The following is a 72,089-nucleotide window of genomic DNA, read 5'->3' as shown; positions in this document are numbered from 1 at the left end:
GAAGGGTTGAGTAAAACATTTCACACTTTTCAAGACTTTGGCTTGAGCTGTGGTTCTCCAATTGGGACATTATTGATGTCAAAGAGGACATTATGTCGTCGTTGTGGTCGTGCGTTACTGGTTGAAGGGAGTGGAAATGTTGTTGTATTTTATCATATCTATTTCGGTAGCTACCTTGGCACACAAATAAAAAAGTCATGCTGCAAATGCAAAATATATGAACACTACGGTAGTTGGACTGAAGGGGGAAAACACCATTTTGAAAAGAATTGCTTGGAGAGTTTTTATTGACATCAGAGGACACAGCGTTCCACGTGCCATTGCTGAAAGAGTGTGCCAGTTTACTGATAGTTGGTGCCTTGCCGTTTGTGCCATGAATTTTGGCACAAACATTATTTCCTCTATTTTGACCATGCATGAAAGCACAAATTATGACAGATACAATATCAGACAGTTCTCTGTCTTTTGTCAGTTAACACTATGAACTGTGAAGTTTCATGGATTAGTAGTTCCCTACAATTTTGTAAATAGTAAAGTGAGGTAATTTTATTTTGATTAATATAAGTGCTTTGCCCATCAGTCCATCACAATATCAACAAGTAGTGATTGTTGTAAGGACCTTGAGGTAGAGTAATGTATTGGTTATGTATATTTAACTAACACATTTTTAAAATATTTCCTTTTGTTAGGAGTTCTGTGCTAGAGCAAAAGCAACTTTTGGAAGTGCAACAATATATGGATGAGACAACTAGAGGAGGGATTTATCTTGTTTGCAGCTCTACAGGTGATTGACGAATACTCTTTGTCATTGGAGGGCATACCTTACAGCAAGACTGATTTGGCAAGGATTGTTGAGCAGTATGAAGGAGTGTTCTATGATAAGTGGACAGGTATTAAAGACTAAATTTAGATTGTTTCTTGTACTGAACATACTGTGTTTAAAATTGTTATTATTATTTATTTTTACCATATGGTCTGATCAACACAAGAGCAATTAAGCATTTGAAATTTTTAATACAAGAGCAATTAAGCACAAAGATTTAATAGCAAACATGTTTCGACCATTATAAATTATTTTTGTTTTTTATTTCTTTATTTTTAATGTATGCGATACAGGACCCATATGTTACTATGTCTACTGTCAGGGTTGACTAAGGCTGTCTTACCTCTGCCGGATAGAGGGATATTGCTCAATGAATTAACCAACTCAATGTTTTTGTCTGGCCAGATTAAAACACTATGGGAGAAGTTTAACTTCCTACTTTGTAAATAAAAAGTAGTCACAAGCTTCTTAAACATTTTGGTATTATATGTGTAGGATGTTTTTTTAGTTGTTAATGGTACTATGTATGTTAAATTCATGTAGTGTTAAATTCAGTGCCCTGGTTGCAAAACTGTTCTTGTAGTTGATGGAAACATGAAAAATGCAAGACAAGTTTGTTCGTGTTTGGATATCGGAGAGCTTCATTTTGATGGAATGTCAGGAAGCATTGTTTTTGGTAGGTAGGATAAAGCCATGGCCTATGGTTTGCAATATTTTAATTTACTACTTTTAAGGGCAGAATATTATACTGTATTTGACTGGGTGTTGGTGTGAGTGTCAATTAATCATTAATGTGATTTGTACAGAAATGTTCACACAGATCCTAAAGTTTGCAGGAATTTAATGTATTTACTAATTAACCTGTGTATATCATTAAAACTTTTTTCCTTTACATCATTTCTGTTTTGATAGGTTGTCAAAATACTCCTGGGAAAATGAGTCGTTTCTGCGATGAGCATAAAGACTCTGCTTGCGCACTAATAGATGACTCAATGTGCATGACAAAGATAATTGGGGAAGAACCTGATGAACAACCCTCTAGTGTTGTGGAGCATGAGCACAATGTGCTGCCTATCAAAATTTTAAGTCTACGAGAGACACATAGAGAAAAGTTTTATGAGGTAGTACACTAACTGTATCTTTATATCACCTGACATAGTGTGACTCCTGTTAAGTGATGGATAACTGAGCTAAAGTGAAAGGCTGAGTTAAGGGGTATCTCAAACAAAACTACTCTGGAAGAAAATTTTGTTGTTGGAGTAATTGATCCTCTCAGATGAGTCACAAGAGAAATGTTGCTTGTTTCATTGACAATCATGCTTCCAAGGTATAGTGCATGATAAATACTATCTATTTCATATAGGTACTGTGGTCAAACTCATTGAAAACTTGGGTAAAGAGTGAAAATTTACCTAAGAAAGTGCAAGATATTTTAAACAATGTAGGGGAGTATACTCATGTCGTTAAGGAGAAAAAGAAGTTAGGGCAAAAGTTGAGTGTGCTAGAAGAGAGTTTGGATCGTGGTGGCAATGCTAGCTCACATCTGATGAGAAGGTGACTATATAATGTACTATGGTCGGGGGATGTTATAGTTTTGGTCATTGATACATGAAAGATAGAATGTTTAAAAAGTATAGTGTAATTCATATTAGAAGTGTAGTTCTTTCATTTATTACATATGTGGTGAGGTATAAGGACTTAGGTTAGCTATAAGGACTGAGGCCATTTTGTAGGTTAACATGAGAAATTGAAGGTATACCAGCTTGCACAGCGAGCATTAGTGTTAAAGCTTTCCTTATTACATTGTCGTTTTTACTAAAAGTGTTTATTTCAAGCTCAGGGTTTGCCATAACTGACCCTGCTGATGATCATGTGATTGACGGAGGTGTTAGGGCCTTGAGTTGTGGAACAGAAAAAGGAAAGCATAAATGCAAGAATAGGAGAACTGCATGTTTTTTTTCAATTTATAATAATTGATATAATTGAAGTGTGTGAGGTGCACATACACATTTAACAATTCCTTAATAGTTTCTGTGTTTGGATGGCCTGACCCAAACACACGGAAATGTTGTGAGAGAAAGAAAATCGCGCGAAACACGAGCCGAACTTTTCCTAACTGGAGCAACATTCCCAAGTGTTTGGATCAGATAACGAACAATAATAAATTTGTTTTTAAATTCCTGCAAAATTTCTGTATTTGGATGGGCTGATCAATCACAACACGCGTTGTATACATGTTATTTTATAAATTGAGTTATTAAGTGTAAGGTCTCTCTAATGTATAGGGTTTGGAGTAAATTAGATTAATTTGTTTGATATTTGAGTTACTGGGACTTTAACAGTAGTGATTAATTTTATAACTGATTTTATGTGCACATCTCTTTAAAGGAATTTTAGTTTTTGAGAAGCCATGTGGCATTGTAATTGGTGTGCATGAACTGTTTGGGTCAGAGAGTAAAAGTCAAATGTATGGTAACTTGCATAGTCTTTTTGCTAGTGGAAAAATTTCAAAAGCTTTATTCAAGTACAAATGTTTCGCTGGAAGAAAGCTTAACCTTTCCGTCTGCCAAATGTACATGTGTGCTCTGTTCCTCACAAATTATAACGTACATGAAATGATTCAAAATTTATGTGGCCTCCTGCCAAAATTGCATGTTCTTTTACAGTGTTTTTTAGTTTGTAAAACTCTTGGTTTCTTCCTCGTTGAGTGAAGGTGGGGTCAACGATTTGTTACTCCTGGGCGTTACTCCTGTGCATTCCAAAAAGAAGTGCAAACAACTGGAATCGTGCCCCTATTTCCATCACGCCTTGCTCCATTCCGAGCCACCTCCCATCACTATGGTAAATAATCCAGCGACCCCCACTACAGCCCAGTCTGGACAAGTCAAGTGTGATGCTTGTAGTAAGAGCCTTGATTAAGAGCACTGAATGGGAGAATCTGTGAGAGAATAGTTCTCATTGCCAGCGAGGCAGGAATGAGAGAAATTCGCAAAGGATGTTGGTCTACAAGGGAGGAGAGAGTGTATAGACTTAGCAGTAGTCAGAGGTGAGAGAGTACAACAACCCCACAGTAGAAGAGTGACCTTTTGGATTTCTGCAGTCAGAGGTGGAGAAGAATTTAAAATCGAGGCTCATGAGAACAACAGAACACTCCTTAGTGTCCCAGAATTCAACTGGATGCAACTCAATTTGTTTCTGTACCTTCAACATATTCTGTTTGATCATGTGACAGGGTGTAGATCTCATCCTTGGTGTCCATTTCACTCATCTTCATACAGAGGGAGAAACCCAAGTTTGGGTGGTAAGAACAAAAGGTGGAGAACATCCATTAAGTTTATTCCATCACAATTTTTTCCAAAAGATCGATATGGAGAAATTCTACGATTTTGAAACTCTTGGAGTGCGAGCATCTAATTGTTCATGTCCAAAATCGTTCTGTTCTCCAGATCGAAAGTATGCGATGGAGTTAATAGAGAAGTCTTGTAAACAAGATAATGGCCAATACGTCATTGGTCTTCCTTGGAAAAAGGATAAGGCTTCATCATTGAACAATGTCTGTTGGCAGAGAGTCCACTCCGCTTGTTAGAGAAGAACTTGAGTAAGAATGAACAGAAGGCAAAGATGTATAACAATGAGATCATGCAGTACGTGGAAAACAAGTGGGCAATCTCACTGAGAAGGGAAGACTTAGATACTGTAACTAAACCAGCCAACTATTTGCCCTACCACAGCGTGTATTGACCAGACAAAAAAATTACACCACTACGAGTCATCTTCAATACTGCAAGTCCATTCCAAGGTGTCTCACTGAATCCCCTTCTGCACGAAGGTCCAGGACTCATAGGCAATCTGCTGGGGGTATTGTTACGTTCCCAAGAAGAACAAGTATTCATGAGAGATATCTCTAAAATGATCTTGCAGATCCTCCTTTCCAAAGAGTTGTGCCAGGTGCCTAGAGGCAGGCCAGGGCCCAGAAAAGAATTTGTTTTTGATTCTAATGAAAGGCCATTTTGTATGATAAACAAAGTCAATGTGAAATAAAATTAAGCAAATTATAAACAATCTATTTTAGAATTTCAGGCATTCTTTGATTCTTAAATTCAGGAACAAACATAGCCTTACCACTTGTTCCCAATCAAGAGAATCGATAATCTTGCAGAGATGAGCCTTAAGACGGTTGAAGAAAATCTGCCACGCAACTTATTCTCAGGGATTTGTGGTGTTGCAGTGGACAGTCGCTATCAGGCTGCTAATTTCTGAGAAGAACTTTTGGAAATGTTAGATATTGAAGAAGATGATACCCATCTCACACTATCTGTTACATGGGATGCTGTGCATACTTTACAGACTCAAATGTTAAAGACTCAGAAGGATCAAGTGGAATTTACTTCCAAAGATTTGTTAAAGGTTGTAATATTTTTAACAGCCTACTTGCAATCGGAAAGGGGTTTGTGTTCTTGCAAAATGCTCTATCAGTCTGCCATCCAACCAGTGTCCTATGCAGCACAACGGTTCGCCAGCTCTTTGTATGAACAGTGGACCAATATAGAGAAAGGTTAAAAATAATTTTGGCAAGCATTTGAACTTTTGCACCCTAATCAGTTAGCTTTCCTGGATGTTATAAAGCCAAGTCCCTCAACGCTCCTCTGTGGAAATTGAAGGTTTGGTGGCCTAAGGTTAGGAATAAGCTATCAAAAGCTGCAAGTGGAGATCTAAACGCATTTCCTTGTTTGCAGAAGGTGGTGGGAGATCTAAACCCTGGTGAAGAGTTTAATGGCATTAAACTCCTGCCAGGCTGGCTAATTATGCATGAGTGGTGAAGCGGGAGAAAATCAATACAATTTATATGTATGGTCCCTTCTATCATGCCACCAGTTTATCCATGACTTAAGGTTGGGTTTTCCACTTCATCAATAAATTCCAAAAGTTCAATAAAATTTTTGTCTTTTTCTTCTTGTGTTGATAGTACTTGTCTGTGTCAGTCTCTGCAATCTTTAAAATTAAAATTGCACGATTTACATTTACACAATGCTTCTATACAAAAATTATCCTTTTCTTTGGCCTTTTCCTGTACAGTACCGCTCGCGAGTAAGGGTACATCCACTCGCGAGTATCAAGTACTCGCGAGTACTCGAACGAGTCAAACGAGTACTCGATAGCACTCGTTACTCGCGAGTATGCATATCAAATCACCACTCGAATTGACTCATTACTCGAAACTTCAAGTGGAATCGAGTATGAATATTTAAGTATCAAGTGTCGCAACAGAATTTCAACACACCGTAATGAAATATTGATAATATACTATATTTGTAATACACTATTTGTATACAAATGCCACAACAACTTTTTTCTATAAACACAAAAGGAACGCTTATGAATACAGCAGCATCCAAATGAGGCGAAAAAATATCCACTAATCTCAGCACACAATAAATGTGTCAAAAGCTCCAAGTGAAGACACCATTTGTATTAAAGCATCTAAAGTGATTCCAAACATTTCACAGCCGATAAAAAGATTCAAAAGCGGCTAGTTGTGTTCAATTTTCATAACACGTGTGTTGGCACAAGCGAAGCCGACCCTGATGAATATATTCTCTATTTGCAATTTGCATTTTTATTTGCATGTGAATGTTTTAAGTGAACCACTGTTGCTATGTGGCATGTCAGTTTGTGCCGTTCACTGCTATAGTTGAAAAGCAAAGCTTCTATTTTTAAAGTATAGGTGTTCTTTAGCAGCAAGATAATTTATCTAAAGCTTTCTTGAATGTGCCCGTGTTAATATTATCAATAACCCTGTATGAGTAAGCATGCGTTAATAACTGTATCATGACTTTGAGAAGGGCGGGCGCTAAGGGAAACCCAGCCTAACAAACAGCTTCAGGATTATTTTTGAGTTAGGATATACGTGAAAGTTCTTCTTTTTTCAACTACAACAAAGGCTGAGAAGAATTAAGGAGTTCTACGGCAATGAGCTATTTAAAAAAGGTACAAGGTTCGAAACGCATTCGGAACCAAAACTGAACGCGAGTCGCTCTTGGCTAAGTATTTTGCGAGTAATAAATGCTGTATCAGGAGCACGATCACGAGTTTACCGATTTCTAAAAACGCGATTCAGTCTACTTACTTCTCGCTTCTTTTTCGGATTCTTTTTTTGTTGTAATGGAGGGTTGGATCTCTATCTTTCTTGCCTTTTTGGCCTTTGGGGTACTATCGGGCTCAGGTATTTTATCGTCACCGCCACTTGTAAACTCCTTATCTGTTGCTACACCATCGCTTAATTTGTCTACGCTTGCCAATTGTTCTTCCAGCACGCTCCGATCGTTGCTCTGACCCATGATTTCTGTGTTAAAAATATTATTGCCACTCTTTGCTGTCATCTTCGATCCTAGAATTTTATCAGCTCCAGGATTCTTGGCTACTAACTTTCGTGTCTCAATTATAGAGAAGGTTTTATCAACCTCAAAGAACACTAACAAGAATTTGGCTTCTTGAGATTTTGTAAGCGTACCTTAAGTCATGTTTCGACTGACTATAAACAAATTCACAAGCTTAATCACAAGCTTAAGGACTACAGATTGAAACAGAATGATTTTGTTTGTGCTGTCATCTATACTATTCATGCCACTTCAAATTAGCATCATAACGGTTAATGACCTTGTTAATGACATACTTCTAATCTTCTGTAAAAAACACAGTGCATGTGAAACAAATTTATCACCTAAGGCTCTGCCATACATATTTACAATATTGTCAACAATAATGTTTCAAATTGTAAAACATTGCCACTCCCGCTTCTAAAATATCAACCTCGCAATGAACACAGAAGAAGACCCTGGGAACGAGGTTGCTAAAATATGTGAGTCTAAATGGATATGCCTGTTTGAAAATGGTATCGCTAAGGCTAAGATAGGGTCTCAAAGGAACAAGCTACAAGCCTTTGTGGCTTTTAAAACTTACTAAGCGTACAGCCCTAAAGTAAAAAACAAATTCCGAATAAACAAGACATCTTAAGAGTCAAAATATGAATCAAGCATGCAAGACAGCGGTTAAACTGTAAATTTTCGATTTTACTGTATTTCAAAGTCATCTTCAGACAGAATGACAACACAGGGAGGGCGCACGTGTCAATCTGGGCATGTGGGCGGTGATCCAAGCAAGGCGAAACTTGATTATGTTGCGAATAAAACTTATAACTACACTTGCGCTGCCTGACTCAGAACTTGCTTAAATTACCTTTCACTAAGCAACTTTATTTATCATTTTTTTGAACTTTATTCAGTTAACAATCTATACTGGCAAAATGATAATTTTTTTATAATATATGGTTTATTTTATGTGAGTATATTTTCATTGTAAGAACATCTATTGAAATCTATTTCGGCACAAAAATACCACAACAAAACATTTGTATCAATAAAAGGATAATTTGAATTTGAATGCATGCATGAAACATATCTTGTTTTTTTCTCGAATGATCTAACACATGAATACTATATACATATCTAACACATTAATACTATATACATATCTAACATATGAATACTATGATCTATATACATACATGGTTATTTTATTTAGTTAGTAACCAGATGCCCGGCCGTTTCTCTCGATCACTTTTGGTATAACTTTCTTTAAGTGATCAATGTAGCAATTGCATTTGGGTTTTGACATTCGGCTTGCCCAAAACTCTTTGATACCATCAACAAGTTCTTCCTTGTTTGCAGGCTTACCATGTTTTTCGCAAATAATGTTTAAGCTCATGCCACACAAGTTCGATTGGATTTAAATCAGGGCTCTCGGGCGGAGTTGGCCACCAATTTATCCCTGCCTCTCGGATCGTTATCCTGAACAAATCTATGTCCTTCAGGAAAAACATTCGCGATGAAAGGTAGCAGATTAGGTCTTAGAACACCTTCAACAAAAAATGGAGTGTTCATGATTCCTGAGAATATAGCAACTTTACTAACACCACATCGCAAAATTGCAGCCGAGAAGACATGAACTTTCACCGGGTGTTTTGGTTTGCCTTTTAGACGAGGTGGCCCCCACCAGCAGTGAAACGAAATCTTTAAATGAATGCCTCTCCAGCGCAATACTGCTTTCATCTGTAAAAATTACGTTGTCAAAATTTTTCATTCGTCGCTTCTAAACTTTGGCAGAACTCGAAACGCTTAGCTCGATTTACTTCTCTGACCAACTGGCAATATTTTGTTCCAGTTGACAACCATCCAAGTTTACGACGAACACGACGCACTGTTTGCTATGATATTTTGATGCCATACTGTTCCAAAGTCTTTTTCGACACTTCAGGCGAAGTGATTTCGTCGTTACTCTCCATTGCTCTGTCAATGCAGTCTAAAATTTCGTCAGATACTTTTGTTGATCGGCTTTGTGGCTGTGTATTCACGACATCGCCCATTGCTTTGTGTCTCCAAATAAACGCAGCAAGATGACGTCTCCCAATCGAAAAATTGTCTTGTTCTTTTAACAAGGTTAAAATATCACATAAGCGAAGTCCCTCTCTGTGCAACCGTATTACTTTGAGCTTCAACTCCACAGTTATTCGAGGCATAATTGAACTGGTAAACGTTTGTAGCTTGCATTTTGTGATTTTACACCTTATAGTTGCGACTTTGCGATATATACATGAAATTGAAATTCTTTTGAATCTTTTTATCGGCTGTGAAACGTTTGGAATCACTTTAGATGCTTTAATACAAATGGCGTTTTCACTTGGAGCTTTTGACACATTTATTGTGTGCGTGTGAGATTAGTGGATATTTTTTCGCCTAATTTAGATGCTGCTGTATTCATAAGCATAACTATTTCAAAGTTGTTCCTTTTGTGTTTAAGAAAGTTGTTGTGGCATTTGTATACAAATATTGTATTACAAATAGAGTATATTATCAATATTTCATTACGGTGTGTTGAAATTCTGTTGCGACACTTGATACTTAAATATTCATACTCGATTCCACTCGAAGTTTCGAGTAACGAGTCAATTCGAGTGGTGATTTGATACGCGTACTCGCAAGTAACGAGTGCCATCGAGTACTTGATACTCGCGAGTGGATGTACCCTTACTCGTGAGCGGTACTGTAGTTTTGTCAAAGCGTCAAAACTATGTCCATAAGGATTCACTTGTTTTTCCATAGCACTTTTCAACTTTGACAACACTTCTACATCTGTAAATATGCATGCTTTATTTGTAATTTCATTCCAGTGACATCCGTCGTCTATGGTTTGGAACCTGGACAGGTTTCATGTGTTTGTTTTCTTTAAGTACAGCAATTAGATGTTTGTTTATCTGCTGAGTGTTTTGGTCTAACTGCTGTGCAACAGTGTATTCCCTCATGATAAACAGTAACAGTAGTTGCAGAATCACCAATTCTCAAACTCCCAAATTTTTCTAGCTTTGCAAGAAGTACGATCAGCAGGCTAACCGCAACACAAACACAACTGACTCAAATTGACTGTGTTAAAGGCTTTAAATTGTTGCATATAAGGACACTGTATATTGTTGCACACATGAGAGCCTATGCATATACAGCTAGTCTTCTAATTCGTTGAAAGCCTTACGACCTGATGAAATACAAGCTTGCCACAGCTGTCCATCTTTAGAAGATTGCATTAGTTGGATTGCATGGAAGAGAATGCCAACAATGTCCATCAACATCATAAGGGAAAACTTTAACATGTTGCAAAAGCGCTTGATCCTGATGAATGGATGGAGATAACCTTTTCGAACTTCCTTTATCTCAGCAGTTTCTGGCCTAAATAAAAAAATAAGATGCATGGTTTTACACAATTTTAAGTAACAAATACTGTAGTTCAGCAATAGGAGCTCAAAATGCTTCTAATATGAAGGTTAATGTAACTTAACCAGCAAACAGTGCTTATAAATGATGGTGTACAGGGTATTAGCTGCAATAACTACAACACATTCAAGTAACTAGTTACAGATACTTGAAAAAAGTATGCTTGACATTTGTCTGCACAAGCAGATACATGTAACTGATAGCATGCCATATACAAATCCTGACATTTTGTGTATACTTGTGTGGTTACCCCCTTGTAACTAACAATTATTCTTGACTAATAACAGTACCTAATACAGTAATGTGTAAAACAGACTTGCATACTTACGGTTGTAATTTACTTTAATTGACTTGTACCTTTCGTTGTCAGAGAAGTCCTTGCCCAACAAGTTTCCTGGGGTGTAATAGACAATATGGGGAGAGGGGGTAGTGGCTCGTATGCAGCAAGTCTGCAAGCAGTTGGTATCATGCTAAAGCTTGATGTTGAAAGGCAACTGCAAATTGTAGTCCAGTCATCCTTTCTCAAAAACAGCAAGGCTTCATTGCACTGCTTGTGAAATGTTTAAAATTGCACTTATTTGTCTTAAGCACCTAGATGTCTATAAAATTAGGTCTTGTTGGTGGGTGTGGAGGAGGTGCCACTTTGTGACACCAAGAATTTAAACAAAACAAACAATTAACATGTATGCATTTTAAGACACTTGCCCATACAGGCTGGAGTAATGAGGTAGAATATTCAAAGTAAATTAGACTGATGGTTATACCTTGAAGACCTTGGTATTTCAGCTTTTTCAGGTGTGTTTTCAATACTATTATCACTCACCAAAAAACATAATGAATCCTGAAGCAGACTAACATGTAACTCAATTTTTACCTGGCATCACACATACAAACACACACTATTACACCTCTCTAAGGATTAAGCTCTTGTCAGAAACTGTCAACAGTCAAGCGAAATTTCTAGGTCGACGATTGCCTCAAGTCATCTGAGAATGAGCAAGCAGTAATTACCACAGCAGAGCAGTTACACCTCCTCTCTAAAGGTAGATTCCGTTTGACAAGTAGCTGTTGAATTTCAAAAGAGTTATAGAGTCAATTCCAAAATCCGAAAGATACAAATTGGTAAAGGAAATTCGTTTTGGAGAGTTGCTTACAGAACGCGCCCTCGGAGTGTTATGGAATGTACAATCAGAAACGATCAAAAACAAAATCACCATCAAAAACAAAATGTTTACCAAACAAGGAATCTTATCTGTCATATATGTGGATGATCCCCTCGGGTTTGCTTCGCCATTTAGTTTACTGGTGAAAGAAATTCTCCAAGATTTGTGTAGAATCAACAAAGGATGGGACAATCCAATTCTGGAGGAGTACACAAAGGCTTGGGTTTGTTGGTTCAAATGAGCCAGTAAAGTTGGAGAGCCTAAAGTTTCATCCTTGTTTCAAACCGCCAGATTTGGACGGACAGCATGTGCGTACTGAACTACATCGCTAGTCAAGACAAGAGATTTCACACCTTTTTCGCAATTCATGTGTCTTCCCCCTTACAATGGAAATACATGGACACCAAATCGAACCCAGTGGATGATGCATCAAGGAGCCGAAGAGTTGTTGAAAAATGAGCATTGGTTGTGAGTTCCAGAGTTCTTGTTGAAGCTGAGAGAAAACTGGCCAGAACAGCCAAGCGTCAGAGTGCAAGTCATCAAGGAAAACGACCCTGAAGTGAAGAAAGTTAAAGCGTTCATTGTGAATGCAACCGTAATCGGAGAATTCGATCAGATCTTTGCACGGTTCTCTTCTTGGCACCGATTAAAAAGATTTGTTGTTTGGAGACTTCCTTACAGACGCAGGAACGTGGGCTGAAGCAAGAGCCTATCAAGCAGTGAACGGTTGAAGAGTTGCAAGAAGCAGAGCTAGAAGTCGTGAAAATCATGCAAGAACAAAGCTTTGCTGAAGAGATCATGGTGATATGGCAGAATTCAAAGTCGAGTGGCAACATGAATGTTGTTCTAAAACCAATCAAGCGTTTTAGCCAACTCTACGGGGCAGATCCAGTGTATGACAAGCGTGTCCTCTTTGTCTGGGGCTGATTAAGAAATTCCTCTGTTCCGCAGGAGGGTGGGCTGAAGCAAGCGCCTATCAAGTAGTTTACAGTTGAAGAGTTGCACAAAGCGGAGCTAGAAATTGTGAAAATCATGCAAGAACGAAGCTTTGCGGAAGAGATCATGGCGATATGGCAGAATTTAAAGTCGAACGGCAACATAAACGTTGTTCTAAAACCAATCAAGGTTTCTAGCCAACTCTACACGGTAGATCCAGTGTATGACAAACTTGCCCTCAGTGTCGGGGGCTGATTAAGAAATTCCTCTGTTCTGCAGGAGCGTGGGCTGAAGCAAGCGTCTCTCAAGCAGTTAACGGTTGAAGAGTTGCACGAAGCAGAGCTAGAAATCGTGAAAATCATGCAAAAATGAAGCTTTGTTGAAGAGATCACAGCGATATGGCAGAATTTGAAGTCAAGCGGCAACATGAATGTTGTTCTACAACCAATCAAGCGTTCTAGCCAACTCTACGGGGTAGATCCAGTGTATGACAAGTGCATCCTCTGTGTCGGGAACGATTAAGAAATTCCTCTGTTCCTGTGAAGGATCCATTTATATTGCCTGGAAATCATCACATTGTGATCATTCAGTTCTATCATGATCTCTCAGGTCATTGTGGTTTGGAGCACGTCCTGTCGATACGAAGAGAAATTCTGGATAATCAGGACATGTGTCCTCATTAAAAGCGTACTGAATCGGTGCTGAAGCGGGCAAGCAGTGAGTAGGAGTTGATTGCCTTGGTCCTTTCATGGTCAAATTGGGTAGAAGCCTCGCAAAGAGATATGGCGTTCTGTTTAGGTGCCTTGCTATACGAGCAGTGCATATCGAAGTGGCAAATAGTCTGGACACAAATTCGTTTCTGAACGTGTTACGAAGGTTCATAGTAGGGAGGCAAGGTCTACCCGAAGAGAGATCAGGTCTGACAACGGAACCAACTTTGTCATATTTGCAACCATTACAACCTACAAATGAATATTATTTACATAAATATTATTGAACGCAGGATCATTAGCATATAAATTTTTGCACAATGCAAAACGTGGCATAATATAAAAGAAAACGTCTTGCGCACATACCTGTTCTTAAGACTGAGATATGTTCATCTCAACAAAGCGTAAATACGAAAAAAAATCCTCGAATATTGAAATGAGAACCCAGCACCTAATATAATGACGTACTTTGGTAATCGCGCCCTATTCGCTGCTGGATAAAATGATTAGCGAGCCTTTCTGACGATCCAATCAGCTCCCTGACACAGCCCCTTTAAGGGTTAGAGACTGATGTGAGTTTTTTGTTCACAAATAAATGCACGCGCTTGACCATACATTGAATGAGAAATTTCGAGTTCATTTGCATGCTCAGCAAGTATACAATCTGAGTTAATATACAATCTGAGTTCATTGATTACTGCATTGAAGATCCAAGTTTCGCTGCAGGCTGTCATTTTTTAATAAATTACGGTTTTTATGGTTATTGTGAGTAAACTAAGAAACCACATGATTGATTTTGACCAATCGCATGCGTAGATTTAGGCCAATGCATGAAGATTGCATATTAAATAGGATTATTAGTCCTGATTTCATTAATAATGGTTGATTTTGAATTTTTGCCAAGTTAATCAAGGACCAGCATTTTTGTACATTTTTACGCTAAAGACACTCAGAAGTTTTGCAAAAGCTAGCTTTGTTTTTTAATTTCAATTCCAGGGGATCCTAGACAAATTGTGCAGAGTTAGCCTTTAATTAAAATTTCGACTTCGCTACATGCTCATAATTTAGATCTCCCAAAACAATATCTCGTATACAACATGACAACCCCCCCCCTTATTTCAATTACAATCATTCCAGAACAAACCATATCCTGGTATTTTGATCTCAAATCAGATAAAGCGGATCCTTTTGCGCTCAGATGTAATCTACTATTATTAAATCCAGATTCATCTATGATCAAATTCTCAATAAAAGAAAAGCCTAATTCATTACATAAACATTTAGATCTTCAAATTAACTTGATGCAATTTACTCAATACCTCAATATTGTTCCTTAAAATTATACTTGAAACACCTAATTTAGCATTATGAAACTTTTCTTTAATACTAGTTCTAGTATACACATGTTCTCTATACACTGTTCACCTGTATCGGTTGGTAGATAATTCGCCCCGGCATGAGTTGGATGTGACTGAACATTTATATTCTTAACTTCAGATGCAATTTTCCCTCCGCTCTTTCTGTACTTCTGGTGCAAGAAAAGGACACATGACCTTGTGATGATCAGAATTAAAAGTTAGAGAGCTGTACTTCTGTTAGAGTGCTTGAAACCATTAAAATATCTTGAAATACTACATTTGGGGTCTAGATTAAATGGCAACACATGGGAAACTTGAAAAATACAACTTACAAGAGGAATGGAGTCAGTATATTGAGCAGTTGGAATATTAGCATCAAATGTGGTTTAACAACTGCCTAAATTAGACAAAACACTTCTCAACGTTTTGACCTGAGCGCCTTCGTCAGGAGAGTTAGTATGAAAATAAATAGGGGAGAATACATGTTTTGTATGGGGGCAAAACACATGATGAATTTCGGATTATCTCTCTGACACTAAGCTGATGCGGTTTTTCTGTTTACCGAAAAAGTTCGGGTTTTTTTTTTGAAACTGGTTTTTCGATTTTGCCAAAATCAAAAAACCGGAAAACCGAAAAACCGGAAAAATACGGAAATCGGGTGACGCAACAAAATTAAGGGAATTCTAAAAATAGCTCATGACTCATCATAGACGCTATCATAGCAACGCCAGCCAATCAAATGTGTCATTACGGTGTCCGCCTGCGCATTATTCAAATTCGGGAAATATTTTTGTGTTCCATGTGTTGTGTCACCGATATCACAAACCAAACTGTTTCTTCAACCCTGTGTCTGTGAAAGTTTTTCATTTGACGTTGAAATGCCTGAATCAAGCATTTGGAAATTCTTTAAAAAGGTGGATGATAACAGTGCAATCTGCCAAAGCTGCCTGCGGTAAGTAAAAAACAAAGGTGGCAATACATCTAATTTGGCAAATCATATGCGAAGAAACCATGCCATGCTGTATGCGACCATGAATCCGCAAAAGCGTAAGCTGGATCATGAGGAACAGTGTGTTGAGAAAGTTGATGTGACCCCGGAGTGTTCTTTGTCACAACCAACAATCAAAAGTGCGTTCTATAAAGCGTCACCTTTAGAACCGAGCAGTCAACGATATCAAGCAATCACCGATGCCATAACACAATACATGTGCAAGGACAACGTTCCATTCAACGCTGTCAGCAGATCTGGGTTTCAGCACCTAATGAATATTCTAGAGCCAAGATACAAGGTCCCTAGTAAAACCACATTTTCAAAGAATAAAGTTGTGAAACTTTACGACATCACCTGAGAATCAGTTACGAAACAGCTAAGCGGCACAGAACACTTTTCCCCGACTGCGGACATGTGGTCATCCCACAGCTTAACTCCATATCTTGGTAACACGATTCATTGGATAGACAGCGACTGGAACTTGAAAACGATTCATCTTGGAACAAGACACGTGCCAGAGGACCATACTGCAAATAATCTTGCCGAAAGTATGCACGATGTCCTTTCTTATTGGAAATTAGACAAAGACAAGTTGCGATAACAACAGACAATGGGGCGAACTTAAAAAAGGCCTGCAAGGACAGCAAATGGACTAATGTACCATGTTTCGGGCACAACCTTCATTTAGCTGTTACAAATACTCTAGCTAATGAGACAAGAACCACTCGTGCATTGAAAGTTTGCAAGAAAGTCGTGGCTGCTTTTGGCACCAGCTAGAAAAAACGAAGGGACTTAGCTGCAGCTCAGCTTCAAGAAGAACCTGGACAAAAAGTGAGGAAACTGGCTTCTGTAAGGACTGTATTACGTACATTTCATAGCTAAGAGCTTAAGTGGTAAAATTGTCTTTAGTCAACTAATAAATAACACTTGTTTTCTGTTTTTACAGGAATGTCCTACACGTTGGGGATCAATGCAGCATATGATTAGTCGCGTTCTTAGAAATAACCAAGCAATAAGAAGAGTTCTTGGGAATGACAAGAACACGGTTCACCTGGCACCCAGCTGGCAAGATATTGAAGTTTTAGAGTGCATCAATGCCGCCCTGTCTCCTCTAAAAGATTTTACTGATGTACTATCTGCCAGTAAATATGTCATGATAAGCGTTGTGAAACCAATTTTGCATCGACTAACTACGGTTGAACTTGGGTGTGAAGAAGGCGAGCTTCCTTTAACATGTGATCTTAAAAATGAAATCCTACAACGTTTGAAGACAAGATATGAAGCAAACGATCTGTCCAATATGTTAGATGTAGCGACCTTCCTCGACGCGAGATATAAAGCTAATTTCATCACCACCGAAGTGACCGAACCCACAACGCGGACCGACATGACAGACGAAGCCGAGGACGCCATGCAAGTGAACCAGTCACGACTGGATGTTGTCAAGGAGGAACTTCTCAAACAAGCGGTGTTTCTCTCGGTCGATCCAGAATCTACAGTCTCTGAATCACTCTCAACTGAACCACCAAAGAAGAAGTCAAAACCTAACCTTGGAGCATTGACAAGCCTCATTAAGAGGAAGAAATCAAAGCAACCATCACCAGGCTTATCCTCTTCGCCCCGTGATCGTTTGTCCAAAGAGATCAAAACGTATCTGATGTATCCTGTGATCAACGGCGACGAAGATCCGTTGAAGTGGTGGCAAAGAAACGCATCTAATTTTCCGCTTTTGTCTAAACTTGCCCGAAAATACTTATGTATTCAGGCTAGTAGCTCTCCATCTGAACGACTTTTCAGCAAGGCCGGATTGATCAGCGTTCCATCACGAGCACTATTGAAACCAGGAAAGGTTGATATGCTCACTTTTCTCGCAGAAAATTTGTAAATAAAACGTTGTAAATATCTATTAGTCTACGAAATCTTTATACCAGTGAATGAATTATAAATTTTGATCTTGCAACCTATCTGTGTTATAGTTATACGACGTTCTAAATTCGTCAAAATTAAAATCGTCTCAATTCTGATAAAAAAACCGGTTTTCTGGTTTTTTCTTAACGGTTTTTGGTTTTGGTTTTTTCCGAGAACCGCCCCAGCCTATCTGACACTTTAATTGATTGTCTTGCTGAGTTTATTTGTTGTTGCAGGAGATTGTCGCGTCGCAGTGTGAGGTGTACAACGACACTTCAGAAGGATGCAATACCTGGCTGCAATTTCACTATCACTGAACATTTTCTTAAATAATGTATTCATGCCAACATTGGAAGCTGCTGAAAAATGAGAGCTGACACAATTCAAAGACCAAAGCAGCTCTGCATCAGTAACTTTCTTTGACAAAGTAGAAAGGTGGTGCAAGTCTACACATGGTCCTTTTTCAGCAGTGGTGAAAAGAACTTTGATAAATAAAGATAACTTGCCATTTGCGCTTAGTATTTTAATATTTTAAGCCTGAATTTTAAATGCAATCAGCAATGCAACAGAACTAGACAACCAAATGAAATAACCAATTGTAATTAATCAATATACAAACTTTTTTGTATTTTTTAAAAATATAAAGATGAAACTAACCTTTATGTCTTGAGTAAAACCATTGAAATCATGATAATGAAAGTACAGCCATTTACATAATTGTGGGAATGTAGAACCCAAATAATTCATGTTACTAAAGTATAGTGGATCCATTAAACAAGATGGGCGGATCTTGGTTCATACTTCGTATCAAAATACACAAGGCTTGTAAACAAACCTGGATAGAATCCAGTTCCTTGCAATCTTTTTTAGAATTGACCACTACAAAATAAGTTCTTATTAATGTTCTGAGTGAATTTAAGCACTTTTCAAGTAATTTCTTCGATTTTGTCTATTTTAAGAACTTTTCAAGTGCCCTTGACATTGATTTTGCAATTTGCTTGGAATCAAAGGACAATCCCTTCTTGCACAGTAGCACAGGTTGGTGTGAGTTTGAGAACAGCCCACCCAACACCCGTCGGGGTGGTACTCGCACTTTCTATCCCGCCCATCACCTGTCGGGGTCGTACTCGCACTTCCTAAGCCAAACTGTTCCAGTCTGGCTTGGAAGATGCTGACCAACCTTTTTCCCATAACCGAATTTGACTGAGCATGAATGGAGTGTTGTGAAATAGTATACTAATTATAGTTCAGAACAGTATTTCCACTTTCGGTCCCAGACTCCAGTGCCTCCACTCTGAAATCCTGTTTTATCCATATATCATAATGAAAATTTCCATACTGTATTTTGTGTGGAATTTGTCTCCAAAATTTCCATAGATTTTCCAACGAATATTTTAGTCATTTAACATAGCAATAGCGCTTAGTTCAAGCTTTCACTGGTTTAGAAAATTGGGATAGGGTTAGGGGGTTAGGGTAACATTGTGTCTGAATACCACCTTGAAAACACCAGAGTGGATATAACAAACCAAAGAACTTACTGGGACACACTGGGTTATAAGTGAGAACATGCAAGTACCAACACATGACAAGCAAACCCTGTGGCACTCTCCTGTGAAAACTACATGACCTTAACCAGTCACATCAAATCTGGCATCCTGGGCATCCTGCTGACATAAGTATAAAAAAAAAAAAATTTTTTTAAAATACTTGTCCTTAGCAGAATTAAGCCATAAATGTGAGCAGATGCCCAAACAGAACCTAAATGTTCAACCACACGGATTAAATACACTTCAAATCATACCACATGAACATGGTCACGGAAAACATGGTCACGTCCAACAATCCTTATGTAATATAATGTACAGTTCATATGTTGTATATATACAGTAACCATTGATATCTATATACCTACAACCTTACACTCACAATTATATGCACGGTTTACAAACTGATTATAAAACTTCTAAATACATACGAACCTTTATAATTAAAAACCTTGACTAGCTTAAATTGATCACCCTAGTCACGACCGAAACCCCCACGGTCGACACATCGTCGAACATCGACCCACGTAAGTTTTTAGGACCCGGGATATTTTACTACCCACAGATGACAATATTGCATTGTAATTCCTCACCAAAGTCCAAAACAACTCGACCATACTTGTATTAACTCATGACTACGGTGATATAATAAAATGTAACTTGAACAATAATAACGAACCCTACTACATGAAGTACACCATACGAACAAAACACAATTAAACCTCGATGTCCACACACAACCATAATTGACACGTAAACCCCACTATCTCCCACCCAGACTTTGACACCTGACCCCAGTGACGTAACATACTAACGCATTTTATGCACACACATGTAATCCCTGACCCCTTTTCGATCAAGCTTCTTGAACGGATACAAGCTCTGCTGTCAAGCAATTTCTTACACGAATTTTGATAAAATTCCACACGGTCTCACAACTTTAATCATTAAGATGGCTCATCGCGTTGGTCTATCGAAGTACAACAACAACTTTGGTAAGACACACAGTTTAAATTTTCTATTTTACCCCTTACGAATACACTTTCACGCAGTCTTGATCCTTTATGATTCTCCTATAAACACACACCACTTTTACTCACTTCTTATTTTCATGGTTCTTCTACACAAAGCCAACCCTGCTCCCCGCTGACGAGTCCGCAAAAGGATGAAACGCCGCGTACGGGGATACTGATTCGCACGCTTGCCTTTCTTGTCTTCTGTTTTACTTTTCTACCTACCTCCTTACATTACCTTGACTTAACACCACCAATAACGCTACACAACCTATTACTACAAACGCAACTACATAGTTTCTTGAAGAACTCCATCATACACAAACAAAACCCTTTTTAAAAATTTTATTTCAGACACACCACATGGTTGGCAGTTGTCCAACAAATTCCAAACTACCCTGGTTATTTTTATTTTTTTCTATGCCCCTCAATTCGCAATTAACTATTCAACAAATTACTCATTATGTTCCCCTTTAGCCCACATACACATAACGTTCTTTTTTTTATCTAGTTTGTTTAATTCAGACAATTGTTACAAATTAACTTATAACTATATAAGAACTACAATATGGTTCCAATTACCTATGTCAAATTATAAAATAAAAAACTGCATCTGTCAACGAATTATCACAATGGGTGGATATTATTAAGGGGATTTATTATTACTTTTGAATCGAGACAGCTTGGCCTTGATGTTGGGTATTCATAGCTTACTTGTTTTGTAAGTTGTTCACACAAATTGAATTTGCAAATTTCAAATCGATGTTTGGAAATTTGTTTTGAACTTCCCAACGTAATTGGCAATTTCCCCGCCCAGAGTGTGTAAAGTTTGCTGAAACCGACTGTAAGGGCTGATTTCCCACTAGGCTGAATTTTGAGCAGAATTTTTCATTGTCTGTGTGCTTCCATGCAGCACTGTGAGAAAAAAAAAGAAAAATGCTGTTCCACAGGCAAAATTCCGCCAAGAGGAAATCAGCCTTAAGAGAGAGACATCGGCGGGAAAGACGAAAACACAGAATATCCTAACCCTGGAGATGTGGTTAATCGGCAGCGAAGAAAAGAATAGGAATTCATGGAAATTAGGTAGTAAAAGAGGAATACAGGAAGGGAACGGCCCCCACCTTCAACCCTACGTATACAACAAGAGGCTAAAGAAGATTGGTGACATTTATTATTAACTAACATTTTAGATATTCTTATGAAGTAGACTGTGTATTCAAATAGCCATAGACTTGTTTGGATATGAATTTTTGGACAAAAGTCATGCAGAGGCTAGTGAAGTTATGTGCCCTCATTATCACATTATCACTGAAATCAAGCTGAGACATTAAACTTTCAATGCCCCTAAGGCCAAATAACAATACTGGATTTTATCAATTCTACACACAGCAGGAGTGTACTATAAAATACTCTAACTCAGTCATTTTAACGGACTGTAAAATACTCTACTCAGTCATTTTAACAACTACATTAGAAATAACATTTACAAAGCGCTATAATATATACTAAAAAATCAGTAGTAAAAACCAGAGCTGTTATGGAGTTTGCAATCTAACTTGCAATTAGAGTCTAGCTTGCAATCATTGTGCAGTATTTTGGTCACATGTATACATCTGTAATTCTCCATAAAGGGGTTCATGAATTATTAATTAATACATAAACTTTGATACAACCAATCTTAATTAGTATTCATAACTTTGTTACCCACATGCCCTTATATGTATTATTCATAACTTCGTTAAGTCCTGCACTAATATACAGTACCTGCTGTCACGTTTATCTGAAATATTAAATCCTTCCTCTTCTCTTACATCGGCTAAATAACAATTTAAGCCGCACATATAATCAAGTACAGACTTTTACCAGGGTAACGTTCACTATTCACTTTTGCTGCTTCGCATGAAAACTTGCAGAGCCAATGAGCCGTTGCTCATTGTAATTCTAAGCACCGGCATTTCTGCTGCTAGAGGCACTGTTAAATCTTCAATCTGTTCCCGATCATGTTGACCAGATACTATCTTTACACACACTGTTTTGCCACTCTTCGAATACTCGTTTTTGTGTTATATCGCGTGTTTTTGGACACTGATTCTTTGACAAACAAACATTCCTCATCAAACGTTTTCCCTTCACAAAAACGACAAGACATACTTCGAAAAATCACGTTGCTGCAAAACTTCTAATCACAATACTCTATACGGATATATACTATCGCTATATGCAGTACTCGTAAACGCTTTCAGTGAACGCCTATAAACATCTAATTAATGCATTTTCCACCTTGTAATGTATGCTATCTGCCCCTTGATACTTAACGATTGAATAGTAAGCACACAATTGCCAAAACGAACAAAGCAAATCCTCATTATAAAGCCTAATTTATTCATTTCACAAGCACGTCAAAATACTTGCGGCCAATCTGTATGGGATTTGCTATACAGATCGGCCGCGAGTATTTTAAGATGGCTCCCTACAGTTCTATGTATCGCGGTAATTTTGTCGCGCGCGAAGTAGTACACACAACACACGTGGCTGATGTTGCACACAGGGCGGGTTTTTTAAAATTTGTCATTGTGAACTTTTGATAAACACGCACGGCCTTTGCGGGATGTCAACTGATTGTGGCCTGTGACGTCATAAACATGAAAATAAATGTATTTTTCTTGTTTTTCCTTCGGTAAATTCTTTTCAAACTTTACACAGTTTTCTGTAATCTTGAAATGCGTAAAATGTGCAAGTTTTAAGAAAATCGTATGAGCCGAATTTTTTTTAATGAAAAAACAGGATTTTTTGAGGATTTAAAAAAAGTGCTTGTACGATTTTTTTAAATGCTAACATTAGAACGAATTATGGATAAGATTACTGTGTGGAAATAATTAAAAAGTTTTATCCGAAAAAAATTTCAAAAAATTATCTCAGAATCTGCAAATTGGCGCTTTTTAAAATCGTTATGTTACCATGGCAACGAGGATATTTTACAAAATTTTATGTACTTCATAATTTGCGATATCATAGCAGTTATGTGGCCAAGTTTTGTGATCATACTTTGTAAGATAATAAAATAATGGTCTTTCAAACACAATTGCGCATTACACAATCAAAACTGTAGGGAGCCACCTTAACTAGTACTTAAAATCGTTAATATGTTCCTCCTTCACACAAAATGGTGTTCTTGGACTTTCCGTACATAAATGCACAGACAAAATTTCAAAGCACAATTGAGTTCTAATCCACCTAATAGTGAACATAAGGCGTTAAACGAACGCGTTAAACGAACGTAAATTCAGTTATGTAAATTTCTAATTTCGAAGTTGAATTCTGATTGCCAGCATTTTTAATATATGTATATGTTCATACTGTAGAATGTGCAAATTCTGAAGAATTTACTGCGTTTCAATTCGCTAATATCAATTTTGGATTGAACATAGCTATACACCGGTACCTGTCCATTCCTAATCTATAGATCATTAGATTTCCTAACTTAAATGCCGTACATGTCAAGTTGTTCATAATTGTGCAGAGTTTAAAAATATGAAGCGTTTCTAGGCAAAGCCACAAGAGTCACAAGGGAATAACATTAGTTATTTGCGCAGCCCCTACAACGTAATAAAGAGCAATAAAACTTCCTAGCGATCCCTTTCTATCGAGTTGTATAAAACTCGTTTTATACCTTAACTCCTGTGAAATATTGATTTGTTATCGCTACATGTACAGTGTAGTAATATCATTTGATTCACAATCAGATTTAAGAATTCCAAAATATTAAGTACTTTTGGGAATAGAAACATTTTCGTAATATATTCAAGCAAGTACCATGATTTAAAACATTTGCACAACAATCTTAGAAAATTAACGAGTAAGCTATATATTGTTTTCCCGAGTGTGAAATATAAAATTTGTGACATGCCACAGGTCCAGAGTTGTAACATCTCCTGCAAGCAAATTTGCGTTCTGTGCGTAAGCAAGCAAGCGTTCAGTTCTCCATGCAAGCTGGCAACTTTCATGTGAATAAATTAAGCTGAAGTTAAAATTAAACGTTTATCCAATAAGAGCTTCCTATTCTAGGGATTCAGCACCTTTAGCCAATAGGAAACTGTATTTTAATGATTATTTCGTTCAGTAATGAGACTTTGTCTTCGTTTAACACCTTCGGTGAATGTTAACTAATCACAGTTGAGCAATCTTCTCCATTTTCCTCGACAATTTAGCTGCTGGATTCTTCAAGAATTTTTCACATTCAACTCCCACTCCTCATTCGTTCCGAAAACTAGAGGGTGTAAAGGTACCCATTTATACGTCTAAGATTTTTCGTTGATACTGTCTCTTCTTCCTGTGTTCTTGTTCCCTAAAGATATCACATGTGGCTTTGTTTTGATGACATTGGGAGTTTACATGTGGTACACAGACATCACAGAATTATGTGACTCTTCTTAACTCATAGTGTATCCCTAGTGTAAAAGCTATGTGCCTCTTGGCCAAGAGCAGGGGTGTTCAAACCCAAACCTGCCTCTCAATGTCTATTTATGAGGTGGGCTCTGGATGTTCATTTAAATAACAAAATACAAATTAAAATTAATCGTTTTTTAATAAGTTTCCAATGAAGAACTTAAAGGAAGGCAAGCTAGCATTAAAAATAAGAATACATTTTTTTTTGTCAACCCAAGCATCTTGTAACCGGCTTTGACAAGCGCAAAGGAACTTATCAACGGCAGTGGCTTCTTTAGTGGAGATATCCCAATCAATCTCATGTGCTAACCAGTAGTCTGCGACATGTTGGGTAACTGGAGATAGGATTGAAGCTTCCCACCCCGACCCAGAAGCATCCGTCACAAGAGAAACCCGGTGGCTATTTTGCCATAGAAGGGGCTCATCCTATGTCTCCAGGAAGAGCCAATGCAAGATCTCTTCTTTAAGTGCACCCCTTACCGGGATCAACCGGGCAGTACGTTGCCCCCATGAAATACTAGAATTCATTTCCCTCGTGAATAATTGGGCAGCAGGGACCGCCAAGGAAAGAGAAACACACTTGCTAACCAGACGTTGAAGATCTCTAACGGTGACTGTCGATTTCCCCAAGATATCCGGGATAAGCTGCACAAACTTACGTTTCTTTTCTGTAGGTACATGAAACACTTTGTAGGGGGAATCCGCAAGAAAACCCAGGAATGGAACTATTAATTGTGGAATTAGGATAGACTTTTCAAAACCCAAAAAGTAGCTCAACCTCACCAAGGTATAAGCGACTATAAATATAGCCAATTGTGCAGCCGCAAATCTGCGATGGTCATCATTAGCAAACAAGTCGTACGGTCCCTTACCTTATGTACCTAGAGCTGACCATTGTGGCGATCATCGATGTACAAGAGGCATGGAGCTCCAATTAATCTGAAATAATTGGTAGCCAACAACCCAATGGTATGGTAGACATAGGGCGAGCACTTCCACCCAAAAGGTAAAGTGTTATACGTTAGATACCATCCTCCCCACTGTATACCAAAAAAGGCACGGCTTTCGACAGTGAGAAAAACATAGTCATACCCTGATTTTATCATCCAACACAGCCTGATAGGAGTTCAACCACCCCCACCTTCCCATACAGAGACACTGCACCAGTTGGCAACCGTGCCAGCAAAGTCTTTTGGACGAAGTGTATGAAAGGGTGACAGGACAGATTATTTTCAAAACCCTTGGGGGAGGTAAATCAGAGTCATAGTCCTGACCTTATTCCTTAGCCATTGATGCACCTCCGTTTTTTCATGGAAACTATTGTCTTTAGCTAGCCTTTCCCAGTAAGCAACATGGTTATGCAACTTGCCGGCCCGAAAATCTGTAGGATCTCTAAAGGCAACTTTTGAAATATCTCCAATAGTTGCACCTGATCAAAAAATTTTTCAAGCCGAATGTTCCCTGCTGTTGCTCCAACGGCCTCGATGGGGTCTCCAACAGAATTCACCCATTGTAATGGGGTGTCATTTAACATGAATTGTTGCACAGCCAAATCAAACCCTTCATCGTATTCCCAGAGCCAAAACGCATGCTACAAAGAACATGAATACGCCAATAGATATGTGTTTATAACAACCAATAAGCCCCATCAAGTCGGCAGAGACTACAGCTTTGACACAGTTGACTGGGAGGGTTGATTCAGGTACCCCGCTTCCAAAGACTGCTATTTTCATTGACCTGATCTATCCAATGGATACAAGAGAAACAAAACAAAAATTGGATCTTTTTTTTTATTATTGTTCACCTTCATTCTATGCATTTATTGGGATTACCGATAGTACTTTAACACCCTGAAATGCTATCAATTATTTCCTAGATACTCATTAACTATACTGCTCAAGCCTATATGTAGCCCCTACGGACTATTAAACTCAGTTGTCAGTCACATATAATCACTTGTCATGACTTTTATCTCCTGGCTTTGGTTTCGCAGCATATCACGCTGCTGTTTGTAACACTGGGTCTGAAAATGCCCGACTTGTTTACAATAGAAACAATTATTCTGTTTGCGGGGTTATTCCGTTTGCGGGGCCAGCGGACGGGTAACCTCTAGTCACACGGGAGGGCACTGATGGCGGTGACCGAGGAGGCTTACACAACTTCCGGTAACTTTTCTCAAGACGGTTAACAATTTCGAATACCTTCTTGTGATCTTTATCGCCAATCAAAGGAAGAACGAGGATTTTAAAAGCGGCTGTGATGCATAATCAAAGAATCTCTTTAAAAGATTCTCCACAGAGGAATTCATCAAGGCCTCCATGCTGTTTTGCAGCCATGTCAACTGTTCTTTCAGCCTCTAACATAAATCAAACAAATAAATCACCTTAGAGTCAATCTCCCGAACTGCCACAGGAATACCCCACATATAAGTATAGCACAGTGAAAGAAATCCCGCAACCTTACGGAAGGAGACGCGGATCACCGACAACTACGGCCTAGCAACAATAAACAAATTTTTGGGTTTCATGTGCCTTCATATATTTGAGTGGGGGTCAACCCTAAATCAAGAGACAGTCATTGGAGTGGGTTAGTTGTTCACTGTATATGTCGGCTTTGTGCTGGGAAGCAAATCTATGCAACTTCTAATCATTTGCTCACCTGCCTGCCACATAAACCTTGATACACTTGAGGTTGACCCCCACTCAAACCACTATGAAAGACGCGTATTTCCAACCCCCACAAGAACTGATTCATACGTTAGAACTCCTGCCAAACTAATCGTCAGAACACATAACAATCAGCTCATTGTACATTAATACCTCTTCGACTGAGCCTGCCGAAGATCCGGGGCATTACAGGGGCAACCCCAATTTAAACCCATTGCCAGAATGCATTCACATAACATAATGTCGGATCACTTCCTCCTCGAACCAACCCGCAGAAAGGCCGGGACATATTAACAATTATTCTCCAAAATTAATGCATTCATATAATTATGATCGTAGTTCTATATCTCTCTGAACCACCCGTCAAGAGGTGAGACATATAAAATCATTAGTGCCCCAAAATCAATGCAACAATGCATTCACATAACTATAATCTGAATTCTGTGTATCTCTTTGAACGAACCCATCAAAGAGCCGGGACATATTAAACAATTAGTCCCCCACAATCAATGCAACAATGCATTTATATAACTCTGATTGCAGTCTATCTTTCTTCGAACCAACTTGTCGAAGAGCCGGGACATATTGACAATCAGTCCCCAAAATGATGGCTCACATACATTTATCGTAATTCTATACCTTTTCGAACCAACCCGTCTACACATGAAGTTAGTAAAGTTCCTGTCATGATCAGCTTCACTAGTGCCATAGATTAATACATCGTCAGAGGTACAGGCAGACCCTCCAATTCTTGATTTAAACGCTTTTGGAATATTTCACTTGAGGCATTCTCATTATCCTTTGGGTTTACAACTCGAAGGGTACAAGCATTGACTGGTTTGACTCTTTTCCTATTCCACATAGCGAGTGTCTTTGTACACAGAGTCAGCTTGAATCTTCAACAAACTTTTGAGCAAGCTGAAACTTTACAGTCCTTTTGCCAACATGCATTTTTGCAAACACAGCTTTTCCTCGTACTGCTTGTATTCTCACTATACTTAATTTCTTCGTGCTTATCTTCGCTCTCTATACTTTTGTACACAGAGGCTTTCTTACATTTGTTGGCAAAATGGCTTCTTTCTTTGCATTGATTGCATGTCTTGCCCCATGCAGAGCATTTCGTTTTTCAGGTTCATGTTCATAGCCACAAAACTTGCAGGTCGTTTTCCCTGTTTGTGCCTTCCTTCCAAATTATTTTGATTTCTTTACCTTTGCAGACCTGTCAACCTAAAAAAAGTAATACAGGGAGAATATGCTGCTGACCACTTTAAAAACCTGGAGATTTCCTAAAAATCAGGGAGATTTTCTCAACACTGGAAAAGCAAAATGAAACATCCAAAAAATATAATGTTTCATACAGTAAAACATTCCATGAACTCTAAACTAAAAACATGCATGAGAGTTAAAATGATATCTCTTATGTTTGTCATTGTATGCCTTTGTTGCACTTTTGGACTTTTTCAGAAGATCATCATCCGGTTGCCATTTGAAGCATGGCGTAACTGCCTCTCGGTTATGACACTTCATTGCAAGTATACTGGACAAGGAGCCATCCAACTTTAATGAGGATCTGCTGTCTGTTTTATTTTTACGGACAATACTAAATAGTCTCTCTTGTCCTGCGTTATTGTGAGGGATCACTAGAACTATTTCTGCTAAAAGTGGTAGGCATTTGAATTGTGGTAGAGACGTTTCTGGAAGTTTCATTTGTGCGATATGATGCCATAAAATATCAACTCGGTAGTGCACTAAGGGGTTGCCATCTTCATCTGTTCCATCAATGACTCTTGCTTCTGTCCAAGCAGCTTGGCCTATGTCTGTGTCTGAAAGTGTTTGAAAATCAACAAATTCCTCAAACAAGTTATCATGCTTGATTTTGTCCATTAATGAATGAAACACTTGCAAATTTCTCCAAGAAAAACTCAACATTCTCCCACTTTGCCTGGATCCTTTTTTCAACATCTATCCAAATGTTGCAAATCACTTCATTTTTGATTGGGAACTTCTCTTGAATGTACTTTAAAGCATCCTTAAAGTAATGAAATGCACCATTGTGAACTTTCAAATATTCATTTTCAGAGATGGTACCATCATTCCGTAATTTATTAAGTGTAAATTTTGTTGTGCCACCAAGAAATATAGATTTAACATCAATGAAAATGTCCATATCATTAAGATCTATTTCTGTAATTGATGAGATATCCCTCAGCACAGCAGGCTGATGATTCTGTTGGCAATTTTTTTCCCTGTATGCTCCATTGATGCTTTAAGAAGATGAATAGTGGGCTCTTCTCTTTGAAGTAGAAGATTGAAGGAAGTAAAAATGGAAATGGCAGCGGTATTAAACAGGTAGAGAAGGTTCAAGTAGTGGGTTAGTAAACCAGCAACTCAAACGTTGGAACCTATCATCCTGAAAATCTTCACTCTGGAAGTATGCTTTTAGACTTGGGAGCTTTTTCAAGATTCTCTCCATGCAACGCTCTAATGAGAGCCAACGAACTGAAAGATGTTTAAGCACTGATTCTTTATTGCAGAAATCAAAGTATTCAGTGAGCTTTCCCTTCCTTTTATCAAACCAGTAATAAGAATCGACACAAACATCTTCCACACTAAGTTTGACATAATTACTGAATGCTTCATTGGCATGACTGGCTGCGATATGGGCCAAATGACAAGGACATCCTGCAATAAATGTTGCAGGATTCTTCTCTAGGAAACGAGATGCTATTGAATTATGACAGCCGATCATGCTGTTAGTGTTATCAACACTTAAGCTGACACAATTTGACCAGGGCATACTATCTTTCACAAAACACTCCTCAATTGCTTCAAATACTTTAAAAGCTTTGCAACAGTCTTCAGTGACACACATGTTGAAAAAATGATCAGTGACAACTTATGACCTTTTTACATCAAAGATTCTGATTGATACTGGATTCATTTTCTGCACACCAGTGTCATTTGATCCATCATGTCTAACACTATATGCATGGGTCTTGCAGTGTTCGACTATATAATTATGACAATCGGGGGCAAATGCCTCATTCAAAATTGCAAATGTTTTGGTCTTGGCACAGGAATATGAAGATGCAATTTTGCTATCGGGAAAAATATTCTTGAAGAGTTGCCTGAGGTGATCTGCGGTGGCAATTGGTAAATTATGCTGGACAATGAAGTTTGTCACCATAACCTCAGCATTTAAAACCTTGCTTTCAAAGTTGCTATCAGGATATTTAGAGAGCGATAACCGGGGTTGCTTTTTCCATGAAGAGTAATTATTGAGGTGAGTTTCTGTCTTGCAGTGATCCTCAACGTCTTTTAACCCTTGATGATGACAGCTCAGGTTTTTACCGCATGGAAGGCAGTGAAACTTGTAGATATTACTTTTTACTGCTTCAATTGGATGCGAAGCTTTCCAAGCACTTTGAAATGCAACTTTGTACTTAGCTGATCCGGCGTACTTTCTTTTCGATGATATTTCTGCTTCATCTTCTGAAGAGTTGTCATTAAGAATGTTTTGTGAGTGTTCAGGACGATCTCTCTTTGACGCCATGTTTAATATTTGCAATCCGGAAATACATGTTTATTTCCGAGATCCTATGTTTCCCAACTTACCTCACAGTGAACTCTCATATCCCTAAGTTAGCATTTTTTAGTGGTTAGTACGTGTAAACATTTCTAAACCTATTTCGTATTTCGCATAATTTTCACGCATTTACCGTTTCGCAAAAGCGTTTTGCCAGTTTTATCTATTCAGGAAATTAGTATTAATTAATAATTTACTTTCTAACAATTACAACACGTAACCGGGAGAAAATGCGTCCAAACTGGGAGACCGGGAGAAGTAATCCCAAACCGGGAGTCTCCCGGCAGCACCGGGAGAGTTGACAGGTCTGCCTTTGTCTTGACTATATTGACAACTTCTGGATCTACCAGTGATTTCATTTGCATATCTGTAACTTCTTCACTTTGACATATATCTATGCAATTGTTCAAGATAAGCTGTCTAGTTCTTCGTAGCTTCTTTGTGGTTTGTTCATTCTTTATTCCCAGGACAATATGATCACGAATTAGGCTATCGCGTAAACACTCGTAGAAATAATAAATATCTTGTAAACTCAAGATATGAGCTGTTAAAAAAAACAAGACAAAATATTTAACGTGATATTTCGACTATTTCCAAGTCATTGTCAAGCCTAACTATTTACTGTTATAGATATTATAGTTATTCTTATTTAGTATTATATTAAGTATATCATTATATATATGAGCCCGCAATCATACTCTATATAAGGAGCATGTTTAGCAGCCACCATTTGTATTTGACTATTTCCCAATAAAGTTGTACAAAATCATAACATTTTGGCAACGAGGATAAAAAAATAACAAGTTTAGGGAAAATTGAGGAGTTCGACTCAAGTCAAACGAATATAGCTCGCTATTTGGAAGGCTTGAACAGTTTTTTGAAGCAAACGATGTGCCAGAAGACTCTCAAGAGTCGAAGAAACCCCAAGCGATTCTGATTTTTGTAATTGGATCCCGAACTTCGATGTCTTATCTGACTTGTGTTCACCCAATTCACCCTCAACTAAGACTTACGGGGAGCTCTCGACGATCTTGAAGAATCACTACGCACCGAAGAAGCTTGTGATAGCCGAAAGATATCACTTTCACAATTGTGTACAGAAGGATGGTGAATCTGTCTTATCGTTTGTGGCAAATCTGAAACGACTTGCATCCACGTGCAATTTTGGCACCAACCTCAACAAGGCGTTGAGGGATTGGTTCGTCTGTGGTCTCAAGAGTTCAAATATTAAGAAGCTCCTTGCAGAGGACTACGCCTTTGATGATGCTCTTAAAATTGCTTTGGGTATTGAAGCAGCTGATAAGGATGTAGCTGATATCTCTCAAACAGGGGTAAACAAGGTCAGTGCCGGTGGCAAGTCTACATACCTCAGGCAGCATGGCCATCAAAGACCAAGATTACCAAATGCTGGTGGCAAGAACCAAGATAAGTTAAACAAAGAGCTGTGTGCCAGCTGTGGTAAGAAAGGCCATTCAAGGACGAATTATAAGTACAGAACTCTCACTTGTTATTCCTGTGGTAAAGCTGGGCATATTGCTGATGCATGCAGGGGCAAGAAAACAAAATTGAATAATGTGGGAAGTACAACTGAGACAGAAGGTGCCTATGACCCCTTTTCTACAGCTATGTACAAACTGGGTACAAGTAGACTTGGTATAGAAATACCAGTGGAAATCAATGGTAAAACCATTCAAATGAAGCTCGATACAGGAGCTGGAGTTTCAATAATCTCTAAGGAAACATTTGACAAACATTTTAAGAATACCCCATTGAAGCAATGTGTCACCCAATTGCATACTTACACGGGTGATCCAATCAAAGTGTGTGGGAAGTTTTCACCTATCCTGAGATATAGCAATCAATGCACAACCTTACCATTACTAGTTGTAGAAGGTTCAGGACCGTCTCTTTTTGGTAGAGATTGGCTAGCTAAAGTAAAATTGGAGTGGGGAAAGATTTTCAGTGTTGGGCCCCACGGTCACACCTTGTGCGGGAAACAACACAGCGCCTCGATTCCTTAATTCAGTCCCACCCAGACATTTTTAAATCAGGACTGGGAACTATAAAGGGGATAAAGGCTAAACTCGAAGTTAAGGAAGGGGCACAACCGAAATTTTGCAAGGCACGCCCAGTCCCTTACGCTTTAATGCCGGCAGTTGAAGATGAGTACAACCGCCTCGAAGCAGACAGAATTATCGAAAAGATAGAGTTTAGCGAATGGGCAACCCCCATGGTGCATATTCCTAAGGCAGATCAGTCAACACGTTCATGTGGTGACTATGCAGTGACTGTAAACCCACAATTGAATGTACCCCATTACCCCATCCCACTTCCCGAGGATGTGTTCCAGAAATTAAGGGAGGGAAATTATTCACAAAACTTGATTTGAGAAATGTCTACCAACAGCTACTCGTTGATGAAGAAAGCCAGCAATATGTTACCATAAACACACACTGGGGTCTGTTCCGTTATAAGAGACTACCATTCGGAATCGCATCATCTCCAGCAATCTTTCAGCGCACTATGGACGTTATCCTCCAAGGCATTGTTAATGTTGCATGCATTCAAGATGACATCTTAATTACCGGCAAGGATGATGCCGATCATCTTCACAGTTTGGAAGCTGTATTCAATCGTTTGGAAGAATATGGTCTACGTCTCAAGCTCGACAAGTGCAAATTCATGCAGAAATCAGTCACATACATGGGATGTATAATTTTGGCCGAAGGCATTCATCCTACGGAGGAGAAGATTGAGGCTATCAAGAAGGTACCCAGGCCTGAAAACGCGACTCAACTGAGATCATTTTTGGAAATGGTTAACTACCATGGTAAATTCATCCCTAACCTAAGTGCAATCTTGTACCCCTTGAACCGTCTCCTTCAGAAAGGACAAGAATTCAAATGGTTGCCTGAACGTGAAAGTGCACTTCAAATGACTAAAAACTACCACTGATATTCGAGTGTGATGCAAGCGCATACGGTATTGGAGCAGTGTTATCACATCAATTCGCCGATGGTGTAGAAAGGCCAATAGCATATGCTTCTAGATCTCTGAATAACGCAGAGAGAAACTACAGTCAGATTGCAAAAGAAGGCCTGGCTATAATATTTGGGCTGTCCAAGTTTTATATGTATTTGTATGGCCGAAAGTTTATACCGTATACAGACCACAAGCCGTTGCTGAAGATATTTGCACCAGATTCCGCTACACCAGTGTTAGCAGCAGCCCGCCTTCAGCGATGGTCACTACTTCTGGCCTCATACCAGTACGAAATTTGTTACAAATCCTCGACAGAGATTGCAAATGCTGATGCTTTATCGAGACTACCTTTGAAGAATCAGAAGGACTCAGGTGTGGAAGAAAGCATTTACCACGTAGCAGATCACCAACTTAATCGGGATCCTGTTTCATCGAAACAGATAGCCGAGAAACAGCTCGTGACAGAATCTTGTTGAAGGTACTCACATTTACCTTGCACGGATGGAATCAGACTTGCGATGACCCAGAACTGAAACCATTCTTTGTTCAGAACTGTCCGCAGAGCAAGGTTGCCTTATGTGGGGTCTTAGAGTCATTATACCTCCAATTTACCAACAGGAAGTTCTCCAGGAGTTGCATGGAACACACCCAGGAGTAGCAAGGATGAAGGCAATGGCACGCAGTTATGTCTGGTGGCCAAAGTTAGATAGTGCCATTGAGGAAATTGTTCGCAGTTGTCATCAGTGTATCAAGATTAGAACTGCTCCTCCAGTAGCACACCTTTGCATCCCTGGGTCTGGCCCTCCATTTCCTGGCAGCACATACATGTTGATTTTGCTACATATGCAGGTAATCACTACCTAGTCATAGTTGATGCACATTCAAAGTGGCCGGAGGTAATTGGACCAATGCGAACAACTAATGCCAAAGCCACAGTGAATGCCTTGCGTACCATCTTTGCAAGATATGGTCTGCCACAACAAGTCGTGAGCGACAATGGTCCACCATTTCAATCGGCAGAATACGAGAATTTCATGAAACAGAATGGTATACAGCGGGTGTTGGTGTCACCGTATCATCCATCTTCAAATGGACAGACTAAGCGATTTTTTTAGACATTTAAAAGATTCATGAAGACATCAAGCACCAAGACAAGTCTCCTACAGCAGATACAAAATTTCTTGTTGAGTTATCGTAGTACACCACATAGTACCACAGGCTGTACACCCTCCAAACTCTTTTTACAGCATGAAGTGAGGACAAGGCTGTCACTTGTTAAACTTGATACAGCTCGTGTAGTAGCAGCCAACCAATCGAACATGAAGACCTATTATGATCAACATGCCAAGCTGAGAGAATTCTCGCTGGGTCAGCCTGTACTAGCTAAGGATCATAGATCACAGAGTTGGCAACCTGCAACTATCCAAGAGAGGATAGCCTGCGGTGCAGATGCTTCGAATTACAAAGGAACACACATAAGCGTGTGCGCATTGGAGAGCCGAACCTTGTTCAGTCACGTGGACACTTTCAGAAATTAATATTCGCGCAAATATCATAATTAGCAATGATTATTCATGGCGTTTGCTTCCCTTTCGTGCATTCTGTGTTTCTCAGTTTTAACAAAACCTTATGATCGGAATTTAGTTAAGAGGCAATCGAGAATAAGTAACAAGATTGAAAACCTTTTTTTTGTCGTTCACTCTATCTCTCAGCATATATGCTGTGCGTGCCTGAGAACTTTGCAGCAAAGACAAAACTCTAAGAAGAAGCTTGAAGATATCAACAACAATCTTTTGCGTCAATACCGTGAAAAAGCTGGACAAAGGGGACTTACGGTTAAAACAAAGGTGACTGCCAAACGAACACTGTCGTTTGATGAAAATGAAGATCCAGTAACTTCGCCTATTGCTCATCAAGGCGAAAGTGCCTTTATTCCTTTTATCCTTTATTATATTTTCGACCTAAGTTAACTTCGACGCCTCAAAGACAGCAACAAGAAGATAGTGACGCTTCAAGTGCCCAAAGTACTACAGTATCCGTAAAAGTGCAATGGAAAAGCAAAACTTCGTCTCGAATTTTGCCGGAAAATCTAGAATTGTTGGGTAAAATGTTGTGCCGAGGAACATACACACAAATTGCCCGGGCAGCCTGGTGCTGCGAAAAGATCAGAGAACAGCTCATCATTCTATTTTTGAAGGAGATAGATCAAGAGTGTGCAGCCATGTGTTCCAGAAAGAAACCAGTCTTGCAGTTACTCAACACTATATTTATCCAGCACTCAGGATTGATGGTATGTTATTATTTACTACAGTTTGAGTAGAATGTAGTGTGTTAAAATTATTTTTACAGCTCCAGTAACCATAACAATAAATATATATATATATATATGTGATGCGTATGTTAGTATGTTCCTCGAAACGTTTTCGCTTACAAATTTGTAAATATGCCAAAGAATAAATTCATTTTTAATGTGAGGTAGAAAGATGTAGTTATGTGGTGGATTTTTCAAAATTTTGCACTAAATTTTATTGATGTCCATTCTGTGTACTTTTTTTGATTTTACATTCTTTAATTTATTTAAGAAGGCAATTTTGTGTCGATTGAAAGTTTTACGGCTTGTTGTGTCCTATACATTCCTGTATAAGAAATTGGACCTGTTTGGTCATGACCACAATGCAAAGATAATGGAGAAGGTGAGAAATGAAAGTGCACGAATGTTATCCCTTTGGAATGAGGCAGGAGGTGATGGGTGGTGCTGACAAGGTTTTGGGCAATCAGATTGATCATGGAAGGAAGATTGTTTTTGATAATTTTGATTTTAACCAGAAAGTTCATCATATGTCAGAAACCAATCAGAACATTGACAAACATTGGGTAGCACATATGTGTTACTGAAAACCGGATATCGGGAAATCATCTCAGCACAAAGGAAAGATCTACGATGTCTATTTTGGATATGGATAGTGGCAAATGTATACCAGACAGTGCAGAACATGTTTCTCAAAGAGAAAACTATGCCAGTTTAGTTTCCCGCATTGTGGTAGAAAAAATTGAATGCCTAGCATTTCTCAAGGAACATGCAGTTCGTCATATCAAGCATATGTACTCAAGGGAAATGGCTAAACCAACTGAAACTGTAAGTGCTGCATTAATTAAATTGCAAATGCTGCGTTTTTTATAATATATACATTTAAATACTTATTAATTTCAATGTCATAACTTTTTAGATGTTCTTGGGCATGATTTTTGAAAATGAGAACACAAATGAAGGGATGCAGGCTGTTCTCGACGAAATCTATTCCCATGTACCTCGTGCTGAAAAAGAGATACAAACCGTTGCTGAACAAAACATACCGGTAGTTGGTGATGCTCCTCCAGAAAAGCAAGTTCGAACTTCTGCACAAGGGGTAGTAGGTGATCAGCTATCAGTGGAAAGAGGTGTAAACTCTCTGATACAAATTGCTAATGGTCTCGCTCCAGATGACAGAAAAGACGGCATACATTTTGAGGTTGCTGATTTTCATTCTCAGATGAAATTTTTACAGGTACTTAGCAAGAGAAAAACTTTTTTAATATAAAAATAAGAGAGAAATATGATATATCAATATTAATACCATAACATTTTTAATATGTGAACACAAACTTCAGATTAGACTGATGATGACCATGTCTGTTAACAATGTTCACAAATGTATTTTACAGATTGGATTTGACCATTTCTACAATACCAGTGCACTTTCAGATAAGTGTACATCGCTGATAGAAATCTTATCAATCGAAGAAATGTATCAACCGAAGTTGATAAAAACTTTTCTGCATGCAAGCAATTCTTTATCATGGAAATTGAGGCAAGAGTAGTGGCTGCTACACTTGATTGTATGCAGATGAGCTCACTTGATGACACCCCACCTGAGGAAGTGCACCTTTTATGTCTATCCCCATGCCGAATGCAATCGTACAAATAAGAACCCTTACATGACCATCAGGAAGGCACACAGACTTCAGAATATGCTTCTTAGAAGACTCTGGTGTTCCAGCATTGTACATTTCAACAATGCAGTCTCTCGGCATCATGGTTTCACCAGCATACATACTTTTCTCCAGTGCCACCTTAAATGTTCTCCATATGACAGCAGCTTGTTTCCTTGTTTGGATTGCCAAACAAGGAAACAAGCTGCTGTCATATGGAGAACATTCAAGGTTTAATATATTGATATTAAAGTCTTCGAACATTAGACTTTTTTTTTAGCTTCCAGTATAACCTCATGGAATACGTCAATAAGTTCCAAATCATTTTCAATGTATTGAAAAGAATAGCTAAGATTTGGACGCTCGGGACTTTTTTCAAAACTAACTGTTTCTTCCATCTTGAGTTCTAAAACATCGAAAATCTTTGATTTGGTTGACTTTGTTGCTGTGGCAGTACATACTATGAGATTCACGTCTTTCATTAGGCCCCTGATTACTCCAAGATTGCCGTACCAAGATCTAAAGGCAGCTTTTTGCCCTGCCAATCCCCTACAACACAAAGTAATATAATATTATGTTACAAACATACATAACAAACACTATAGACATGTTAATATAAACATACACTATAGAATATAGATACAGGATTAAAATATATCATGTGCAAATGGATAAACTGCCTGATGCAATGAAGCTTCATCGACAGCAATACAGACACAATTGTCTACAAAGCTTTCTGATTTCCATATTTTCTCCCAGCGTTTAGTCGCCAACATGGACGCAGGCGACATGAAAACAAGTGAATATACACCATCTTCGATATCTTGTAAAATGGATTCATCTTGGCCTTTAAACACAGCAGCAGAGCTAATTCCCAATTCATTCATTTTATTAACTTGATCGAGCATTAATGAAACAAGTGGACAAATTATAATAGCTATACTAGTTCCAATGACTTGGTCAAGCAGGATATCTCGAAACAAAGGGATACTCTGAAACATGATCGACAATTCAAAATTATTATAAAATAATTACAATTTGTGAAATTACAATGTGTTTACAACATATTGCAGCCCGGACAAGTAAATTTGTAAACTAGATTGTTCCACTGTTATGTTGATGACACAATTGTGTTGATAAAACCAACTGGATATACTTTTGTTCCGAATAAATTTAATAGCTTTGACAAAAACCTCAAGTTCACTGTGGACACTTGAGAATAGCAAAGTGCATTTTTTAGATTTAAAAATCTCATGTTCAGGCATTAATGTTTTTCGTAAACCAACACACACTGCCCAGTATACACATTTCGATAGTTTTGAGCCATGCCCACACAAAACAGTGTGGATCAAATCACTGTTTTTCCGTGCGGTTAAGATTTGTAACAACTCAGTGTTTCTTAACAAACAAATCTTGAAAATTTATAATTTTATGGAATGGAAAAGCAAATGTTTGCTTTGGCCTGGAATGGAAAAGCAAATGTTCGCTTTTCCATGATACAGAGACTAAAAAGAAAGGTATGCGGTCGATAATGAATATACTCAAACTATTGGTAATATGGCATCCAGAAATACTGAAAATTCCGTGGACACCAGGCAAAAAAAATCTGGTTAAGGATTCCTTTCTTAGGAACAAGGTGAATTTTTAGTAAAAAAGCTCACTAAAAAGCTCCAGTGCAACTTAAAAAAACAGGGTAAATTTATTGTTATAATGAAACCAAAAAGATTTCTTATTTCCTTCCTAAAAAGGATAAAATTCCGGATTTGTCATGGAACAATCTAGTTTACGAATTTACTTGTCCGGGCTGCTTTTAACTCTTACCCTGAACTCGTACCTAACAATACAAAAATACTTTGGTCTCTCAACCACACAAATTCTAATCTGTTGTTGTTCCTCGAGGCACTGCATACAAAGTTTAAAAAGCCAGAACTCAATAGCAGCTTAAAGGCATCAAAGGAACTTATAGTTTGTCTATGAAGATTTTGAGCATGTTGGCAATGAAATTTGGAGTGTGGAAGAGGGAAATATTGATGATGACAGTCCCTTCTCGTTAAAGCCGATTTGCAAGATTCGATGGAAGAAATCTTCTTGAGATTTTCGTCATATTGCTCCTATATTGTGCGAATTTATATAAATCTATTCATTCAGTCAATGATAAAAGTAACTCCATTGAAGCAGGTAGTGCCGGGTATGTTGTTGAGCCTATAACTGTGGATGAAATATCGAATGGGGAAATTGAAATTGTCAAGAGCATCCAAAAGGGACATATTCATGAAGACCTGCCCTGCCTTATTACTAAAGCTAGAGATTCTAAGAACGGTCTAACAGCAAAGAAATTAAGTCAGCTCAGCAAATTGGACCCCATGTTGAAAGAGCATATGTTCTCTCATTGATCCGACAATGTTTTTGGAGACTGAAAGATGTTGAAGCGAATTTTGAACAAATGCGTCAAGGTCCTGTGGGAGGACAAAAGATGGCTCATTTGCTGAAGCACCATGTAACACCAGAGCAACTGCCATTCACATTTGTCTGTGTGGACTGTTTTGGGAAAAGAAGATGATATTTGGTAAAGAAGAAGATATTTGGTAAAGAGATACAGAACAATATTTACGTGCTTGGTGGTATGGGCTCCACACGTTGAAACTCTGGATACAAGTTCGTGTATTTAATGCTTGCACAGATTTATGGCAAGAAGAGGTCCACCAAAGGAAATACATTCCAATAATGGCACTAATTTTGTTGGGTGCGAGAAGGAAATCCGTGCTGCTATTGACCAATGGAATCAAGAACAAATCCATCCTTCTCTTCTTCAATATGTTCGATGGATTTTCAACCCCCCATTCGGGTCACACTTTGGTGGCCTTTGGGAGCGTTGTGTAAGAACTATCAGGAAAATCTTGTCAGCTTTTCCAAGGAGCAGCATGTGGATGATGAATGTCTAGTGACCATCATGTGCAAAGTGTAATCCATAATGAATAGGCAACCATTGACGAAGGTATACGACCCTAAGGATTTAGAAGCTCTTACCGCAAACTATCTTCGGCTGCTTCGACCAGGTACTTCTCTTCCTCCTGGAGTATTTAGTCAATCTGACTTACACAGCAAATGCAGGTTGCAGCAGGCACACTGATGTGATGGGCTTCTGGCTAAGGGCTTGTAAAATAATGCACATTAGAGATTTTGAATGTGTGAATGAATGTGTTCTATGGGAAAAACCCACAATCCTTCCTCGTAATGGGTGGGAGAACATTTAGTATGGTAAATTTAATGTTCCTGGCTTAGATTTATTCTTGCTTTTATATATAAAATACGCGACACCGTAATATATTCCTTCGTAACTCTTTATTACAGTCCACTTTCTTTCAGGCGTGCCGTGAGTTAACTGAATCTTTTGTGTTGTTCCTTCCATTTTCAATTTCTTTCTTAAGGACTCGGTACAAAACGTGGAACTGGAACCACTATCTAAAAGGGCATGTGTTTCGATATATTCTTGGCTATTGCATTTCTTCACCTTCACTGGTACTGTTGGCAAAACTGCGATATTATCGCCTGTTTCCGCATAAGCAGAGTGCACTGCACCGTCCGTGTGTAGAGTGTCTCCGACGGAACGAAGTCTTTTGTTCAAATTTCCTTCATGTTCCTCTTTCGGCTGTTCTGTTGAATCTCTGTTGCTGTCAGATATATGTAGCAAAGTTGAATCTATTCTCAATCTCCTACGTTTTCCAGTGAAAAGTAAAATAATTTAATTCCGTCCTATAAAGAAAGTGTTAATGTTCCAATTTTTACCACCATACAGTCCTGACTTGAACCCAATTAAAGAGGCTTTTGCCAAAGTGAAACACTACTTATGTCAGAATGATTTAGTATTGCAATCAGTGTGAGATGCTAGCCCACTAACATATATGTGAAGCTTTTCGCCAAACTACATTCTGGGGTACATACATCACACTCGCTACATTTGATCCTTTCAGGACCGAATGTACCCATTGGAAAAGCAAAGGTTCGATTCCTGCCAGAGGACCTATAGTTGACTTTTTTTCCTTCAACTCATTCCTGGCTTAAGACCATTTAAACCCTAGCATTTACGTGCATTGAGTGAAGTACCAAAAATCACAATTGATTTACCCTCACCTATTCCTGGCATTACAATCCTATACACATTAACCACGCTTGCTCTTGTCAGCTCCCCCTGTAGCTCAGTTGCAAGAGCATTGCACTGCTCAGTTGCAGGAGCATTGTTTAATTCCTGCCAGAGGACCTATAATTGACTCATTTTTCCTTCAACTTCCTGGCTTGAATTTGAAGTGTGTATAATTCCACTCAAAATTAAGACCCTTTAAACCCTAAAATTAACATGCATCGAGTGAAGTCCCAAAAATCACAATTAATTTACTGTAAATAATGCATAATTTTCTATGGTCGCAAATCTTCGTAAATAGTCAACCGTGGTCGGATGTCTAGTGCCATTCTTCATGATGGCTAAAGCCTTGGTCAAACGGCCGCAACATTTTGTAGCAACATCATGCAACATGGTTGGCACATGTTGCGGCTTGTTGTCATCATATTCAACCAGACTGGTCAAACTGTACCAACCTTCGTCATCTTTCACATGTTGCCAATCCTGGCATATGTTGCCTAGGTGAGCAATATGGCAGACAACAGGCATTTAAAAATTCGACGTTGCTTTCCTGCCTTGTGTATCTTGGAAGTTGTTGATGATGACAAAAGAAGCTGGGTTAGGGGGAAAACAAGAAAGTTGATCAAAAGAAGGGCGGAGAAGGGATGTTATACAAATATTGTGAGAGAATGATCTATCATCGCTATCATGGTCAATCAATGCATCGAGATTTTGTTCGTCTGCCATCTTGTATTCAAATTTCATGCCAAGAACGTCTGATGTGCATGCCCAACTACAACAATGTTGTTTGCAAGAGGTCAAACGATCGCAACTCCAGAAATTGTGATAAAATGTTGTGTTAAAATTTGTGTGGAGTCAAACTCAACGCAACATGTTCTAACATCATGCAACATTCTGTAAATGGTGGTCAAACGACCACATTTTGTTGCAACATTGTTGGACGATGTTGCAACAAAATGTTGCGGCCGTATGACCAAGGCTAAATATAAAATGCGGTCGGCCGCCATGTTTTCCACATTGTATATTTGACATTATTGAGCAAAAGAGGACAAAAAAAAATAGTCAAAATTCTTAAATATTTAGAACATTTAGAATCCCTTAACACTAAGGTAAAGGAACTATTTATTTATAGTTAGTAATTTCTTATTATTTTAGTAATTTTTACTGGTTTATTGACACTTAAGTTTATTGTATTTAGTTTAAATCGGACAAATGTATCGTATGTAGACTTGTCGTGGACTTTGTGAATATGTCAAGGAGAAAATACAAAGACGAAGGTTTAACTGGAGTAGAATTTACATCATTTAAACTTAGTCGCCGATGAAGTATGTAATATGAAGATCGAAGATGTCGTTAGAGAACAAAGGTTGTCTATCTGTGAATACAAGGTCGAGATTCAGGACAGCAAATAGAACTTTAGATCCAGACAAGTTAAGATCTGAACAAGCTAGCTAGAGACCGAAAATTACGTAAAGCTGGACATTTGGGCGATGTAAAACAGAAAATTCGGAAATTAGAAGATGCTCTAGCTAATGAAACTGATCCTGCCATTGTTGAGCAAGCCATGAACGATTATGAGACTGTATTTAAGAAGTTTCTGGATGAACATGAGAAATATCTAGAGTGTGAAATTGACGATGATAAAACAGTCACTGCTATGAACATATATGATAATCAGAAAGATCAATATATGGTATAAAGGCTGCATGAATAGATATTGAGATATGAAGAATGAAGAGAAAAGATTGTTGAGTGGTAGATCCGCCATTAATAGGAGGACTAATACCCAGAGAAGTTATGCTGGTACCAAATTAAGTAGACGAAGCAGTGTTAAGGGAAGTCTTAGACCAAGAGAAGAAGCAAAGTTGAAAGTCAGGCTCTTGAAGATAAGCAAAGGATTGAACGTCAGATGGAGAGAAACAGTATGAAATGGAGAGGAAGAGACTAGCGTTTAAGAGAGAAATGTCGGCGAGGAAGGCAGAAGGAGTGAGATTCCAGCTTTTGGATATCAAGACTGATCTTAGATTGGCCGATACGAACCTGCAGATAGAAACAGAAAACATTGATGTTAAAGGTGAACAAGAGATAGAGCATAGTGGTGCTTAAGGCGCTAGTGTTTATTTATTTAGAGAATCTAAGGGACCAGAATTGAACATTGTATCTACCTACCATACCACTTTGCCTGATCAAGGTACAAGTTCCACTATCAAGATAACTGAAACCACTAGCCAACATACTTCCATGACGGTTGGTGCTACCACTGAATGTAATGTTATACAGGGGGGGTTTCAACTTAACGAAGTGGATCTCGAACAACCGTAAAGTATTGACAGTGTTCCCAGATGAGGATAGAGCTCCTACGGTTAGAGATCTCAATCTGTGTTGTGACAGTCTACCGATAGAAGGAGCGTTGGGAATTCGATGGAATGTGGAGGATATGTTCTATTTGGTTGTTAAGGATAAGAACCAATCAGAGAATTGGAAAGGTGTGCTCTTGTCCAATTGCCACAGTATATTATGATCCACTTGGGTTTGCCAGTCCTAGAGAGGTCAATTAAGAGGTATGTAAATTGAAGTATGAGTGAATTGAAGTATGAGCTTCTGCCAGATGTCGTGGAAAGATGGAGAATTAGGAAGCAAGGTCTGTTAAACCTCAAGAACTTTGGAATCCCTCGCTGTTTCAAACCATCGGATTTTGGCAAAGTTGCAAGGGTGGAGCTTCACCACATGGCTATGGAACAGTTTCTAATTTTCGTTTAGTCAACGAATACGGTCATGTCCATTGTACCTTTATCTATGGGAAATCAAGGGTCAAACCACTCAGAAGCAGAATGACGGTGCCGAAGATGGAATTGACCGCAGCGACTGTTCTGATATCAGTAAACGATTTAATCATGAGAGAGTTGAAAAACCGTCTTCAGATCGACAGAGTCACCTTCTGGACAGATTCTGTGATCGTCCCTTAGATATTGAATGAAACGAAGCAGTTCGTTACCTTCTTTTCTAATTGAGTGGCCTGGATTTGTGAAGGATCCAATCCATCACAATGGCGTCATGTTAAGTCCAAGCTAAATCCAGCAGATTTCGCTTCGAGAGGTATCAAAGCGTCTGAAACTAGGAAGCTAGAAAGATGGAAACACAGCCCAGATTTTCTATGGCAGATGGAGACTTTGGCCGCAGCAAACAGTGGACTTGATGGTTAACGTTAATGGCATAATCGTTAAGGACTCGTTTTGGACAGAGATCATTAGCAGATATTCGAGTTGGAATATTCGAGTTAGCGTGTATTCTTAGAGCGAACCTTCAAGTTGCAATCAGGTGCAGAAACTGATTTCTGTGTCAACTTAGCCAAGGCAGATCGAAGCCACACAGACTCAGCAACTGGCCCTTGCATCCTTTTATCCATTCCCAAGATTAAAGAGGTGGAGAGTACCATTGTTAAAGTTGTTCAACAGGAATCGTTCTCACAGGAACTTGAGCGCACAAGTTCTTCAGTCAAAGTCTATGAAAGGTAGCAGTATTTTCAGCTTAAAGCCATTCGTAAGGGAAGGGGTTCTACGGTCTGACAATGCGAAACACCAAATAATCTTGCCAGCTCGACATTGAGTCACAAAAATGATTATTGAAGATTTCCATCTGCAGAATGGTCACACTGGTATACAGCAAACGCTCGCAGAATCGAGGCAGTGTTACTGGATCGTGAACAGAGTTTCGACAATCAGAAGAGTATTACAAAAGTGCCATGTCTGTCAATGACTTACTGGGGGAGTAGAGGAGCAGTTGGCACCACCACTACCAGAAGTAAGAGTTTCATCAGCGAGCACAGACTTGTGTTCCTGTTTGCCGCAGTTGGAATCGACTACTTTGGACCTTTAAATGTTCATGTGCAACCGAATACAAGAGCGACGAGAAAGAATCAGAAATTGGCGAAGCGAGATGGTTGCATATTTACCTGCTTGAGGTATAGAGCAGTTCACATCAGTTCATTTATCTACGGATAGTTTCATTAATGCTGTGACAAAGTTCGTTGCTAGAAGAGGGCCTCCAAAAATAATTTACAGCGACTTGAAGAGATTGGAGTCTCCTGGTCTGGAGACATTGTGGATCAATCAATAGAATGATCTAATGATTGAGCACATTAACACGTTGATTCATTCCTTAATAAGTACCCTGACGCACAAATAATTATAACTGGTGATTTTAATCCTTGCAGTACTAATATATCTATGTCCTCGTTTACAAGGACCTGTGGTCTTACACAACTGGTGAAAATACCAACATGAGGCAATAATATATTGGATTGGTGTATTGTGAACAAACCTAAATTATTAAATGAGCCAGTACAACTCCCAAATATTGGTAGTAGGGACCACTATGCAGTACTTATCAACCCTAAAAATGTGCAGGATAAGCGTAAAGATTGTAAGAGAACTGTCTATTGCGAGAAATGAAAGATAGTAATGTGCGTGCATTTGGCAGATGGATATGTAACAAGTCTTGGACCAATGTCTTTAATGAGTCGGCCCACAAAATAAATTCACCATTTTTTATAAAGACATTATGAGGGCTATTAATACTCACTTCCCGTTAAGAAAACAAAACGTACGTGCTCGTGATAAACCATGGGTGTCAAATAAACTAAAACGATTTGTATCTAAAAGACAAGCATCTCTCGTAAAGTTTGGAAAACATTCCTACTCCTTTTCAATTTTGGGGTAACAAGGTCCAAGCTGAGGTAAAATCTTGCAAACAGACATATTACCAAAATCAGGTTCACAATATCAAAGATCGTGATATATCCAAATGGTGGAAAGAAGTGAAAAAGCTCGGGTCTGGGTCTAGTCAAATCGACTGGTGCGAACAGTTATTGAGTGAGTCTGCCATTACATTAAATGATTTGGCTGAGAACATAAATAACTATTTTGTGAATTTAACAGCGGATTTTATTCCCCTTGGCGATGAGTTGAATACCCAAGATGACTGTATAATTGGCTCCGAATTATTTGTTGATCTATATAAAGTGTATAGCACCTTAAAGAAAGTCAAATCTGTCAGTCCCGACGAAATCCCTAATAGGGTACTTCGTGACTTTGCCTTTGAGTTATCATCAGTGATATCTGACATTTATAATAGCACTCTGGTGGAGGGAACAATACCTGATCTACTAAAGTCATCAATTATCTCTCCAATACCTAAATGTATGCCACCGAAGTCGATTGAAGATGATCTTCGCCCAATAGCACTAACACCACAGATAGCTAAAGTAATGGAGAGTTTCACCTTAGAGCATTTATTAAACGATATTGCTGACCAGATTGATCCATACCAGTTCGCAATAAAAGGTCGGTCCACAACACAAGCATTAGTCCTCTTGCTACACAACGCCTTAAAGACCTTAGATAGAGGAGGCTGCTCGATTCGGGTATTCTTTGCTGACTTTGTCATAGTTGCTGAGTTAGAAAAACTGAATGTGCGCCCTCCCGTAGTAAGATGGATTAGAGACTTCTTGTCAGGAAGGAAACAATGTGTACGACTTCGTGATACGATATCCTCATTTAAATGCCCTAATGGAGGCATACCCCAAGGCACCAAACTAGGCCCCATTCTATTCGCTGTGTTGGTGAACAGTTTACTTCGTGACTGGGATCTTAGAATCAAATTTGTCGACGATTTATCAACTGCTGAAGTTGTTCCAAGATGTTCGCCTAGCGTTACCCCTTTTTTGGGTAATCATAAACAGGAGTATGCCTGCTCAAGAGGTATGCGACTAAACCCAAAGAAATGTAAGGAGATGGTAATCGATTTCCTTATAGACTGCCACTGCGAGACTTACAAATAGGTGGAAACACAATAGAAAGAGTAACGTCGTATAAGCTACTGCGTGTTTATCTAAGCAGTGATTTCACGTGGAATTTACACTGTGATTATATCATCAAGAAAGCTAATTTTTTTAATGTTTTTACATTCTTCGTGTATTGCGAAAAGCAAGAGTTGGATGTCAAGATCTAGTAATGGTATATTGCAGCCTAATTAGACCTATTTTAGAGTATGCCGCCCCTGTGTGGTCTGCAATCCCGGAGTACTTAAGTGCAAAAATAGAAAAGGTTCAAAAATGAGCTTTAAAAATAATTGCCCCTGGCTTACCCTATGAGTCATTGTGCAAAGCTGGTCTCTGCACATTGTTAGAAAGAGGAGAAGATACTTGCAAGAAGTTCGTCAGAGATAATAAACTAGCTGGTCCCTTGAAGGAAATTCTTAATAATAATAATAGTGCTGGTATCAACCATGAATATCATTTACGGCAGATACATGAACCAAGTTGTTTAAACTCTATAAATACTGATAGATTTTTAAACTTTGTAACTTGTCAATACACTTGATTAAGTAACTATATTTTCTACGTAGTGTAGAACCCTTGAGGTGTATCATCGATCTACCTGAATTGAACTGTTTTTAGTTTTCCTTCTGCACTTTTTAACCGTATGATAATAAGTTCGAAATGTAATATGTTCGTAATATTACTCCTTTCAACTTGTAATTCAGCTTATGCTGCAAGAAGTTTTAAATAAACCTCAATAATAATAATAATAATAATAATAACAACAACAACAACAACAACGACGACGACGACAACAACAACAACAACAACAACAACAACAACAACAACAACAACAACAACAACAACAACAACAACAAACAACAACAAACAACAACAACAACAAACAAGTCTCATTTTATCAAGGTAATTTACAATCGGCTACTTGAACCACAACTAATATCCTAATATTTAACAAAAACAAGAATTTATATCAATATTGATTATATATGTATATATATATTACTTTATATAGATAGATTTAGAAGTTCAGATATTTTAAAAATTTAGTAAGTTTGGATTTTCCCATTCTTTATTTCTGTGGCAGAAAATGTAATAAGAGGCACGAATAGCTATGCTGGACATTTTTCTTACACAGTGCATTTGGTGATTTTCAGTAATACCGATGTCTTTCAACATACCTAAAAATGAGGAACATTCTTCCCCAAATACACCTCGCGAGCTCATAGAAAGATTTACAAATTTCACTTTTTTAAATAGCCTGCGTAGCAGGCCCTCTGTTGTTGTTATAAGCAAGCTTCTTGTGTCGGGCCGCGCGTGCCTGTGCGATAGGGGATCTGGGGAGAAGGGGGGAAAGAAAGAAATGAGGGCCTGCAGACATCGCTAACAAAATTTCCTACACGCCCTAATTAACAATTATCGGAATTGGCCAATCATAACTAAGCTAAAAAAGGAAAAACCCGCATATCACAAAATTGACAACTTTACTTAATTTGCAAATGGGACGGACGGATAGATAAGGAAACGCCTGACAGTTTTTGTAGATTGTGCAAATGCAATTTTAAAGTTAAAGTGGAAAATTTCTACAAAGTCGTTTACGCTTCTAGTCAAAATCTATTTGAACCATCTAAACGAAAAGATTCAGTCGGAATTGTGCTTGCCGATCTATGCGAAAAAGTCGGTGTGCCGTTGGAGATTTCAAAGCACTATTCGACAAAAGTATGCACCTCGTGTTCTAGAAAAATACAAAAGGCACATGAACTATTACGGGAATTAAAGGCTTCAGTTAACGTTTTGCACCCGGCGTTTCAGCAGTTTACCAAAGATGCATCTGTGCCAAACGAAAAACGGAAACTTTATACACCTAACCGCGGTGCGAGCCCGTCCATTCGAAAATCTTTGCGTGTTGATTCTCCAGTTAAACAAAAACAAGGAGTGAAATCTGCTGGAAGGCGAAAAAAATTGTTTGACAATGAAACCTGGTCGGCAAAGGAGAACATATCTCCCACCAGTCAAGAGACGAAGAATCAGACGAAATCCTACATAGGTTGAACATTGACGGCTTAAAATCATGCGAAGGGCGCTCGTCAATTAAAGTGAAGGTACTCGTTGTACATCCGAATGGAAACGTAGTTACACGAAACCCTATAAATGAAAAAACAGTTCAAATCATTCGAAATATTGTTATCAGTGAATGGAGCGCTGTGGCCAATGCTGTTTTTGACCACCCAAATACAACATTTCAACATGAACTACAGCTTGCTGTTTGGCAAAAAATAGGCAAGGAATTTAAGCAGTACGTCAAAGAAGAATCAGTGTTAAAGGGAACACGGCCAGATGAACTTGTTGCATTCTCAAACAAGGTTGTCGTTAGGGAATCTAAAGTTTATTGCCCTCTGTGGCATGCTGTTATAATGGGTGCTGTTGGAGCAAACGAGGACGGTAACGATGCTACCCATATCAACCATGTTGCCCTCGCCACCTCAGTTGTTGCGTGCACAAGAAACCAAGCAGTGGCCTATCGAATCTCGAAACCGGCAGTGGCCTATCGAATCTCGAGTTTGCTGATACATAGTGGGGCAACATTTCAAGATATAACAAGGCTTAACAAGTTAGGTGTATGCATGGCGCCAAAATCGACGATTCACATGCAAAAGAAAATGGGCAAATACTTTGACGCGAAGCTGCTGAAATGGGAGTTTGCGATTGAAAACAATGACAGAAAATTACAACTACTACATGAAATTATTGGCGAGCAGAAAAAAGAACCTAAAGAAGACGACATGGATTTAGAAACTGTATTCGACCTCCGAGAAGAAAATGTGAAAGGTTATAAATCCTATGACCCATGCGTTTATAAGGAAGTAGTTGAATATCTATGTGCAATGAGGAAAGACTGAGGTGGTAGTGAAACAGAGAGTAAAGATTTGCTTTTCCCAGAAGAAATGTTTTATCGGGAGATTTCTGGCCTCAAAAATGAAAAACTTCAACAATACAAGTACGTGTTATTTCTTTTTGGAGTGGAGTAGTTCTATACTTCTTGCACCCTTCGCTCTACTATTTTATATACATATATATATAATCTCTCGCATTTAATTCAAAATATTTCATAGCCTGCGTAGCAGGCCCTCTGTTGTTGTGATAAGCAAGCTTCTTGTGTATTAAATGTTTTACAGAATTGTAGCTGACAATATTGACTTGGAAGTTAGTGCCAGAATCGAAACGAAGACAAGGGTAAATAAATCGCTGCATTGGACACATCAATTTGCTGTGTTGGACCGTGCCTTGCCCAACATTGTCTTTGACAGCAACAAGGAAATCAGAAAAAAGACACAGCTTATTGATTTGCTACCAGATAGTCAAGTACAGGAGAAGCTAATTGGCAGAATGGCAGTTCTTGTCAGCAGGGTGGTGACAGAGTACCTGGAATCTTTTAAACGCTTTAAAAATGTGGTGCTGCACCATATACCACACACATATACCAAGGAAATGTCAAGCAAGTCAGAATCCGTAAGTCTTTTAAGAGAAGATATTTTTCCATGTCACGTAATATATGCTGAAAACCTTTTCATTATATCTTCAGACATACAACAGTACTAAATTTTCAACATTAAGAAATGTTTTGCAAACCTGAAAAGCGTTTACAAAGTTTGTTTACTGTAAAGTCTCAAAATATTATGAAAACCAAAAGATTTCTCGGGATACGCCGAGAAGAAAATTACACTTAAATCGAAGCTACTTTTGTATTAATCATTGTTGATAGCCGCATTATATTTTGTAATAACTCTTTTGTTTGGTGTTTTGCAATCACCAAATACAGTTCAAAATGCAGTTCACAACATAGTCTAACGAATAAAGGTAAAATAAATTAATTTTGAGCGATACGCTGAAAAGATTTTAGGTTTTAAACGTTTCCCCGCCAAAATACGGGACAATAAAAAATCTCCTCTTAAAAAGTATAAATTCACTATTCTAACATTTCATGTTATTTTTTGTTCTGATACGTTTGTTCTGAGTGTTAAATGTGAACAAACCATGAAATGTTTACACAAAGCCCCAGTGACTTTCATTTAATTGATCAATCCTGTTAAATTTAGTGTTGTCTTGAAGTTTAATTCTTTAACCCTAATATTGTGGGTGAGATTGCCCAGCTGATGAAGAGCAACCAGTCAAAATATGTCCCATTATCAGCTGACAAAAAATCTGTCCTGGTCAAAGTTCCATTCCACGGTGATCAGCTATTCGAAGAAAGATCCAGAAATGTTAAGTGGACCTTCCAAAATGGAGAAACAGATGTAGAGAGGCTGGATGGTCTGGAACCAGAGTTTGCTGATTGGCATGCCAAATTCACCCTATACAAGGTAAAACAGTATGTTATATAATATCAGAGCTAGGATGGTAACCATACAGTATTTCACTATTTTCTTTACAGACAGAGAACAAGATCTTTGTGAATAAAGAATCAGCTGCTGAGATTGGGACATCAATGGCCAGCATGAACAGAACTGGTAAAAAAAATGCAGCAAAAAATGTTCACAACCACTATAATGAGTACAGTGAGTTTCATGCAAGAGAAGTGGAAGCTCACATATGTGCAGCCTTCATGGACAAGATGGGAATGGCAAAACTTGATGGTTAGTGTTCTACAGTGAAACTCCACACAATAGACTAAAACTATTTTGGTCAAATAACAATGTTCAGCATCAACCATTACATGCTAGTCAAATATCACACTTGGGTGTTTGACATGTAGTAAGTAATGACTACATAATCAAATATTGCTAGCTTCTTGCTGATTTCCATATGTACTTTCTTTCATACATTTAGACCAACCTAATGAGATATTACCAGATGAGTAAGTTCAAAAATCTGTCCAAGGGAAGTGGCTGCATGAGCTATGTAGTGATTTTGTCAAGAGATATGTATTCCAGTCAGAAACCCTTGCTGAAATTGTGAACAAGACAGTCAAGCTTGATGAAAATATGAGGCCACCATTTACATGTAGAGCTGATGGTTGTAATAAAACTTATGTGTTATACTCTGCCAGAATCAGGTAATGTTTGCCACTAGTTACTACAGGGCTTGTCCACTACTCTAATGGCAGATGATAGGACTTCTTGGGCAATAAAGGGTTAAATATTATTATCAAATTGAAACAGACACACAATGTGATCATGCAAATGTTGGATCTAATTCACAGACATGAAACAGTGAAGCATGACCTGGTGTTAAAAAGTTATCAACAGGGTGGTGATGAGCGAGATCCTCTTGGACATTATTTCTGCCGTTGTGGTTGTGCTTTGGTGTTCAGCACAAAGTCAACAAGAAATCGGTTTGTATTGTAGATTGGAATTGCCAAATAATAATTTAATGTATTTTATTTAATCTATCCTGTCAATATGCAAAATGGCCATAAATTAGTTTACTGACCAACCTGTCAATGCCCAAAATAGCCAAACATTAACAAAATAGTGCCCCGAGACACTGTTTTAAACCATTAATTAAGTGAACACCAACGCAGGCCTCAGAAATTGACGAACAATGGGTTGAGTATGGAATACAGTAGACTCACGTTAACACAAAATAAGACATTAAATATATTATGTTAAAACTGCATAATATAATACCACCTTGATCAACAGAATGAAAGATTGGGTCACAATAATATTAGCACTGGAGTTTAAAGTTCTACTGTATATTTTAGAAGTATACCTTGTTTTAATTACTTGTTTATAGGCATGAAGAAAGGTTCCACAATTCAGAATTGAATCAAGACCTTCAGATGCCTCCAGCTGAACCACCTATCCAACAAGACCACATTTTCAACTACCACCAGGCAAAATTGGCATTTGGATTACTGCTGTTTGAATTCAGTGACTACATACATGAAGGTGATGGTGATCGTCTGTATGATATGTACAAGCTGGTGTTGCTGTTGTTCAAAAGCAGAGGGCACACAAAATATGCATATGAAGTTTTACTGTATCTCTCCAAGATAAATTTTCTCCTCCCAAACACGGAAGCTTTTACATTGAAATGGAACCGGTTTTACAACCACCATGGTGGAGTTGGTAAAAACATTCCATTAGATCTCCGAAAGGAACAACAAAACTGTGTTCTAAAAAAAATGTGGAAAGCATTAGGGGCAAATCTCAACCAGAGCAGTGCAACAAGAACTGCAGAATCGCTTGAGATACATGAAATCATCCTTTCATCCATTGACAAGGACTGTGATCTTGCACAGCGCAAGGGTTATCGATCCAACCTAGGGCAAGATAAAGCTGTAGTTCAAATTGTACATGACCTAATGGAGCAGAAGGTGTTCAAATTCAGCAGTGGTAGGGAAGGATATGCAACATTCCCTAACTTCAAAGCCAATATTGTATCCCTTGATTAACTGGATTTACACAAATGGATAACAGAGCATGTCAAACTTTGGAAATCAATATACATGGCAGACAAATGAAGTGGGTGTGACATGTGTCTCAAGTAAACCCGTACATATGGAGTACTGTAGTAATATAGACTGACATTCAGTAATGAATTAATTTAATTTTACCTTATACTGTAAACAAGTTTACTCAGTTTCATCATCTTCATCTTCCAGTTCATTGCTTGAAACAGGAATAAAATTAAAATATTCATTCAGTGTTTCTTCAAAATTAATTATGTCATTATACAATTCCACACCAGTGTGACCCACAGTTACTTCAAAACTGCTCTCTGGGATATCCATAAAAAGTTCTTGGACAATTTCCAGAATTTGGTATGCATGGGAGATGGAGAATACAGGGCAGCATGACAAAATGTCATTAATTGTGAATAGTTTATGGCTACTGTCAACTATGTCAGAAATTAGTTGAGATGAAAACCCATGCGTAGAAGCAATATCAAATACTGCAGGTTGCTTGGAATTTAATTGAGACATTAGCTCTATAAGAGCAAACTTCAGGTTTTCCTTATCATGGTTAGTTACTGGCCTTGTAAGTGTAGCTTGAGAGGATTCAAATGGTGGATTGGTATGTGTAAAAGTATTAAACGGAAAGGTAACAGGGCATCCTTCCTCACTGCACTGGCATGACTGGGAACAATAATTGCAGCAGTTGTGTTTGACATCATGTGGTCTTATTGCAGGGTCAAAGGGTTAATATGCTGCAACACGATAACAGCCTTTGGTGTTAACAAACTCTTTAACATTCTTGTTGCAGTGTGTCAGTTGCTGACCATGGAAAATAACCACAACATGAGCAGGACTTCCATTACGTCCAGCTCTTCCTCCTTCTTGTAACTGATCCAACAGATTCCGAGCTGGCCCCCAATTGATAACATATGTAATGTCAGGGAAATTCACACCCATGCTGAGAGCTGATGATGCCACAATTACTCTCTTTTTGCCCATGCCTTTCATTTGGCGAACAGACGATCCTTTTGCTCTTGGAATGAATTGGAATGGTAGATACCAATTATTCTACAGTCTGGTTTTCTTGAGTCAGAAGGGTTATATGCATAAGATCCCAATTGTAACATCAGGTAGTTAAATATTGCAGCAATGTCATTCAATGTGTTGCAAAATATTATTGTCTTCGGACAGCATGTACCCATCTCCTTTATAATCTTGATCAGCCATGCCAACTGTATGAACATTTCCTCTTTAGGTACTTTCCTGATGCTGAAATGGATGTTTTTTCCTTCAGGACTGACATGGATATACTCTGGATTTTTCAATGACAAATCATTTGTTATGACCTTCACTGTACTGTCATCAGCTGTTCCAGTAAGGGCTAGTATAAGGAGTACCTTAGAATTCAAGAAATAACTGTAATAATTATTGTATTAAATTCAAATCATGGTACCAGGTATATAAAATTTGTTTTTGGAGCAGTAAGCAATAATATAATGGAGAAATAGGTAGAAATCTTTGGCACTGGCATTCAAATACTGGGTATAGAAAAGGTAATCTAACAGCAGTTTAGAACTCAGAAAATGCTATGCTTGGCATCACTAGCCTTCATTCCAGCAGCATATAGAACATAAATATCATGTATTTGTATATTTTATATGACTATCATTAATACTGTATACTCTTATTATATGTACCTTCTTTGCAAAATGACCTTAATATTGCCAAGTCTCCAAAAGCTTGTCTGAAGGGTCTTCCCTTTTTATCGTTCCCTGATGTCCTTGAGAAAGCGCACAAGAAAAATAGAATTACATCACTGAGTCGTGTAAAATGATTAAATATATTTAAAATGATGCCATACCTCTTTCCTGTCCAGGTTTCAATTGTATGGGACTCGTCAATCACAATCGCAGCCATATTATTTCGGAATTCTCCTCTATCATTCTTCAGGCAATTGTCCAGAAACGCTTCTTGCAGTACACATTCTGGCGATGAGTATAAAATCTGAAACTCACCATTGTTTATATCATCAAACGTGGCTTCAGGCAAGGACGATGCAGTAATACCCAAGTCTGCGACTTCTTGTAACTGATCATTGATCAAGCTTCTCAGAGGACATATCACCAGAACTGTTCCTTTGCGATTCTCTTCGCCTTGACTTCTGAACTTCTCTGTCGACATTAAGAACAAAAGCTGAAAGATGAGGCTCTTTCCAAAGCCAGTAGGAAGAATGGCGACCACATCTTTACCGGAAAACGCATTCCGTAGTGCTCGCTTTTGTTCATTTTTCAATTCAAAATAGAACTGGCGTCTTTCAAGAATAAAAAGAACATGAGAAAGAAAAGTTTCAAAACATTCAGACGACATATTCGAGATTTTTGGGTTTTCACTTGGCAGTTTGCATCAACATTATCCCACTTCCGGCAATTTCGACCAATCAAATTCTACGTGCTAAATCTGAACGCAGTGTAGGAAATTTTGTTAGCGATGTCTGCAGGCCCTCATTTCTTTCTTTCCCCCCTTCTCCCCAGATCCCCTATCGCACAGGCACGCGCGGCCTGACACAAGAAGCTTGCTTATAACAACAACAACAGAGGGCCCTGCTATGCAGGCTATTTTTTAAACTTTTCATTTAGCTGATAAATTAATTGTTCATATTTAGATTTCTTTCTCTTAGCGTTATTCCTTAGGTTGGACTCATACCCGACGGTGAGCTCGACCACATATAGGGAGTCATTTAATGATGATGATGATGATGAGGACGACAACGACGACGATCATGATAATGATCATGATAATGATCTGACTCTCTTTTAAAGGTAATTTACAATTGGCTACTTGATATATGGAGATAAGATAATGGTTACAATACACAATTACATTACTGAATACCATATATATATTTTTTTAGTATGTTAAATATAAAATTAGAATTTCATCAAATCTGGTTTAGACCATTCTTTGTTTCTACAGCAAAAAATATAGTATGTCGATCTAATAGCAATATTAATAATTTTTCGAATAATATATTTTACATGACTTTGATTTGGGTACATTAATTCTAGCATTTTTATGAAAGCAGCAGATTGTTTGTCGAAGACGCCAAGAGCACTGATGGAGAGATTAATGAACTTTACTGACTGAAATTTTTTCTTTTGTTCCACAATTAATTCTTCATATTTGGAGTATTTGCGGTTTATATTATTTCTGAGGTTAGTTTCAAAACCAACGGTAAGTTCCAATACATACAGACAGTTGTCCTTAGTCAAGATTAGTAAGTCAGGACGGTAGCTATCACCAGTTATAATGGAAGGATTCAGAAATGCGAAAATATCTTGGATTTGTTCTGATTGGAGGTTATTGGCTATAAAATTGAGAATTGAGTCATGTCTCCAGGTAAATCGGTCTAAGTAAGAGTTGCAGCCAGCAATAACATGTAACAACGTTTCACGATGAAGGCAAAACGAACATTCAGAAGATGAAGTGATTCCCCATTTCTTCAGGTTTTTTTGGGTCGGTAGTGAATTGTTTATATAACGAATTGTGAAGTTAAAAATGTTTCTCGGTAGTTTGGATTGACAGGTTGGCCAAATCGTGTTCACTTGTGATAAAGAGAATTTCGAGATACTGCAGAAAAATGATCCTTGACAGATTAATTGAGTTCGTAGTTTGTGTTCATGATTTTCATGAAATGATTTGATTACTTCCTTTGTTGAGCTGTACTGGTCATATTGTATGTTAGTGTGGTTGTTCGTCATTTTCCAGAGGTGCTTTATTGATTCATTAGGTGATGCTTTTAATGCTGCTCGAATCCTTGTTTGACACTGTATAAATTTTGTTGATGGTGGAATGATGTTAAGACCAAATTTGTTGGTTGTTAAATGCACATTACTCAATGTTCCAGAAATAGGTATTTCAAGCCATTTACGGATATATTGGTTGACGATTGAGTCTAGGTTTTCTGAAATCCAGGTTTGCGAAAGAGTTGCTACAGTTAGATGCCAGGAGAGTTTCGATAGAACATATCTGGTGTATATAAAGACTTTGTTCTTCGGATGTAATGGTTTGAGGTCAATTTCTTTCATTATACTAGTTAAGAGGCTGATTAGTTCAGATTTATGTTCATTATTTGTCATTTCAAAATCGAAATATCTACCCAAATAGCAGAACGACTTGCCAAGTTCCGTCACTGGAATAAGACAACTGTTCATGATTAGTTTGGGAAGATACTGGACAGATTTAGTGAGAGCCTTTTTCATGCCAAATGAACTGCATTTATCTACTCTAATAATCATGTCAGACCAATGACACCATATTGCAAATCGGTCAAGTAGATGCTGATTTTCTGATTGTTGACTTGTGATTACCACAGCATCATCAGCAAATTGGAACCAGTGGACAGGGTTGAGAAGTTTATGCGAAAAACCAAACTGTTGATATTTCTTAGTTCTAATATGTTGAATAAAAGTGTTGAAGCAAAGGTTAAACAGCAACGGACTAAGACAATCTCCTTGCAAAACATCACGGCCAATGTGTATGAAAGGGGTACTAAATTCGGATGTGATAATCGATGTTCTGAAGTTTGTGTAGAGGCTTTTAATAAGGAGTTGGACATGATCTGGCATGTGAGTACAGATTGAAACAAATTACAGATTGAATCAAATTATAATGCACTTTGCCAAAAGCATTTTTGAGGTCAAGGATAGTTATAACAAGAGATCTCTGTCTGGTTCTCGCCTGATTTATAATATAAGCCATTTGCACTGTATGTTTGAATGTTCCTGATATATTGGGAGTGAATCCTTTTTGTATTTTATGTTCAATGAAATTATTGGAAATTAAGTAAGTAAACATTGTGTTGCGAAGACTTGATGTGAACACTTTTAATGGCACTGATTGAAGGGTTATTTGGACGAAAATTTTCTGGCGAGATTGTATCACTTTTCTTGTGGATTAATATTGTGCAAGCTTTCTTCCATTCGTCGGGAACATATCCTGAAAGCCACACTACTTCGATTATGTTTGTTAGGTAAGTTCTTAAACATGAACAACGTTTAAAGCAAATGGACAATTGATCGAGAGGACACGGTGAGCCAGATGTTTTCATCCTACGAATAATGTTGGTCACTTGTTGATATGTCGGTGGTTCAAGGTCGAATTCGGTAATCGGATTAGGTAACAATGGAATCCAGCTTGGTATTTGAAATAGCTTGTTTGGTTTCACTTTAGCTAAGATATTTTTAAAATACTGGTAACAATCATTCATTCCAAAAGTTGGAAGGACTGATTCATTTCGGTTTATAACATTCTTTATATATCCTCAAAAATTACGTTCAAAGTATTTATCGTGGTTAAACGATTCATCGGTATTATTAACAGAATATTTATTTGGATTACCGTTAAGCTTTTGGCGCACGAGACGTGAAACATATTTAATTTCAGGAAGATCAGAATTTGTCGATTTAAGCAATTTCAAAGCTTTCTTCAGATCCTTCACATTGTGATTTTTATACTTTACAATGAGTGTTTTATCCGGTAAGGTTTCTATAAAACCAAAATTTTCGGCGAAGTGGTTGTAGATAGTACTGTTTAGATGTGATATCAAGGTGTTTAAATTGTGGCTTGTGATTGGAGGATCAAACTGTAAGGCAAATTTGAAATACTCAGTTTTAGGTAAATTTATACCCCTTTTTAACTCTGGATAATAATAATAATAATAATAATGATAATGATGATGATAATGTTAATGATAATAATAACAATAATAATATTAATAATATTAATAATATTAATAATATTAATAATATTAATAATATTAATAATATTAATAATATTAATAATATTAATATTTAAAATATTAATAATATTAATAATATTAATAATATTAATAATATTAATAATATTAATAATATTAATAATATTAATAATATTAATAATATTAATAATATTAATAATATTAATAATATTAATAATATTAATAATATTAATAATATTAATAATATTAATAATATTAATAATATTAATAATATTAATAATATTAATAATATTAATAATAATAATAATAAGACAATGGTACAAATTTTCGTGGAGCCGAGCAAGATGTTATAAAAGCTTTGAGGGCATGGAATAAAGAGAAAATCCAAGGTCATTTTCTCCGAAGCAAAATACATTGGCATTTCAACCCACCAGCGGCAAGCCATCAAGGTGGTGTGCAGGAGCAATTAATTCGTTCCCTGAGAAGAATCTTGAGGTTAATGATTAGTGAACGCTTGCTTGACGACAAGACGTTGGTTACATTACATGATATAAATGATCTTGAAGCGTAAACGCCGAATCATATTTTGCAGTTACGGGACAACTTTAGCGTGGCACCAGGAAGATTTTGAGGAAATCTATCAATATGCTGCGAAATGGAAACATGTGAACATACTTGCAAATGAGTTTTGGTCGAGATGGATGAAGGAATATGTACCAACTGTCCAAGAATGACAAAGGTGGTTTCAACGATGGCAGAATTTCAAGGAAGGTCAACTTGTACTAGTGGTGGACAAGAACCTTCCAAGAGGGAAGTGGTCAAAGGGAATTGTTGAACATATTTTTTCTGATAGCTTTGGAGTTGTACGTGTAATGCCTATTCCTGGCATTACCATCCTATACACATCCTATAACCACGCTTGCTTTTCTCAGCTACCTCTGTAGCTCAGTGGCAAGAGCATTCGTCGGCATTGCAAAAGCAAAGGTTCAGTTCTTTTACTGTGTGGGTCTCTGAGTAGAGAAGAATTAGTTATGTACAGATATCATTAATTGAAGATGCATGCAAGTGTAATTTGAACTGTTAGTTTAAGTGTCAACATATCAAGTGTGTTATAGTGTGTTGCTTTATAATATTAACTATTAGTGCAAAGTCCATGTCAAGTTTCAACAATCCTAAAGCATCTAGACTTTTATATAAAGAAATACAACTGAAAATAATACAATTTGCAAAGGAGGGTGATTTGAAATCAACAAGTTTTACAGCCAATTAATACCACCAAAAGTGGCTCAAGCTTAAAACTACGACAGTTCCCTCGCTGGGATTCAAACTACATAGACGAACGGGAAGTCTGCAATCTCGAAAACTGGCCATGTCAGTAGACAGGCAGATCTGTTAGAAAATCATAATAGATAATCTGCTGACAGCATGAATCCAGCCATACATCCCGGTATGTATTTATCATTGACTAATGTATAATCACCGCAACTGCATTGCTGCTATCATTTGGCATTCTAATCTTTAGAAATTTTATTTGTGAAATGTCAAGTATTGCATTATATTAAAGTATGTATTCAAAAAACAGTGTTGGGATAAATTTTGCACTTTATCTTGTTCAATATATTCATTGCGTATAAAGCAAAAAGCTCAAATTAGCATATATTCGGATAAATTTATTCCATCACCGATTTATTTGCCCAAAAATATTATTTAATCCAGAGAATATTTCGCTTTAGTAGTTCTAATTTCGAAGATAGTTGGATTCTGACTAAGAGCCACTTTTGAGAAAATGGATTTTGAGATATGTGCTTCCAGTAATGGAGTTAAGGGTCTGTAAGGAAGGCTGTTAAACTGAGTGTAGCGGGAAAAAAAGATATTTCTTTTTCACTTTTATAATGATTAATAGTATAAAGGCCAGCCTTTCATGATTTTTAACAATTACGTCTGCAGGGGAACTGGTAAGTTTGTAGTGGCCGTTTAAAAATCGCCATTCGTGTCTTTCCGGAAATTTCCCTTTCTCATGGGGCAATGAGATGAAATTTTAACTGTGTATTATTTTTGTGATGCGAATAAATGTACAAACTTCCAAAGAGTAATTCCTTTGTTAAGTTTAAATTCAATCATGCATGATCTGTTCTGACACCCTATAATTAAACCTAAGCCTACTTTCACTTTCATCCGGCACTTCCAATCGCTCAATTAAACTGGAATTTAAACTGTGTAATATTTTTTGTGATGCAAATAGATGTGCAAAGCTTCAAACAATAATTCTTTCATGAAGTTTGAATTCAATCCCGCATTATCTGTTCTGACACCCTATAATTACACCCCTAAGTTAGAAAAGCTAAGCCTATTTTTCCATCACACACTTCCAATCGCTCCATTGAGCTGAAATTTTAACTGTGTATAATTTTTTTGTGATGAGAATATATGTGCAAAGTTTCAAAGAGTAATTCCTTAATGAAGTTTGAATTCAATCATGCATGATCTGTTCTGACACCCATAATTTCACCTAAGTTAGAAAAGCTAAGCCTATTTTTTCAGCGTACACTTCCAATTGCTCAATTGAACTGAAATTTTAACTGTGTATCATTTTTTGTGATGCGAATAGATGTGCAAAGTTTCAAAGAGTAATTCCTTCATGAAGTTTGAATTCAATCGCGCATGATATGTTCTGACACCCATAATACACCTAAGTCCGAAAAGCTAAGCCTATTTTTTTATCACGCACTTCCAATTACTCAATTGAACTGAAATTTTAACTGTGTATTATTTTTTGTGATGCAAATAGATGTACAAACTTTCAAAGAATAATTCCTTTCTGAAGTTTGAATTCAATCACACATGATCTGTTCTGACATCCTATAATGAGTGGGGCCTCTACCAGGCTCACAAATCCCAATATCCCGCTCAATTTTTTGTGAAATCCCGCAATCCCACAATTGTGAATTCCAATTTTCCGCTCCCGCTAGTATGTCATATTTGAAAAATGTACTTACCAATACCAGTTAAAAAAGCAGACAATTATTGAATCTGATGGCCCTGCCAAATCTCGAACTGGTGCCCAACAAAAAGTTTGTTTCAGCGCCGACTTCATGTGCCACATCATTGTTCATAAAAGTTTCTTCGTCAGATTCAGAAATATTCTTCAGCATCTTCTCTTTTGCTTGTGTTACCCTCTTCTTCATTGCCATAATCCTCTGCCTCGTTGGCTGCAGCTTCTTGAACTTATTCGCATTCAGGACGCGTTTCGCTTGATGACAGGACAAGAAGCGCATCGGCAACTTTAAGCGTGTTTACCATACATGTAGCCAGGTAGTGTCCCCGCTTTTGCCATAGTCGTTTCCTGCCTTACAGTCCTTTGCCTCACCGCAGCACCAAATGATAGTGCCCAGTTACACAAGGCACGTATTTCCTAAGCTGTGGCACTTCCTGCTCACATATGTGGCCATAGCACCAATAGAAAGTATTCCATTGAAGGTATTTCTACAAGCCGAGAATGAATCTCCAAAGTATTGAGCGCAATGGTATCCATCCCCTTCGCATGTTTAACAAACATTTTAGACCTGTTAACGCAGATGGAAGTACACCGTAAGCTAATCAGCTGCAAACTCCAGCGAGAGGTGTTCTTTACCTCAGATTCCAACACCATCTTGTTCTAAACGAATGCTTACAATACTGCAACTTGATGCAGCTAAAGCATACATAATTTGATTATCAAGCACATACAAACCATTTTTCAGTTGCACAGTCAATGTTCCCTGTCTCAATTCTACAAACGATAAGGAAGCATTTAAACCATAAAGGTAAACCTTGCCACGGCAATAATAAATGCATCTCCTTCCTTCAAAGTGACAAATTTTTGGACAGGATTGTGAAGGGCAGCCATTACAAGTTTTGAGCAGTTCACGTTGAATTCCCAACTTAGGAAAAAAAGTTTACTAAAAGGACCAATATGGCAACGCTGATTGGATGAGGAAAAGCGCCGATCTTGTTTTGTTCTGTGTACTTTTTTAACTCTGGAATAATCGTACGTCCAACATACCCAAGCTCTCCAAGATATTGTGCAAGGTCTTCTTTAGTTAACATCGAGACAGCCATTGGATCTTGTCTGTCTTTGTTTTTAACATGATCATTTTTCTGTAAGAATTCTCTCATTTTCTTCTTTATATCTGTTGGAGATTTATTCCTCAAAGTAAACAAAAAAGACAGATTTCCTCGCTCGTTTTTGAGTTGAAGAAACCAGTTAGCGAAACTGGCTTTCAAGCTCTTCCCAACATGCACACAGTCTGGCAAGGGCACAAGCATACTTAAATCAACATCAATAGACCCATCCTCTAGGTTTCTTTTTAATTCCAGCATTGCTTGTTTATTTCCCTCTTCACAATCTGTTGTAAACACCATCATACACAGACGAATGCACTGCGTACCTTTCTCTATGCAATTCTGACAAGCTCCTAAACTGGAAATATAACTGACTTGTCCATCATCTCTACATTCATCACAAACAGCTTTCATATTCCAACAATCGTTACAAAAGCTTACACACAGTTTATCCAACTGTGTGTAAGATTCAGCAGTGCTTAGACAAGTTTCGGAAATTTGTAGTAGTTTGCATTGGTTGAGAATAAGCGATTTCATATCACTTCCTGTTTTTCCTGATTTCCCCTTGTATCGACTGCACAAGGCAAGCAACTGCTTTTATCAAGAGTTGTAACTGATGACACCAAAGCTTCTGTAATGATATGGCTCTTTAGGAAATCTGGAGATGGTTCTTGGTTTTCTTTCAGGAATACTACATCCACAGGTACAGTAAGGCCAACATTTACCTTTTGGCGTGGATCATACTATATCGCTGGCTTTAGAGCTGTTCCATCCTTAGCGAGGACACATGGTATGACTTTAATTTTGTTTGTGTCTAGCAGTGGTTTTGTTTCAGTAGCACTTGTATGGGCACTTAACGCCAGTTGAGCTTGTGCGAGCCCTTTGATAACACCTGATTCAATTGTATATGCAGCTTGCTTGAAATGCAAATTGCTTGCCTCTCCCTTGAGATGCAAACATTGGCCCTGATAACATATTCACCGTTCTGCTACTGCCTAAGTAAGCTAAAATGTTGAAATATTCAACTACATAGCTGTCTGGTGTGTAAGCAGCTTGCTCAATGGCTCTTTTGCTAAGGAGTTTAGCAATTTCATTATTAATGATCTCTTTTTCAGATGGAGAAAAAATCGTATTTTTAGGAGGATTAGCCTGTAAAGGAGGGCTCTCCGCAAACTCAATATTATAGTGCTGAATGGCACTTAGAATTATGGGGTCTTGTGTAAATGCACACGCTAAAATTTCATTGCACACGCTAAATTCCACTTAACTTTCCTGTATCACACCATAAATTTTTTTTTAATCCTGCATCCCACAATGAGACCAAATCCCACTTCCTGTTACATATTTTTCTTAAAATCCCACATCCCGTCTTAATTTTTGACCCATCCTGCAAAACTGGTACAGGCCCCTCTAATTACTCCTAAGGTTAGAAAAGCTTTGCCTAAGTTAGAAAATAGGATTAAAAATACACAACTGTGTATTTTTTTGTGATGCAAAATAGATGTGCAAAGTTTCAAGAGTAATTCCTTCATGAAGTTTAAGTGCAATAACAGATGATCTGTTCTGACACCCTGTAATTACACTAAGCAAGAAAAGCTAAGCCTATTTTTTCATTGCACACTTCCAATTGCTGAATTGAGCTAAAATTTTAACTGTGTATTATTTTTCATGATGCGAATGGATCTGCAAACTTTCAAAGAGTAATTCCTTCTTGAAGTTTAGGTTCAACCACACATGATCTGTTCTGACACCCTGTAATTACACCTAAGTTAGAAAAGATGTTGCAAAGTTTCAAAGAGTAATTCCTTCATGAAGTTTGAATTCAATCACGCATCATTTGTTCTGACACCCTATAATTACACCAAAGTTCGAAAAACTAGCCTATTTTTTAATCGCACACCTCCAATAGATCAATTGAGCTGAAATTTACATGGTGTATTTTTTTTTGTGATGCAAATAGATGTGCAAAGTTTCATAACCTCCCTTTTTCCTAACAATTCTATTCTGCAACATGGATTTTTCCCCAGTGTGTGTGTACACCAGATTACTTTAAACATCACCTTGAAATGGTATAATATTTCTTGGATTAAAGTGGCATAATGTAAACCAAAGCTTGAATCCAGTAAAGTAACTCCATTCTTTTTACAGAATGTGATCTGGAGAAATACATCACAGAAAAGGGAATCGCAGAACAAAAGGTCATTGAACAACAACAAGTAAGATAAAGAAACAGTATGATAAAGTGAAACCCTTTTCGAGTGCAAAGACCAATCCCGAACCCGCAGAGAAAATACTAGTACCACACTTGAGATCATAACCAAGAACAAATCTGGTTCACAATACAGACGACAGGAAGACACAAAAAATGCGGTTGAGTTTATACACGGTGGAAGAAGGTGCTTTATATATGGTGCATGGGATTTTTTTGTCATCAACTGCTCCTAAAACTATGATGGAAAATCTGATTGCCAAGTATAATCGAAGAAGGTAGAAGCATTGTAAAGAAAACAGTGAAAGAACTCACTGAAGCAAATAGTTCTTTAAATGATGCTATTAGGTTAAAGAGAGTTTCTTAATGGGTGTCATGGCGTGTCTAAATTTAAAGTCTTTCGGCATTTTGTTATATTGTTGGGCTTTTTTACTGCAGTGTAGCAGATATGAAGCTCAAAATCAACAGGTACATAGAAAACACAGCAAATACAGTATATTTGAACAAAGAGAGTGTATTCTCATCTTAAACAGAGTCATTTGGAAGTCAAATTCAGTAACACCGTCGAATAGTCGAAACGCATATCATCGAAGCCGAATTTTGGCTTACAATAATGGGACAGCTACTTTCCAACTAGAAAAAATAAGGCTACTCGGCACTATCCATCCAAATCCTGGTCCAAGTCAGGATGTAGCAACAAACAGTCAGACGGCAGCTCAACTTTTAAATCCCAGGGCTAATTTCGGAAGCGATTACGGATGCGAAGGCATGAAGCATAACAGAAGGAGTCTGTCAATTTTCTACGCTAATGCGAGAAGCATAGTGAATAAAACTGATTTACTGCTTTTGGAAATTGCTGAAAGATCTCATGATATTATTGTATTAACTGAAACACACTTGGACGATTCAATCTTAGACAGCGAAATTTTCCCTAGTAATTACACAGCATTTAGACGCGATCGATCGCATAATGGCCGTCACGGTGGAGGAGTTTTGATAGCCACAAGGGACAAGGTTAAAGCCACTATGAGAGAGGACTTATTATGCGATTCTGAGTTTATTTTTCTTGATATTATATTCTTTAATAATCGAAGAACAACTTTAGGTGTCTTTTACAGACCACCTAATCAGGATACGAAGCCATTAGAAGACCTACAAGCAGTTTTAATAAGTGTAAAAGTACTTAAATTCTCGCTTCTAGCCTGTGAAAATATATCTTTAATTTTACATGTAATCGTCCTTCTCTATCTATCCACACATAATCATATTTTTTAGTTAATTTTTGCATATAGTTAAAAAATGTCACAGTCATTAAACACACTAATTGTCAATACTAATACTAATGCTAATTAAAATATTGTTTATCACGACCCCAATCTACTTGGGGCCTTTATCACACGCCCAAAGCGGGAATACTTTACAATAAGTTTGTCAACACCAGAATTGGTTCTCTTAGGAGACTTTAACCTTAGCGATGTTGACTGGTCGAGTCCAAGAGCTCTGAACAACTCCATAAATTACACTATACTAATGGATATTGTCCAGGACAATTTCCTAACTCAACTGGTGAATACTCCAACTAGGGATAGGAATATCATAGACCTTGTGTTGACAACTTCACAAGACGTTATAAGTAATTTATCAGTGGAAGGCCCCTTTTCAGATCACAACTCAATAACCTTCCTATTGACTGGATCGCCATATGTGGGACGTAAATCGCAGAAATTCAAATATTCTTACAAGAACGCTAACTGGGTACAATTAAGAGAAACATTATCTCATATTCCTTAGAATTGTGCTCTTCTTGATAATAGTATAGATAACAACTGGGATGCTTGGACAGATCTATTATTTACTGCCATAGATGACCACATACCAAAGAGGAGAGTCAGGCACGTAAAAAGCTCACCATGGATAACCAAAGAACTATTAACCTTGTGTAAACGAAAAAGAGCCCTGTATAAGAAAGCAAAACGGCTAGACAGATCAGTTCATTGGGATGCATATAGAAAATTAAACAATTCTCTGAAAAAAGCATGCAACGCTGCTAAGCAGGATTATATAACGGAGTTAGCGAAAGAACTTAATGAAAATATGAATCCCAAACCTTTTTGGAATTATGTCAAATCAAAACGTAAAGGGACAAACGTATTAGTTTCGATAGACGTTGATGGAACAACTATTACAGATGACCTAAGGATAGCGGAGAGCATGAACCAATTTTTTTCATCGGTATTTACAACGGAAAATTTTGATAATCTTCCTGAATTTGACAATATCTGTGAACAGAACCTTTCCCACATTCAATGCTCAACCAAAGAAATAGAACGTCACCTAAAAGATTTGAATATATACAAATCCCCTGGGCCAGACCTAATATCACCAAGAGTCTTACGAGAATGTGCATCGGAATTATCATCGCCTTTATGCACATTGTTAAACAAATCCTTTTCTACAGGTCAATTGCCTTCTGCTTGGAAACTTGCAAATATTACTCTATTATATAAGAAAGGCAATAAAAATATCAGAAATAACTACCGTCAAATTTCTCTAACTTTGATCATAGTTAAAATAGGAGAAAAGGTTATTAAAAACCAAGTCTTGAAATTTTGGCAGCAGCTGAATGTGATCCATCCAAATCAATATGCATATTTGCGAGGAAACTCCACCCTCAGACAGCTATTGTCTTGCTTTGATGATTGGGCGAAGTCGCGAAACAGATCCAAACCCACTGATGTGGTCTTGCTAGACTTCTTTAAGGCATTTGATAGCGTACCTCATGAAAGATTATTACTTAAGCTAAAATGCTATGGTATCGATGATTTATTGCTGCTTTGGTTCAGAAACTTTTTGACCAATCGTAAGCAATGGGGTCGTAATCCGTGGCACCTATTCATCGTGGGCTCAAGTCAAATCCGGAGTACCACAAGGAACTATATTAGGACCTATTTTGTTCCTAATTTACGTGAATGATATATCAACAAGAGTTGCATCACAAATCAAGTTATATGCAGACGATACCAAATTATACCGGGAAATCAGTGACAAAAAATGGGATGTACAAATATTACAGTCAGACCTGACGTACCTCCACGAGTGGTCTATTTTATGGCAATTACCTTTTAACACGGATAAGTGTGAAGTGATTCGAATTACCCACGCACGGGACAAATCTGTCCCATCCTATTCACTATCTGGAACTTACCTTAAATCAGTCGAGGAGTTTAAAGACCTCGGTGTAACAATCACAAAAAATCTCTCATGGAGTCAACATGTAGCGATAACCGTTAACAAAGCAAATAAAGTGCTGGGTATAATTAAACGAACAGTTGGTCCAGTGGATAAATCGAATATTAAGTTCTCTACAGATTGTGTAAATGAGAACCGCCTCCTCGTGCAGCTCCGGGTTACGACTACCGACTGTCATTATTCTCTCAGCAGCTTGGTTATTCGTTCTATGACGCACCTCCTTCCCTGCTAGCTGTGGTGCCATTGACTCCAAGACCAATCTAGCTCCCCGCAATTCCCGAAATATAGAACTTCGGGAACTCTCTGCTTCAGACCAACTGCCTACAGCTTTCTGGGCACCCAACTGGACCGCATAACCACCCAGGCCACATCACTTGCATCGGAATAGGTTAGAATATCCACGCTTGGGCATGCGGTCCAGATGGGCTGACCACTGTTCGAAAAGTTCTCATGCCAAAAAAGGATTTCATTCCTAGCCTTGTCGGATAACAGGAGCCTCCGATCCCATGAATTTGCTTCCTGAATGGCTCTATACAGTTCCCTTGTCCAGAGGCGAACACTAGGCCCCAGTGCCTAGTGAAACATTATCTCATATTCCTTAGAATTGTGCTCTTCTTGATAATAGTATAGATAACAACTGGGATGCTTGGACAGATCTATTATTTACTGCCATAGATGACCACATACCAAAGAGGAGAGTCAGGCACGTAAAAAGCTCACCATGGATAACCAAAGAACTATTAACCTTGTGTAAACGAAAAAGAGCCCTGTATAAGAAAGCAAAACGGCTAGACAGATCAGTTCATTGGGATGCATATAGAAAATTAAACAATTCTCTGAAAAAAGCATGCAACGCTGCTAAGCAGGATTATATAACGGAGTTAGCGAAAGAACTTAATGAAAATATGAATCCAAACCTTTTTGGAATTATGTCAAATCAAAACGTAAAGGGACAAACGTATTAGTTTCGATAGACGTTGATGGAACAACTATTACAGATGACCTAAGGATAGCGGAGAGCATGAACCAATTTTTTTCATCGGTATTTACAACGGAAAATTTTGATAATCTTCCTGAATTTGACAATATCTGTGAACAGAACCTTTCCCACATTCAATGCTCAACCAAAGAAATAGAACGTCACCTAAAAGATTTGAATATATACAAATCCCCTGGGCCAGACCTAATATCACCAAGAGTCTTACGAGAATGTGCATCGGAATTATCATCGCCTTTATGCACATTGTTAAACAAATCCTTTTCTACAGGTCAATTGCCTTCTGCTTGGAAACTTGCAAATTTACTCTATTATATAAGAAAGGCAATAAAAATATCAGAAATAACTACCGTCAAATTTCTCTAACTTTGATCATAGTTAAAATAGGAGAAAAGGTTATTAAAAACCAAGTCTTGAAATTTTGGCAGCAGCTGAATGTGATCCATCCAAATCAATATGCATATTTGCGAGGAAACTCCACCCTCAGACAGCTATTGTCTTGCTTTGATGATTGGGCGAAGTCGCGAAACAGATCCAAACCCACTGATGTGGTCTTGCTAGACTTCTTTAAGGCATTTGATAGCGTACCTCATGAAAGATTATTACTTAAGCTAAAATGCTATGGTATCGATGATTTATTGCTGCTTTGGTTCAGAAACTTTTTGACCAATCGTAAGCAATGGGGTCGTAATCCGTGGCACCTATTCATCGTGGGCTCAAGTCAAATCCGGAGTACCACAAGGAACTATATTAGGACCTATTTTGTTCCTAATTTACGTGAATGATATATCAACAAGAGTTGCATCACAAATCAAGTTTATATGCAGACGATACCAAATTATACCGGGAAATCAGTGACAAAAAATGGGATGTACAAATATTACAGTCAGACCTGACGTACCTCCACGAGTGGTCTATTTATGGCAATTACCTTTTAACACGGATAAGTGTGAAGTGATTCGAATTACCCACGCACGGGACAAATCTGTCCCATCCTATTCACTATCTGGAACTTACCTTAAATCAGTCGAGGAGTTTAAAGACCTCGGTGTAACAACACAAAAATCTCTCATGGAGTCAACATGTAGCGATAACCGTTAACAAAGCAAATAAAGTGCTGGGTATAATTAAACGAACAGTTGGTCCAGTGGATAAATCGAATATTAAGTTCTCTACAGATTGTGTAAATGAGAACCGCCTCCTCGTGCAGCTCCGGGTTACGACTACCGACTGTCATTATTCTCTCAGCAGCTTGGTTATTCGTTCTATGACGCACCTCCTTCCCTGCTAGCTGTGGTGCCATTGACTCCAAGACCAATCTAGCTCCCCGCAATTCCCGAAATATAGAACTTCGGGAACTCTCTGCTTCAGACCAACTGCCTACAGCTTTCTGGGCACCCAACTGGACCGCATAACCACCCCAGGCCACATCACTTGCATCGGAATAGGTTAGAATATCCACGCTTGGGCATGCATGCGGTCCAGATG

This window comes from Dendronephthya gigantea, unplaced genomic scaffold (assembly GCF_004324835.1).
Source record: "Dendronephthya gigantea isolate DGI-Jeju-01 unplaced genomic scaffold, DenGig_1.0 000069F, whole genome shotgun sequence".
Classification (NCBI taxonomy): domain Eukaryota; kingdom Metazoa; phylum Cnidaria; class Anthozoa; order Malacalcyonacea; family Nephtheidae; genus Dendronephthya; species Dendronephthya gigantea.
The sequence above is the reverse complement of the archived record's forward strand: the minus strand, read 5'-3'. Positions refer to the sequence as shown.